The sequence below is a fragment of the Cornus florida genome, unplaced genomic scaffold (assembly GCF_030987335.1).
Source record: "Cornus florida cultivar Cherokee Brave unplaced genomic scaffold, ASM3098733v1 CherokeeBrave_3.0.0_Hap2_Chr10, whole genome shotgun sequence".
In the NCBI taxonomy this organism is placed as follows: Eukaryota; Viridiplantae; Streptophyta; class Magnoliopsida; order Cornales; family Cornaceae; genus Cornus; species Cornus florida.
Window position 1 is genome coordinate 107551827 of NW_026775580.1, and position 72089 is coordinate 107623915.

Below are 72089 nucleotides of genomic sequence, written 5' to 3' on the forward strand. Positions count from 1 at the left end.
GAATAAAATCTCTAACTATCGTCTCTAACAACTCCAGCAACGTCGGTTATGTTAAACGACCTTTGTTGCTCCTATTTCAGTCCAGTAGCACACACCAAACTCCCCTCCTTAATTCAGTCTTAGCTTAAGCCTAAAACCCTAGTTTTCCTCTCTTTATCTCCCTCTGTAATTCTCTGTATCTCTCGGTCTCTCTGTTTTACAGAATTTGGCTTCTTTTTCTAAAACCCTAAACCACCCTATTGCTTATATTTATAGGTGAATTACAATGATCATAATCTGTAATACCCCTAATTTTAAAAGGACAGTCCTGGCATTTAATTTAATTATTTAAGTGCGTTTTTACTAAATTCTTTGTTTAGTTGGTTATTTGTTTATTTTTCATTGAATTGTGTGTTTTATTTATTTGTTTTTATTTAACTGAAATTTTGTTTAATTAATTTGTGACTGGTTTAATTATGTGCTTATGTGGCTATTTAAATAAATTATTTTTTTAAAATTAACTGTTGTCCGTGTTTTGGTTGCTATGTATATTAGATATAGGGTTTTATTTTAGTTTTTAATTAATCATATGAGGGATATAACCGACTTAGGGTTGGTTTTGTATTAGAATTATGGTTGTGCTGAAGCCTATAAATATAGAACAGTACGTTGGTTTAGGGTTACAAACAAAACCCTATTCACTACGGTGAGACAGAGAGAACTTTGAGAGATTTCCAGAGAGGTTCAAGGATAACTGTACGGAGTGCTTCTGGGTTGAACCAAAAGCACCGGAGGTGTAGAAAAAAAGTCTTGAACTTGAACGGAAGCTTCAGAGACGGTGGTTTAGAGTTTCAAAACTGAAACTCAAGGCAAGTCATTATTCTATTCCCTCCCTTTAATTCATGTTCTGTGCATGCCTAGTTAGACTCCAGGGATTAATCAAGCATTAAAACAGATTAAATTGAAGTTAATATTAATCTTGTAAGCATGTTTGAATCAACTGTTAAATCGTTGCATTAATCTGTTTATGTTGAAAGTTGTTCTCGTTTAAGAATCTGTTTGCATTAGTTTTAATCTTGCTTAACCTTGGTGTATTTGGGATTGGATGCATGCTTATAATTAATTCTAGGACATCAATTAAACCCTAAAATAAGTTATAAAAACTATACAGTGGCTCTGAACTTTGCCGGAGGTGAAGAAGACGAACAGGTTAGGGGATACGGCTCTCAAAGGAGGAGAACCGGCTCAACAAAAGAGGGAGTCGGCTCTAGGGCTTGTAGAGCCGGCTCCACATGAGGTGAAGGCGGTTCCACCAAGGGGAGAGCCGGCTCCTTTAGTTTGGGAGGCGGCTCAACCCTCTTTTCTTCAGTTTTTCGAGTTCTGGGTTTGGTTTGGACTGTGGGAGTTGTTTCTAAATGGTTCCAGTGGCTGTGAATGAGATTTATATCTGTTACAGACTTGTAAAGACTCTTAGGAAGCATGTTGATGTTAATATGTTGCAACAGGAAATAATATAAGGTTAAACAATATACCTGTATGTGGAAGGTTGCATTATACATTGAAATTGCTTATTGTTTTTCTAAAGCAATTTGGTTTATTCGCATGATTTTAAACTGTTAATCATGTCTCAACTGTGTTATAAGTATATAGTTATTTATCTGGAAAAATAAGTATGCTTAAATGGAAAATAATTGATGTTTTAAAATCAACTGTATATTGCATCAGTTATGGTACTGTTTGGAGGAGTTGTATACGTAGTCCTACTTTGTAAATTTGAAGGACTGGAATAGGATTTCTAAATCTTATATTTGAAGTATAACTTGATCATATGCATATTAAACTGTATTTATGCTAATTCTAGAGTATGGTTGATAAGTATCTATCACTGTTTTGTCAACTTTGTTAACTGGAGGATTGTATGTACCGGTATGGGACGGTGACATACTAGGTATGGACTAGTTCAAACACTAAATTCTACCTAATTTGGATTAAGGTACGGATTAACCATTTAGGTTAAGTCCAACACCTACTTGTGTCATGTCAACAAAATAGTTGAATGACTTAATGTGGTTTCAGGACGGATGTCTATACATATATCAGACCACTACACAGATGGATGGTATTTTGTATTATGAGGAGTACGGACTTTATATATTTATTATATGGTGCCATGGTATGAGCTTGAGTCTTGGGACCATGGTTAGGACACGTATATCGCCTAGGATGGATAACTGGACATAGGTGTTGTTTCCTGGTAGGTCTAGGTACACATGACCACATTATGTGCGATTTGCATGGTATCTCTACTCAGGCTGAGACAAACCTATTGGACTAGCGAGCGTCCTATAGTGTGTACTATATATACATATAGACTACTCAAGATATTGTTGGGCTATCTAGGATGTATCTACGTATTGGATTACTATACAGATTGTAGTGGAATAGGACTTGCATGTGGGCCTGACCCACTCTCTTATTTTTCAGGCGTTCGTCAGTTCCAGGATTAGAGCTTGGACGTGCAGTGCAGATACAGACATTCATTCCTCCAACTACGTAGGAATCCTTTCTATGTTTAGCTTTAGATTCTATTTCTGGTGTTTTAGTTTCTGTTGGGATTTTTTTATAAGGGGTCCACTGGATGGATTCTCGAGTTGTTAAACTTATGGAGTTTTGGAGTATCGGATTTTAATAATTATATTTTGAGGATTTTAAATTAGCATTTCTTCAGTTTATTATTTTTATTTGTTATTTCGCTTTATATTCTGTGTTCGGTTACATATTGATTGTTTGATATTCCCTCGGATTTGGGCTTGGGCCTGATCAACCCATGTTTTGGATCCGAGGGGTATCACATAATCCATGTATAATTAGAGACTAAGCCCTAATTCCAATCTTAGCCGGCTCATGAAACTATCTAAGTTGTAACATACGGCGGCTTACTATACAAACCATCTTAAAGAACCCTACTGTTTAATTAACGTATTGTTTTAAAAAAAAACTCATTCAACTTAATTTACATAATTAAATAAATAGATCAAATAATTTAAGTCAATTAAATCAACGAATGCAATTAAATCAAATAAGTCAATTAATTCAAGTAATCAATTAAATCAAATAAAAACAATTAACTCAAATAACCAAGCAACAGAAACAATTAAATAATTAAAAAAAAAAGCAACAAAATACTAAATTAAAATACCATAACTATCCTTTTAAAATTAGGGGTATTACATTTTTCTCCCAGCACAGCATAGGACCAGCTAAGAGATTTATTGGAAAAAATGTGGTAATTATAGAGTAATAGTAGATGAATATTCTCAGTTTGTTTTTATGATTAGATATGAGTGGTTATCCTTTTGTCTAGGTGCAGTAAATCATTAATACTAAAGGGTTCTTTATGTATTAATAAAGGGATAGTCTTTTCACGGTACAGGGGCATACCTTTAGACTGATGGTTGTGATAATGAGAAATGCGATTCTTTGTATAGAAAGTTGTAATAAGGGAAATGGTTTAGACTCTGTGTATATGGTACTTCATATACTTCTGTGTTGACTGTTTTGTGAGATAGCATGATGATGTGATGATTATTTTTCCCTGATTTGTATGACCCCCTTTCCGATTCCTATTCTTTGTTTGGATTCATAGGGGTATTAAGGAGTGGTAGTTAGGCATTTCCTGCTGAGCTATGGTTGCTCATTCCTATTTTATATACATTTTTTTCAGGTTATGGACAAGAGGTCGTAGAGGAAATTCCTCCACAGCCATGGATGGATGTTGGGTTCTATTTGGTTATATATCTTTGTATAAATGGGAAATGTATATTTTGAGACCAACATGTATATTTGTAAATATTTTTTCAAAACAAATCGTATTAAAATATTGTAATTAAAGGGTTATGGGATTTTAATTATGAAACCTACTTTTGTATTTTTAGATAATGTGTGGACATGGAAATGGATTTTGTGCGTGCATGTTGGGACAGGGTACTTTATTTAACATAACTTTTGAAACAATGGATTTTCTTATTATCAGCCTTTGAGTATTAAAGTTTTATCCAAAAAAATTTTGACATTGTTCCAGGGCTCGGTCAGACATTTCTGAATACAAGCATTTCTTTGTTCTGTTTTATATTCACAACCTGAATTACGGTCTAAGGTCGTGACACTACTGTTGTTCCAAAGTGGATATCCGAATAACTATCCAGTAGGAGATTGTAAGAATTAGGCGATTGAATGAAGGACTGGAATTACCACCTTCAAAGGTTCTTTTTGCCTTGAAAAATGACTTTTGGACTATTCTATGGCTAGTGGAAAGGAAAGCGGTATTGAAAGTGCAGGATTTCAAAGTAAAGTGCTGGAAAGTAGGAATAGGACTTGAATTAAACATATTGAAAGTGCATTACATGAATGTAAAGATACATGAATGTAAAGAAATTGAAGTCCTGTTTGGCTGTGTGATTTAAACAAGGTTTGCAAGTAAAGCATAAGTGCTCTATTTATAGAGCTTTCCATGCATGTAGCAGCTTGATGTGCTAGCTTCAGCAGCTTCCACGTGGCCAAATCTCGGACTGCCATGTGTCCTATGATCTTTCAACCTTATCTAAATGTTGCCAAGTGTAAAACCGTATTCTCCCATGACTTATAACGGATAGATGGTAGACTTGGTGGTTGAATACATGCTTGCAAGCCTTCTCCCACGTTCTGGAACTTTCCAGATGAAAAGGCAGCAGTTACAGCAGCAGTTGAGAACTTCCACCTGGAAGGTCCGGATCTTGCCACGTGTCCCATGTCTTCCTTAGTCTTCTCATAGTGTTGACACATGTAAGAACATGTTCTCCCATGATTTATAACTGATAGATAGTGGACTTTGGTGGTTGAATGCATGTTTGTAGGCCTTATCCCACATTTTGTAACTGCCCAGATAGAAAGACAGCAGTTCCAGCAGTTGAGAAATTCTATTTGGAAGGTCCAGATCATGCCACGTGTCCCACATTTTTCTCATATTCTCATAGTGTTGCCACATGTAAGAACATGTTCTCCCATGATTTATAACTAATAGATAGTGGACTTTGGCGGTTGAATGCATGTTTAAAGGTCTTATCCCACAATTTGTAACTGCCCAAATGGAAAGACACCAGTTCCAGTAGTTGAGAAATTCTATCTGGAAGGTCCAGATCATGCCACGTGTCCCACATTTTCCTCATATTTCTTTGGTAAATACATCATGTTTTTAGCCCACTTTGCTGATTTTTAGTAACCTCTTCACCTAAATAAGGCAAGTGATTGCCTTATTCTTGGAGTGACTCTTACAAATTAGGAGATATTATAGGAGTGGAGGAGTTATCATTCTTGATGACTAGGTCAAAGGTACACATGGCTTTCCAGATATTTGCCACGTGTCCCCTTGGAAAGTCTACGTTTTTCCAACTGCAAATCTTGTACCAAATGGCTTCATTTGATAAAGCCACATGTTGCTTCATGATTACGCTTTTGTATATCACCTTTCCAATATGATTGGCCACGACAAATCTTTCCAGCCGAAAAATATTTATAGTGTAAACACCCATGACTCCATCTCCTAATGGGCCCGTAAAAGCCATCACCACCATTGCTGATTTCCCTTTCTCTCTAATCCCACGACTGGTGCATCACCTTTTCGTTCATCCATCCTATTGTTATATATATAAATAATATATATACAATTGCAAACCAAATCCACATTTCCTACTCTCTTTGTCGGCAACCTCAGGCCCACCACACAGAACAATTACACATTGTAATAAATAATTCAACCCATTTCTCTCATTCTCATCACCATATAACATATATACATATATACATATATATCATAAACATTACAGCATGGCCCATCAGGATAGTTCCAGCTCCAATTGTTAACAGCAGTCTACACTCGATTGTAAACTTGATTGAAAAACATATATATATATATATATATATATATGTAGTTATAATATTTTCTCATTTTTTATATTTTGTTAGTGTAATAGACAAAATTTCAAGTTTTTCCACATTAAGCACCCTTTTAAAAAGAACAGTAACAATGCTGCTACCATTCATGGAAGAAGTGATGATTGACTACTTCAACTTTAAGAATTCCCTTATCTGATAATTGCAAACGCGACATTTTTATTTGATATCGCTGGTTACAAGAAGGTAAGAAGACGGACTGAAAAGGCAAAGTGTCAACTCTTGCACAAACAGACTGAAAAAGAAAACCAGTACACAAGTAGAGACTTGAATTTAAGACCTCCCAAACCAAGGCCTAATACCATGTTATAACACCACTTAATTGCCCCCCATTAACTAGATTAAGCAACAGATGAATGGGTCCAGCAATGTATATCAAGCTCCCACATACCGAGCTGCCTCAAAGAACTGTCTACTTGTAGAATTCCATGGCCCAAAAGTTACAGGCGAAACATTCCATTCTAATGCCAGCAAATCCAGCCCCAGTTGCCAACGCGAGAAACTCCTGTTGCGTCCGCTCCTTACCTCCTGGGTTTTGAGTCAGCATGACCAGATCAATTTGGCAAATGCTTTTCACAGCCGAACTAGTTTCAGGTAGCACCGGAAGAATTCCCTCCACAACAATTACTTTCCCATTGTCTGGCAGAGCTTTATAGCAGTTCTTTAGCAACTTCAAGCAGTGTTCATCACTCCAATCATGAAGTATCCACTACCACAACATTGTTATCAAGTTCAAGTCAAATAAGTTGTAGACAGAAAAAGATGTAATCCTAGCACTTATGAGACACCAGAAAAGCTGAAAGAAAAATGTTGAAAGGTTAAAAGAGCAATGTTGTATATCCTTAAACGACTCTTAATTTCCACTGACATGTTGATCATTTTATCCTTTCAGTTCCAAACAAATCGATCATCATTTTGCTATTGTTTTAAAAAGTACCACCAACGCATCAACTGGAGTGGGGTTGCAGAACAATTCAGTAATGAATAATGCATTTTCCTTGGTACAAATTTGTATATCACTGCTCAATGTTAGCGTGTTAAAAATTCTTATAATTTGTAATTATCAATTACCTTCATAAAAATAGCAGCTCCTTCTGGTACACTTTCAAACATATCTCCCCCGAGATGTTCGATGCCTGCAAAAAAAGTTAATTTCATACTTAGGGTTGCCAGTGAAATGGTACATGACAGGGCTATCTGTTCTGTAAAACACAATCTGGTGACTAAACTTAGACCTTTAAGAGTTCAGCAATGAGTTACCATCTTATCAAAGAACATATAACCATCACAGTAGATAATCATATATAGGTTCAGACAATTTTGCCTATTGGACTTCATTAATATCAGTGAATTTAATTTTTTATACTCCTTTCCTTTTTTTCTTATCGAGCAAACGGTATATCCTTTTTGTAAATCCTTGCCATTCTTAATCTATTATTCAAACAAACACGAAAGATATGCTTGCATATTCATCTGAATGTCAAGCTAAATGTGTAATTATTGGAATAATTGTTGGCGACTCAAAGGAAGGGTATGGAAGCACAATAACTTACAAGCTGCTCTATATCTACACGAATCTAGAAAAATTCACTTGCGTTGTATTATTCAGTTTATATACCTGATCAGACAAACTTTTAATCAAACAATTTTTTTTTTCCTAGTTAGTACTCACACACACGTCTCTTTTGAGACTTTAACCCCTGACCTTCCTTTGGGAAGTAATAGGCTGATACCGCTAAGCTACTGACACGTTAGTTAATCAAACAGTTTCATTTCCTACATGGAAAACCCTTTCGGCCCACTTAGCCTTGGGGGTATTTTAGTGTTGGGTTCTATAGGAACTGGACAATCCTCTTTGGTTATCTATATGGTGACAAATTAAGTTCACTGTCAGTAAAGAATCTGACTACAGATGTCCATATTGTATTTTGTCAAACTGAAATATGAAGCTAGCAGATACCATAAAACGACCTAATAACATGAAGAAAAATTATGTTGAAACTAGAAATCTTACCAGGATAGGGTGGTGCATGTCGTATAACATGAGGCAAGTCAAAATTAATACCCTTAATAGCAGGGTATTTGGATGTAATCATGTTGAGGGTAACTCCGAGACCACCACCAACATCAACTAGCTTTGTAAGGTGCTCAAAACCCTTGTAGGACTCTAGGATTTTCTTGATTACTATAGTTGTGTGGTTCTTCATCGCCTTGTTAAACACCTCATTGAACCTGGGATCTTTGCCTGGGTAGTCAAATGCATGCGTTCCGTGGACTTTGTTAAAGGGAATGCCTCCTTCAACAACTGCACTTTTTAGTTCGTACCTAAGGCAAATTCAACCATGGAATTAGCTGCGACTTCCAATAGAAGTTCAATAATAGTATTGTAACTTGAACAATTCTAAAACTTTTATTCATGATTTCTTAATGAGAAAGAATTCAAAGTAGTTAGAATTTTACAACATTCACTCAAAAACATAAACAATTAAGACTTGAATAGAAGCAAGTAAACGGATAAGAAGTGTTTGGAGTTGGGTGTACCTACCAACCTATTGAACAAATATTCACATAGGGTCTCTTCAGTTGTTAATTATGTTTTGCTATAGTATTTAAGAATTACAATTATTTTAGCTGTCAATAATTCCACCTCCATGACCATCACATCACTTCAACAATCAACAATGATAGTTTTTTTTTTGGTTAAAACAATCAACAATGATAGTTGCTAATATAATAACAGAACTATGCTCATTTCTACAAGGGTAAAGTGCAAAAGAAAAATCATTTGCTATATAAAAATAATAATTGTGCAAAAGCCAATCTTGCTATACTGTATTTGCCCACGCTTATGGCATTCAAAAAAAAAAAAAAAAAAAAAATCTCTATAATTTGAAAATTTGTAGCAAGTTTCTATAGTCCATTTTGACCCATTTTTTTTTAATAAAAACCCCAAAATACTTTTAAGGGTATTTGAGATATTTCAGTCTTCAATTTTCTATAAAAAAATCCTAACAATTTTGTAAAAACCCCAAAAATTTTATAAAAAAATCCAAAATTTTGAAATCACTGCTTTTGTTTTTAATTTATTTTAAAGGCATTTTAGGTATTTCAATCTTCAAATTGAATGTATATATTTATTTATTTATTTGGCACTTCAAAATTGTATCCTATCCTGAATTTAACTGCAAATGTCTCGGGGCAGGATCAATCGTAAAATCAAATAGAGGATTACCTTGTACCCGACATAGAGCAGATACTTTGTGTGATCAATCGCCATCATCAATATGAAACTTGAAAAAAGAAAATGGTAAGAGGAATTAAGCAGGGATGAAGTTATACTTAGTAATTGAAGTACTGACCAGCTGTGTATGAAGACCTTGTCCTGAAGCAAAGCCATCAAGGGTCCTAATGATACTCCATCTTCATTCCTGACAAAGTATTTGGCAACAGGTGCCAATCCATACATCCTCCGGGTAGGCCCATCACAATCACCGTCAACTACGGAGCAAGTGAGCACGGAGTAACTTGCCAGCAGCCGGAGGATCCGATCCAGCATGGTGGGTGCCTCCGGGTTAGTAGTAGGTATCTGAGACGCGATCTCCACCGGGGAGAGGTGCGCCCCAGGCCCTGCTTTGGCTATGATCTCCAGCACCCCCAGCTCTATGGTGGCATTCAACACCATAGGCAGCGTCGAGGAGTTCACCAGTTCCATCGCATACGAGCAGTGCTGCTCTTCTTCATCACCATCAAGCTCATAAGAATTGGAGATCATTGTGTTCCTCTTTGTTGAATAAGAGCTCATTTTGCCTTTGATTTTCACTCACTAATTACTAGTCTTACTACTAGTTCATATAAATGGAAGGAAACAGATGGACACTATTTATAGGCATCCATAAACAGCATTATGTGAAGGTTGTATACTTTACTTTGTATGAGACCAGGTTGAGTGGTTGAATTTGGTTTGATATTGACGGGAAAAGTGATTAGCAGTCCAAGCTACCGGTTGCAAATAATGTTCAACTTTTTTATTTGGAAGACATGTGTAGCACACTTTACCTTTCGGGAAAAATTTAAAAATGAAAACATGGTACACCCTTTTTCTTTTTCTTTTTCTTATTTTTGCACTTTTATTAATTTATTTTTTATTTTTACACTATTTTTATTTATATGGCATTTGTTTGACATGTACATTGGTGTCTTGATTTGGAGGGCGTGACACACATGTGAAGGCACTATTTTTGCTGAGAACGATAAGTACCATCCCACTTCAAGATTGGATTGTTGTGGTGGGGACACTAGCTCATTGGAGTCGGTGTAAAAATCATATTTTCTATACTAATGGCTCCTAAAAAACAAAGGTAAAATTAAGTTGGGAAGTTGAGTTGGGAAGTTGAGGCGAGGTGTGAGAAATAGGTTGACTTTTTTAATTAGAGATCATTCATCAATAAATTCACCAAAAAAATTAAGTTTTTATTCTTAAAATTTTTTAATTCCATCACATCAATATCTTATATACAAAAAATAAAAATAACAAGTTAAAAAAAACACAACTTCCTAATATAGATTAATAGTAGTTTTCTTCTAAAAACCCCGCAATGTTCTGTTTGGTGTGCATAAATAGAATGTCTATTCTAACCATTCATTTATTTGGTATGCAATTTAAAGTGGGAATAGTCATTCCATTGGAATAAAAATTCATTTCTGGGAATGAAAATTCATTCCACAACTAAACCTATGGAATGGCCATTCCATTCCCAAGTAATTTATTTTTAAAAATCGACTTCTCAAAACACCCTCATATTCCAAGTCTAAAAACCACTATTACCTTCCACCACAATAATCTCCGCCTTTCACCACCACCACCACTACCACTGTCTTCCACCACCACCGACTTTCACCATCGCCCACCACTTTCGGCCACCGCCACCGCCACCGCCTTTCTCCACCATTACCGCCACTGTTTGCCGCAACCACCACCGCTACCGCCACCACTTTCCACCACCACCACTGCCATTGCCTTTCACCACCTTCCATCACCACCGCCGCCATCGCCTTTCATCACTGCTACCACCTTTCATCACCGCCACTGCTACCGCATTTCACAACCATCACCACCTTCCACCACCGCCACCACCACAACCCTACACCACCATCGCCGCCTTTCACCGCCACCGCCACCTTTCACCACCACCACTCTGATATCCCCAGATTTTCGAATACGGGTTGGCCAGGCCCACGCCCGAATACCAGAGGATATCAAAAACAAATTGGTAATAAACGAACACAGATTACAAAAGAATAAAGAAGAATAAATAAAATGCTGACAAGAAACTAAAATGATAATCCAATAATAAACCTCAGGATATATTTCCATTAATTAATGAACTCTTCTGATACAACTGATACTCCAAAGTACAATTCGGGAATCCATACTATGTGGACCCCTAAAAAAATCCAAACTAAACAAATGACAGCAATAACAGTCTAAATCAGGAAACTGAATCATAAACGAACTCCTATGTAAATAAACCGGAATAGTGAAGTAGATTGATCCCTGCTCAGCACGAATAATCTCTACTCCTGACGAACACCTGAAAAATAATGGTGGGTCAGACCCACAAACAAGTTCTACTCTACTACAATCCAAGCAGAGATTCGATACACGTATACATCCTAATCAATCCAACAATAACTAGTAGTCCGTATATATATATACACACTATAAGAACCTCACTAGACTATAGGGTTGTCTCAACCTGAATAGTAGGCAACATGCAAAACGCACATATAGTGAGCATGAGTACCTAAACTTACTAGGGTACACAACTATACTGTATCTAGCTACACATCCCACGCGCCCTAACCACTGATCCTGATACTCAAGCTCATATCATGGCACCATACTTATATATATATAATCTAGTAACCAACCTATCTAGTATAAATTAATCCTTCATAAATCATTCAACTTGTTCAGTTGACCTGACTTGAATATAAGTAAGACTTAACATTTTAGTTAATCTATTCTCTTATATAATAAATTAATCATCCACAAGTCATTCAACTTGTTCAGCTGACCTGGCTTAAATATAAGTAGGACTTAACATTTTAGTTAATCCATTCCCTTATATAAAATAGGTAGGACTTAACTGATAAGTTAATCCGTCCCTAGAATGCCACCGTCCCATACCGGTGCATTAAACCAGACAATCCAACAATTGATGTAACAATTAAGGAAATACATCAAACAATCCAGAAATAACTATGATAATATGATATCAAATTATCACAACATATCAATGACTTATTATTTATTTAAGCTTCCTATATCATATGTCTTACATAAACTGAATCTTATACATCATGATATTTTATTATACCGTCAAATAAGCATTCTACATATCCAGTTCATCCTGCACAGTTAATCTCAATTGCTAAAACATTTTAAAAGATTAAATCTATTCGTTTGTTTAAAACATTCAAATAGCAAGCATCATTATGATTGAGTCTATTTAAATTTATTTAAACCCAAACTTAGTCCCTATTTAATGTTCAGGAATCCTAGGCATTTTTCTACGTTCCATCATTCTACATAAATGAAAAATACATAATTTAAACATGTAAAAATTCACACCAGAAATCAAATCAAAATAATGTATTTATCAATTCATAACACAAGAACATATATAAACCAATTTCATAAAACTTATGTTCTAATTCAATTAAACATATATAATTATTTAATTTTATGTGTTTAATAAATCCTGGAATTTCCTAGGCATGTACAGAAACACGAATCAAAAGGAAAGAGATAGAAGAAGAACTTGCCTTAAACTTTCGGATCAAAAGTTAAACTTCTTCTTCCTAGATCCTCTTCTCTAAAGGGTTTTCTCCTCCTTCCTTCCTCTTCCTCCTTCTCTCTCTAACTCTCTCTTTCTAATATAAAATCACATATTATATTTTTTGAAGCCTCCTACGGATTTATACTTATTTATATATGGGCTAAAGAAAATTAATCATAATCCTAATTTCATTCCAAGTCAACTTAATAAAGAAAAATAAAAATAAAAATATAAAAAGGTAACGTAAAATATGTTACATATATAATTTATGTATATCCTTATTGAATAAATAAATTTTATACATCCCATTATTTATTAGCAGATTGTCTAATAATACTTAAGTTACCATAATATTATAAGGTAACCTAAAACATGATACATATATAATTTATGTATATCCTTATTTAAAAAATAAATTATATACATCCCATTATTTATTAGTGGATTATCCAATAATACTTAAGTTATCATAATATTATAAAGTAACTTAAAACATAACACGTATCAAATCTATGTATATTTTTATTATTTAAATATAAAATATATACATCATATTAAATATTACTACCCAAGTTACCATAAAAGTAATTAATAAATTACCCATTATTTAGTAATGGATTATGCAATAATACTTAAGTTACCATAATATTATAAAGTAACTTAAAATATAACATGTATCAAATCTATGTATATTTTTATTATTTAAATATAAAACATATACATCAGATTAAATATTACTACCCAAGTTACCATAAAAGTAATTAATAAATTATTTTTCCTTTTATATATTTATATAATATATATCTATATATATATATATCTACACAACTATCCATGGGTAATAATTCATACACATCTAACCTCCTATCCAAGTAGTCCATTGCCCCCAATTGGTTAGCCCATTACTACTAACCATAATCATAAAAAAAATAATAAAATAATAATAAAATAAAAGAAAATATTTAATTTACAATTAATCAAAACACCATTTAAGCACATAATCTAATTAAACAATTAACACATAGACAAATACAAATAACACATAGACAAATAATCAATACTCAAGTAACACTTAATTCAATTAAACCCATAAGCAATTAGTCAAATAATCAATTAAATAATTAAAAATACAATTAAAACAAATAAATAAATATCGAGACTATCCTTTTAAAATTAGGGGTATTACAACCACCTTCTGCCACCACTACCTTCCACCATCGCCACCGCCATCGCCGCTTTTCACTACCGCCACCGCCACCGCCGCCTTTCACCACCACCGCCGCCACTGCCACCACCACCTTTGTGATACCCCTCGGATCCGCGACACGGGTTGATCAGGCCCAAGCCCGAGCCCGAGGGAATATCAAACAATTAAAGTATTTTATAATGAACACGGAATACAAAATGAATTAAGAAATAAAATCAAAGCTGAAAAGAACTAAAAATAGAATCCGCAAAATATTATAATTATTAAAATCCATCAAACCCAAACTCCATCAGTTTACAACTCGGGAATCCATCTCTAGTGGACCCCTATTAAACATCCAAACGGAAGATAGAACAACTGTAATAAACATCCAAAAATAAAACCATAGAGAGAGCCCTACATCGTCGGAAGAGTAAATAGAGACCTCTGCTCAGCACGAACACGTCTAAGCCTGGAACTGTCGTGTACCTGAAAAATAGAAGTGGGTCAGGCCCACGCGCAAGTTCTATACTACTACAATCCAAACAGAGGCCCGATACGCATGTACATCCTAAACAATTCAACAATAGCTAATAGTCCGTAAATATATATATAGTCACACTAAAGGACTCTCACTGGACTACAGGCCGGTCTCAACCTGAATAGAGGTAACATGCTAAAACGCACACGAAGTGGGCATATGTACCTATACCTAAACAGGGTACACCTCTAACCATCGTATCCAGCTATGCATCCCAATGCATATACGCTTCCTAACTGTCGATCCTGAGACTCAAGCTCATATCGAGGTACCATAACAATATATTTTAAATCCATCATGTATCCTAGTAGTGTCGCTCAACTAGTTGTTGCCATGACACTACAAACAATAGGACTTAACTTTTAGTCAATCCTATTATTAATCCAGAGTAGGTAGGTTTTGGTATTTTTGAAACCAAACCATCCCTAGTATACCACCGTCCCATACCGGTGTATACAATTCATCCGTCCAGCAGTTGATAACATAGTCGCTAAAGGTAAATATCAACTAAGTCCATACATCCGTCACTGATACTAACAGTTATCAGGTAATCATAAATACGCATAGTTAAACTATATACGTAAACATGTCCAGATTTATATCCATTACTGATACTAACAATTATAATATAAGCATCAATTAACATAGTCACGATATTTACATAAACCTACTCAGTTTAGGTTGTACCATATAATCCGGTATAATGATAGGATTATTTCAGATTATCATTCAACCCTCAGCAATTGATATTACGGATATTTAAAGTAAACATCAACAAAATCCATTCCTCCAACAGTTGATACTAACAATATTAATGCAAGCATCATGACAGAACTAAAGGATGTATAAGTACATGCTTAGCTTAGGTTGATTTTACAAAATCCCATTATCGCTAAGTTTAAGAATTATTATTCTTCAATACTAACATATTCTAAACAAGTGTAATTCAGATAGACGCTCCTGATATAGAGTTATACATGTTCTAATTATATCATCCGTCTCACAAGTTTACTATGGCAGAGAACTAAACATTACTAGCTTTACAGATTTAAACATAGTGTAGCTACCTGATTAAGTCCCTACTGTCCAAGCTATTCTAAGCAAATAGAGTTAATTAATACTACATCTGAAGCTTTAATCCAGCCATGTGCACAAATTAGACCTTCCATATTCAATTCTACACTCAACTGAAGACTCCAGAATCAACAACTGTATGCAAAACTGACTGGAAAACGCAGAAAAACAAAAAAAACACCAAAGGAGACGTCTCCCAAAATGTGGCGCCGCCTCCATTAGACCTTGGAGCCGGCTCCATATGTTGGGAGCCGCCTCTAAACACAAAGGAGCCAGCTCTATCCAAGGGAGAGCCGGCTCTCTCCCTCTCTACTCCTTCTTCTCCAATTCCGACGCCCGTTGCACCTTCTGTACCTTACTGCTATGATTTCCAGAAGTTGTTATCCAATCCCAGAGTGTTCCCAGTCCATGTTTAAGTCTTAATTACATTCCATTCATAGGTTTAAACAGAAAATTTTGCAAGTAACATCACATTTTAGCAAGTTTTGCAAGCAAACACACATACTGTGATAAATCAAGTTCTAGTATAAACAGATAACGTTTTTATTGATTAAATCAATCCTAGAATTATTTAGGAATGCAAAGAACACAAAACCTAAGGGAGAGAGTAAGGATACAACTTGCCTTACACCGACGTTCGTCTCAGTTTTCCGACGAAACTCTCTCTGTTGGCTCTTTGTTTTCCTTCCCAGCCGTCTCCAATTCCCTCAGCCCTTACTATATCGTAACAGTTTTTTTTAAAACCCTAGTCAGAAAATTACTTGAATATTTATAGGCCACTAACCTTAAGTTCAATTAAACCCTAAACATAATCCACACGGCCCATAGAAAAACTAGGTTAAAACTACGACGGCTGAACTGAAAACCCAATACAAAAACCTATATGCATGCAATACAATCACGTGCACACTAACTAAATTTAATTAAATAAATGCCTACCATTAATCAATAATTACAACAACTAATTACAACAACCAATTAAATAAATTAAAACAATTAATTTCAAATAAAACAAATAATCAAATAAATTCAAAACAAATAACCAAATAATGAAATTAAAAACCATTTATGCAAATAATCAATTAAACAAAACAATTAGTGAAATAATAAATAAAAATCGCAATTTAAACAATAATTTAAATACCAGGACTATCCTTTTGAAATTAGGGGTATTACAACCTTCCACCACCACCTTCCACCATCGTTTTCCACCACCTTCTACCACCGCCACCACCGCCGCCGCCACCGCCGCCACCACCTTTCACCATCACCACAACCACCACCTTCCGCCACCACCTTCCATCACCACCACCACCACTTTCCACCACCGCCTTCCATTACCACTATAGTCACACCACTATCTCCTTCCACCACACTACCGCCACTGTCTTCCACCAACACCACTGCCACCTTCTATCACCACTGTTACCACCAATTTCCACCATTGCCACCACCGTTACCTTCCAACACCACCACCTACATTACTACCGCTTTCCACCATCCACCACCGCCACTGCCACCATTTATTTTTAAAAAATTATTAGAGAATATCATTTTGTTAATTTAATTTAATTTATTTGTTACTAAGAGGGATATTTGGAGAATTCAATTAAAATTTTATTCCATTCTAAATTTTAAATTGGTCCAACCAAACACTAGAATGGTTATTATCATTCCATTCCTACACATTTCATATTTATAACCAAACAATAGAATGAGAATGACCATTCCATTCCATTCTCATTCTCATTCTATTCCCACTGCATTCCATTCTATTCTTGCACACCAAACGTAGCATAAGTGATTTCATTTAGTAATGCTTCAAAACCCTCGTGGCAGATGTGGCCATGGAATTAGGATCCTACTGTTCTGTATTTAATATAACAATTTAATATTGTGAACTAATAATTTTTAATTGTTAATGTAATAATTTAAAATTAATAATAATTATTATTCAATATATTTGTATTGGAGATAATATAATATTATTAATTAAAAATTTAATATATATAAATAGGATAATGCTTGGTGCTGTTTTATTAGGAGGAATTTTGTCCTCTCAATGACCTGGCCAAACAAAAAAAAAAAAAATTAAGTGTAAAAAAATAAAAGAATAATAATAAAAATAGGATAATGCTTAGCTACTCATTGGTGAGTAGCTTCGCCATGCTCACCCTTAGGTATTCCAATAATAATATAATATATCAGCTTTAATAAAAAAATCAGCAAAATAATAAAAAGGAAGAAGAAAGTCGGATCGATCCGTTTTAATTGGGTAATCATCCTCTCTTTTCTCTCTCCTCTTTCATTGAATCCCAACCCACGTTCTCCTGTCTCCACTGTTCTTCTTCTTCTTCACCCTATCTCTTTTTCTTTCTCTTTTTCATTGCTTCACAAAATTAATTAACAAAAATTAAACCAAACCAAAAGAAAAAATTTAATTGACAAAATTAAACCAAACCATCTTCAACTTTGCAACCAATTAAAGAATTGAGCCTGCTACGTTTTATCATTTGACACTTTTTCCTCTCTTTCTTACTCCTTTTTGTTTCTCTCCTCTCTTCATCACTGAACATGACAAATTCATTCTTTCAGTGGAAGATTTTCCTAATTACAGGTAACTCTTTTACAATTGAACACCCATTGCTCAATATTTCAAGTTTATTACATGGATCATTTATCAATTTTTTATTTTCTATGTTTTGTTTCTGTTTAATTTGTTGTTCCAAGTGTATGCATCGATGAGAAAAGCTGAAGCCACATATAAAAGTGTAGCCTGAATAAAACTAGGTCTGGTTTCTTTGTTATTAATGTGTTGACCTATGTTGATTTCTTGGTATATTTGTCTTTCTTTGTCAGATCAAGCATTGAATCTGTTCTAAAAGTTTAAGGTAGTAGGAATTAGCCATGCATAAATTTAATCTAAGTATGATTAAAAGTGAATATAGAAATGTAGTAAAACTGATAACATGTATGGAGATTTAATAAAAATTGAAGGATAAGAAATACCAAAAGATTTTATATTTTTTTTAACCTAGGCTCAATTCTTTAATTGGTTGCAAAGTTGAAGATGGATTGGTTTAATTTTGTCAATTAATTTTGTTCTTTTGGTTCAGTTTAATTTTGTGAATTAATTTTGTGAATCGATGAAAAAGAGAAAGGGTGAAGAAGAAGAACAGTGGAGAGAGGAGGGCGTGGGTTGGGATTCAATGAAAGAGAAGAGAGAAAAGAGAAATGGTGATTACCCAATTAAAATGGGTTGATTCGATTTTCTTTTTTTAAAATATTATTTTGTTGATTTTTTTTATTAAAGTTGATGTGTTATTTTGTTATTGAAACACCTAAGGAGTAAGTAGGGTGAAACTACTCATCGGTGAGTAACTAAACATTATCCTAAAAAAATAAACGAAACCTGTAAAAAATAGTTAAAACCTATTCTTTTCCACCACCACAGCAACCCAGATATCCACCATTGACCAAGTGGCGTAGCCACAGAGGGACAAGTGGGGGCAACTGCCCCCACTGAACTTTTAATTTTTTAAAATTTTATATAGAAAATTTTTTATATTTGTATAACTGTCCCCTCTAAAATTTAACAACGCACGTATATATATTGTATATATATAACCAAAAACCTTTAAAATTTAACAGTGTACGTATATATACTATATATATATATATATATATAACCAAAATCTCATTCACGGTTATCTATCAATTTATATTTTTACACAAAATATAATATTTTATTTTCACTTTCCCAAAATATTATATTCTTTTCCACTTTCCAAATAATAATAATAATAATAATAATAATTTCATCTAGATATTCTATCATACTTTTGACTTTACCACAAACAAATTGATTGTTTCCATTACATCTTCAGTCTTCAAACATTTTCCGCAATCCAAACAAAGTAAACGGAGTTACCAGTAGACAGAGACTCAATGCAGTAGACAGGTAATTTGATATATATTTTTTATCATCTAAATTTTACGATTATTATTTGATATTATAATTTTAATTAGAAAAATTATTAGTTATTAATATCAAAATAATTTTAGGACTTATTGTTCTTTCAAAATTTAGTTTGTGTAATTGTGTTATTAATTATTATTCTCTAAATAAAACTTCGAATATATTTTTTTTCAGCCCAAATCAATGAAATCACATATTCAACTCTATCAAAATTTATGATGGATTAAATTCTCTAGTTATAACTTATAAGGTTAAATTTGATTATCATGGTTTTTTATTTTTATTTTTTTACATATGTGATATATTAGAACAATTAGGTAACTTTGTTATTTTCTTTTTCATATCTTATTCTTGATTCATTGAATTTAAATTTTTTTTTAGTATATTTAATTTAATGAATTAAATTTTGAAATAAAAATGAATAATGTGAAAAATCATTGTGAATGTACTGACTAGAAATATTATGAATCAATATTTTAATTTTTACATATATTGTTTTGCTAAAAATTATATATATATATATATATATATTATTGCTATTAAATATTGCCCCCACTGAAAGAAATTCCTGGCTACGCCATTGCATTGACCCAATCTCCTCTTCTAGAAATACGATTCCCACTTCAAAATCCACCAAGTGTCCCAAAAACATTGTAACACGCTACCAAATTTGAATGGTTGCCATTCAGTCAATTCAAGTGTTGATGATTTGGGATGCAATACCTAGAAAGAGACCACTGCAAAAGACTTCTTTTCTGAAGGAGCAATGGTTTAGTAGTGAGTTTTAGTTTTTCAAAAAGTTCCATTATGGAGGAAATGAAATTAGGGTTACGGTTCTTGAGGGAAGACGAAATCTAAGGTTAGGGTTAGAGTTTGAGGAATGAGGTAATGAGGAATGGGGAAGAAGACAAAGGAAACTAAAGCCAATGGAGGAGGAAGAGAAGAAGTGCATGGGGTTTCACTTCGTCTCCTTGGATATTGAGAGAAATTATTTTTGTTCTGGGTTTATATCCATTAACCCATTTTTAACGGGTCTGATTGATTAAAATAGGAGTGATAATTTATGTTTAAACCCATTAAACCGTCCAAATTCACCCACTAAAATTAAATCATACAATTCAATATCAATAGTGGGTTAAGAGTGAGTACCCATCTTTAAGTTCTTAACCCTCTCAAACAAAACCCAAATTTTTTTTTTTTTTTTCAATGATCTACTCTTCAACTTCCTATATATATAAATTGGACAATACTTAGGTCCTCACTAATGAGGATTTATAATATCTTCATCGCTTATGTGGTCCAATGAAAAGAAACAATATCATCTTTTATTAAAGAGATCATAAAAATAAAATAAACCGGATCCATCGGGTAAAATGGGGGCAGCTATTTTTTTTTTTCTTCTTTTCTCTTTTTCAAGGGTTCAATTTCCTCTCTGGTTCTCTATCTTTCCGGCACCGCCTTCAGCCCTTTTTTCTCAACCATATTCTACCTCTCAACCTTCTAGTCCTGGACATCCATTCAATTGACAAAAATATTTGAAGGAGGTATGATCCATTTTTTTTTTTTTCTTGTTTCACACATCATCATTCATTTTTTCCCTGAATAAAAAAATAGCATTTAAATAACCAAAACAAAAGGGAAAAAAGAGAGAAAGAAACAGTTGTAATGATCAAATTCCATTGATTTTTTTTTTCCCTCAATAAAAAATCAGCAATTAAATAACGCACAAAAAAAAATGGGAAAAAAAGAAACTGATAAGATTTTTGAAAAAAAAAAAAAAAATCTAAGGGACATAATCTCACGAGAAATTAGGTTTTTGAGTTTTGTTCCACTTTCTTTTATTTCACTCCACCACACCAAACTAGCCCTCATATCATTGGTTAGTGGATGTGCAGGACCTCTCCTTTCTTGAAGAGGATATATCCTTATCCCAAAAATTAACATACTAAAATTTTTGCCAAATATTGATAATACAATAGCCGATTTCAACAGTGCAATCATAATTAAAATAAAAAAAAAGAATGGTATAGCTGCAAAGAAATTCCAAATATAGTTCATTTACTAATAACAATACTCAAATACGCTTAAGACACAAAGAGTATCATTATGTTAAAATATTCTTTTATATAAAATAAATACTGCCATGTATGATGTGTAAATTTTTTTATCTCCAATTGTTGTTAAGATATACTGCCACGTTGTATAAAATTATTATATATTTTACACAACTTTTTTGCACAGCCACATCATCAGAGCATTTCCAGCGGTATGTTAAAAACCTTTTTGTGTAAAATATACGCAACATAGAAATTGTAAATTTTTTTAATGCAGCATTCTGTTAAGATAAATTGCCACATCACCAATGTGCAAACGGGTTGTGTAAAATACACAACCCCTTTACACAGTCACGTACTAATATTTTCTCTTTCTTCCCCCTTTCCCACCCGCGTTTCTCTTTCTTCTCTCTCATTCCTTCATGCCTCTTTGTTTCCTACTTTTCTAGAGCACCATAGAGAAGAATTTGTAACTACGGTGAGGTAAAAACTGCTTGAACATCTTTTATTTATTTATTTATTTTTAATAAATATAGTTTGATTCGTCACTTTGTTTGATTTTATCTTCTGCAATCATCAAAGTAAATTCTGGGGTTTTTTAATTTTTAGATATATATTTTAATCACGTTTTATATAATTGTTGTTTTATGTAGTTAGAATTCTGGTGGGAAAGTTTTCTTTTTGCGGGATGGGAAAGTGAAATTTAGAGGGAAATTATAATTTTTTTTCCTAATTGAGGAAGATTGGGACGTGAGATTTAATCGCCAAAAAGTAAGGTGAATCAAGTAGGTTTGTAAAAGTTATATAGGGCCTTGGGTATGACACATGGTGGGTTATTATTGGAGGATATTTTTTTACACAAAAATACACTACCGCTGGAGATGCTCTCATATTCTACTTCCCTTTTTCCTGCTCTCATATTCTACTTCCCTTTTTCCTCCCTCTTTCTCATTTTATTAACAAATCAATCCTATATTAAGTAGTTTGTAAAACTTGTGTAGGATCCAGGCATAACACTCGTTGATTGTTATTGGAGATATATTTTTACATAAAACGCTTATTGGTGTTCCAAAAGTACCTTTTCCAAGTCCTGGAGAAGAGACGGAGCTAAAAATAAATAAATTAAAATTTTTGTTTAAATCTATTATGACACATCATATCATATTTATATACATAACTATTGTAGATGCTCTAAGACTCTTACCATATTTTGACTCTAATGGTAAGAACCCAAATATAACAACTTTCAATATTGAAATAAATAGAAATCCTGAAATAAGAATAATACAAAAACATATACAGTGATAGTTAATTAGTTACCGAGTATATGATCACCTAAGATTTGTTTAATTAATTAGTTACCGAGTATATGATCACCTAAGATTTGTTTAATATGTACTTAATATTTTTTTAATATAATATAAATTATAAGAATAAAATTATAATTTGTCAGTATAAATGGGATAGGATTATGTCCCTCATTGTGTAACAACACAAATTCCTCTAACCTCAACCTGTAACGTGAACTTTCAATTCTAACCACTCCCCGTTCCTAAATTATTTAATCAGTCTCATATATATTACGAGCGGGCCAGTGTTTTATCATGCCCCGTTTCAGGTACCGGGACAAAACGGTGTCTTTATTGGTCACCTATCAAGTAAAATAATAATTTCAAAGGTTGAGATCAATTCAAGTCATAGAATTTATAGTTTATAATATTGAAAGCTGAAAAGGAAGTACATTTTATTGAATATAAGCCGGAACTACGAGCCCAGGCTCGTCAAGAACATAAAGAAACTAATCAAGAACGACTTCCGCACTCATCAAGGACATAAAGAAATGACTTCAAGCAGAGGATGTCTTAAACATATCCAGACAGGTTTCAGTTTCAAGTCCCCTGTTCCAGAATTTTTGGTAGTACTCGCTGTATGTGAAGCTCCTATAAACACCAGGATTGTCGTCGTCAATCAATTCGGGGGCTGGTTGCATCACAGCATCAGGTGATGGACAATAGAACGTGGGAATTGAGATCCTCTCCTTGTTGCAATTCACCACCGCCCGATGGAGCACACTTTTGTAGCGATCATTGCTAAGTACCTACACAAACACAAAACAAAAATGATAAAAAAAAATAATAATAATAAATAAATAAATAAAATAAAAATAACTTTAAGGGCGCCCAGCAAATATATATAGACAAAATTTAATTATCAAATCAGAGATGATAAGATACACACTCACTTAACAAATCAGAAATAAATTAATTACAATTTTTAATTTGATAATTAAATTAGTATATATCTTTATTAATTATCCACGTCACAGGTAAATTAATAAGCTAAATATTATCCAATATATTATACGGAAGTTGAAATTTAAATAAATTTAATTTAACATTTGAGACACTAATTGGTGCTCTCAAAGGCGTCTATTCTTGATTGAATATCACCCTCTTCAAACTCAAATTTTGATTTAAATTTAATTCATTTATTAAAGTAGGATGACAACACCGAGTATTGGACGAGTTTTCCTAAACTCTAAGCTGGCCGTTGAAAATAAAAACTGGTCCCATACCCATCCTACAACCAAAACCTGACAACCCATACAGAACCATGCCATTCTCACGCTAATCCGACAAAAACCACCGATATGTGAATGCAAAAAAAAAAAAAAAAAAAAAAAAAAAATTAGAAAGAGAAAAAAAAAAAAAACCCTTGATGCTTTTTTCTTCGGATGCAAACAGCAGCCTAGTAAATCATAGGACACGTATTTACACACTAACACGTTGTGTGTGTAAGAGGGCCCTTTTGTTTTTGTTTTTTTGGGAGGTTGTGTGTGTATGTACGTAAGTGCTCACCTGTATTTGATCACCAATGTTGACGATGAAGGTGTTTGGGATGGGGTTGACAGCAAGCCACTTGCCATTTTTGAGGACCTGCAAGCCCGGCACGTCATCTTGAAGGAGGATTGTTATGACATTAGGATCAGCATGACCAGGTAACCCATATGTAAGTTCTGGTTGTGGACATGGTGGATAAAAATTGAGAGCCATGTGCTGTCCATGCTTCCCCAATGCCTTATTTATGTAATCTCCTTTTAGGCCCAAGCTTTCTGATATCCCTTCAACTAGTCTCAGAGCTAAATCTCTTACATTTCTACAATACTCTGCTGCATCTTCCCTGTTCAAAACAAGAAAATATGAAACTAACCATTTTATAGATAAATATATGTATGTATGTATGTATTTGTATATATATTAGAAAAGTTGAGAAATGTGTGATACCTTAAAGATGGAGGATTGGAGGGCCATTCATGTATGTAGTCCTCTATAGGATAACAGTGCAGTCTCAAGAAATCTCTCCAGTTGGATACCTTTTCAGTTTTCACGTTGAAACTAGTTGAAAGCCTCGTTGTCTTCAGAGGATCATCAGAATAATTCTTCAGCCTCTCGCTTTCCGGCATATGAAAAAACTCCCTCGACACCCCTAACACGTTATCAATCACTTCTTTTGGTACTCCATGGTTTTTAACCTTCACAGCAATCATAACAACAGACAATTAGCTTAGAATGAATGATGATGATGATCAACAACATGCTTTAAATATTGCATATGAAAGCATGATCAAAACATGCATATATATATATATATATATATGTATGTATGTATGTATGTGTGTACCTGAAAGAAGCCATAGTTTTGACAAGCTTGGCCAATCTGGTTAATCACATCAAAGTGCATACTACCATTGAAGCCTTGGAGATCAATGACAGGAATTGAATGATCAAATGACTGAACAACTTGATCAAGATTCGGGCGATCGGAGACGGGTCGGATGTAGTTTGTGGGAACATGGTTAACATCATAAATAAGGTCAGATACAAGTACCTTGGTAGCCATAGGCTTAAAAAACAGCAAGTACAGATTTTTCTTATTCCAACTTAGGAGTATGACTAAAGATTTAAATGATGACCATATCATGGTGGTGCGGTTCAAATTTATAAAGGGACGAGATTTGCTATTGGTACACGAGTCATTCATAGTTATCGCTAACGTGGTCCAATTCCAATCATAAATGCATAAATAATTTATAAATATAACATTAAAAAAGTCATAAATAAGAAAATTACAAAGTGTGACTGAATTTATTTTTTTTAAAAAAAAGTTATTATCTTTAATTATTATGACTTTTTAATTATAAATTATATGTGTATTTGTAATTGGATCACTTCTCACAAGAAGCGAGTCTTGTAGTTTATAAAGAAAGAACGAATCCTCTCCAATAAGAATGGGACTTGAATATATTGGCTTCCATCAATATCCTTTCTGAAGTAAGTAATTTATTGCAGGGCATAATAGATGTTTAACTAATTAGTCAATGAGTTATCGTTATCAGATTCTTATTTTTTAAAAAAAAATAAAAAATTCAAGTTTCAATAAATAAAGGCACCGTGTCTAAGTATTGATTAAGACGAATAAAAATAAAAAATAAAGATAGGACTGTATTTGATTAGGTGGCATGTACAGCCTAACAATGACTAGACGACCAATGCTGCAGAAGTTTCTGTATCTTTGAACACACTACCGGCTCAATTATTTAGGGGCATTTAATGGGCACGGAGTATTATGTTTTTTCAGTTTAAGAACTTTTAGAACCATCAAAAGAAAAAAAAAAATTTAGCCACGTGACACTGAGTGACAGTAGCTTTGTACAAATGCAGCAACGTGAATTGTCAAATCCGCAATTAACTAAATATATAAATAAATTCAACAGACACGAATTTTAAAAAATAAATGAATCCACAAATTGGTAAGAAATTCAACAATTTTGACAGTACAAGTAGATTAGCTGACCGGGCGGTTGGACAATGTGGTAACCATTGTGGGAGGGGGCTGTCAAAGATAGACTAGTAGGGTAGAAGCCTAGAAGGATTCATCTTCAGGTCCAATTTTTTGACTGCACGCTCAGATTCGATGACCTAAATAATTTGTAGGATTACGTTTTTACATGACGCAATTCGCTCAACGTCATCTATTTCTTAATTTAAAAATTTAATTAAAATTTTTTTATTGGATTGCTAAAGATAATTTTGTAAGTTTTATTTATTTTGGGGGGGGGGGGTTTAGTTCTCACGCATGGATTTTGCAAAAAGATGATGATGTCATAGGACATTCGTCACAATATAGTGCGTCATGTACTGACTTAATTGCATCATAAATGCTCCTAACAGAATTTATATATATATATATATATATACACGAGTGTATGTTATGTCATGGCTCTTGTCACCACCTCTGGCCGAGAGAAATGATGGCGTTTCCAAGTTTCCAACCTAGTGGCGCCACACCATTTCTATGAATGTTATATACTTATTTTATACGGAGTATTATATAAAAAAACATATTTGATAAACTTGAATGGCATTTTTGGCCTTCTTGGTTAGTTGTAGCGTTTTTTTGGTTGATTGTAATTTTCTTTCAAATTAGGTTCGTAAAATATTTTTAAAAATATATTTATATTTTTTATTTTTTAGTATTTAATTGTCGTTAAAATATTTACGAAAATAAAAATATTAAAACTTAACAAAATTAACTTAACTATTAATTTTTGACAAATTTTTTGACAAATTATTTTACATGTTCCGTTTAATAAATTCAACCTCTTTTACTAAATATCATATATATATATATATATATATATATATATATATATATATATATATATATATTGCCTCAAAACAAACTAACCTTAATGTGTTAATCCTCTAATTTTGAAAAAAATAAAAATATATATTCTTTTGTTTTTGCCTTTTGGTTGTTAAAACTTTGTTGCATGCGTACATAATTCATGATATTGCATGGTCCGCATGGACTTCCTAAAATTTCTAGTCAATTAACAAGCTTTTGCTCAGTTTTTTTTTTTTTTTAAAAAAAAAAGCAAACAATCCCATTTCATTTTGTGGAGTCTTGGTACCGTAAATTAGGGAGTCCAACAAACAGATATGAAAATTTTAAGTGAGGAAAAAAAATTAAAAATATTAATGATATCGTGATAACTTTTATCCTCGTTCATAAAAATCGATGCATCTTGAATCCTCCTTGTGTTAAGTGCATATAAGGAGGGTTCAATGTCAATATGAAACTCCAGGCCCATACGACACAGTGTTGTGATGGCTCGCTTGGGCTTCTAACTAAAATTTAAAACCCGAAGTTGGTTAATACCCCTATAACCCAATTTTGATTTTGAGCTACACCGTGTACCCACCTATCATACTATCTTGTACCCACCAAGTGGTTTCGGCACCAATGTTTGATGCAATTGTAAATGTAATGAATGATGATTTAGAGTCTGGATGTTGAATAATTTTGAGTGATTTATGTAAAAGCATCTCTAATGGGCTCTTTATAATTAGGCTCTTCGAATTTATCACATCATCATTTTTCAATAGCCATGTCAGTATTTTTCATAACCGTCAGCGTTTTAGAGCCTTCAAATTTTAGCTATAGGATGTACTTCAATGGTGCATTTTCGCTCTCCAAAAATATTATTATTTTAATATTTATTAAAATTTTTATAAATTTTATTTTTTAACTTTTTTCTAACTGCTATATTTTTAAAACGGCTATATCATACAAAAAATTTAAACAATACAATATTTATTATGAATTATAAAAATAAAAAAATAATATAATACGTCATGAATTTAAAAATAATAATAATAATACAATACCATTATTAAAATAAATTAGGAAAAACAAAACAATCATATGGAATGCATGAGATATTCCTATGGAAAACTTGAATTACTGCGTGAGCGTATAAATCCTAATATTTCATTTTGGCGTTCAATTAGCCATACTTTCCCGACTTGTGTTGGCATCGATTCTGGATATTTTTGCATAATTAACATTTCTTCAGTTCTTTGTTTGTTTTCAATCTATCTGAGTTTGCTTTGAAGCTCGAGTTGTCTGGTTTTTTCTTTGTCTACTTTGCGTGTCTCTCGTGCCATTTGAGCGGCTTCAAGACTTTTAGATTTAGATTGATAAAGAGTTGTTGCGTGATCGAATTTACTAATGAAATCATTCTGAAAATTGCTTAGAACATTCATCCTTATTTCGCCTTTACTTCTCTGTTTTTTGTCTTTGTAGTCGTTGACATTCTTCAACATCCGTCGGATCATTTTCGCCTATACCAAACTTCGTGTCGTTACTGCATTACTTGATGGAGTAGATGGGTTTGAGCAACCAATAAACTCACTATCATCAATGTGGATTCCACTCTTCTTCGGGATTTATATATATATATATATATATATATATATATATATATATATATATATATATATATCAATTCCTTTTTACAATGTAAATGTCATTTATTGTTGCTCTTCAAAATGTTCCAACAATTGTCAAAATTAAATTTGGTCTTATTTTGACGACCGAACAACTCTTTGGCGTTTATCATCTAAAAAAAATAAAAATCAATGTTTACTAGAAGACAAATATTTAAAATATCTACCAATTAAATTTAATATAATAAATAACTTACCTTTATACTCATTGTCTTGCCTACTAAGATAATTCCTTTTGATCTGGGCATGCATCCAGAAAAATTGGTAATCATTTGTTGCATGAAGGACCAACGATTCAAGCAGACGTTATGATTTCTTTTAGGTGTACCAGCACCACTAACGTGTTGCTCAAAACTTTCATGAATTCAGATCCATAACGCTGTCTTTTGGTGGTCTGAACCAATGACCGCATCAGTGCTAATGGTCATCCACGCATAATATAAAGCCTCATCTTCAACCGTGGACCATTTAGGAGGCTGAATAACCCTTTGCTTTCTGAGAGGTTGAGAGTTACTGGATTGTGGCACTTTAGTAAGAATGTTGAAATTTTGAGAAGGTTGATGAGACATAAATTGAGATTCTTCTCCAACAAATTGAAATTCTTCTTCAACAAATAAGAAGGGATCAAAATTATCATTTGATTGGTTGAATTAGAAGTTATAGTTGTAATATAGTGGTAGAGGATCCATAGAATTGAACTTGAGTAAAAAATATAATTAAAAGATTGAGAAAATGACTTAGTGGTTGTAATTGTAGGTTGAAGAACACAGAAGATGGGTTGGATATGAGGTGTATAATAGTAGGGGTTAATGTATTTATTAAGGAAAAATGAAAAGTTTTTTTGTTTTTTTTTTTTAAATATATATATATATATATATATAATTATGATATATATTAAACAAGTGTAGGGGGATTTGCCTAAACAAAATATGTTTTTGTGCCGATATAGCCGTTAAGGCACTGTTTTGCCTAAACAGTGCTTAAAACGGCTATAATGTCAGTAGTAATATTTGAAAAAGTAAATTTTTTTTTTTAACAAAAAAAAAGCACTTTCTCTATTTTTTTAACTTTTTTTGCCAAAAAAAGCGTTTAAGGCACTGTTTGTGTCTGCCAAACAGTGCCTTAACGGCTCTTTGGTTCAATTATTTTGAGAAAAAAAAAAGAAGCCAAAAATCTGTTTTTTTAGCCATTTTTTTTTTTCAGGCAAACATGCCCTCAGGAACAGTGTTCTGGGTCAAAATTAAAACAAATAAAACAAAACAGAGGCGGGCTCACATGGCAGGCCCCCGGCTTGCTAAGAGGGTCGTAGTTTTCAGCGACCCATTGGATGGGGCCCATTTTTTGGCGATACTATTGGAGCAATTCAATAACGAAAAACGGCCCAAAATCTCTAAATTCTGGATCGTTAGAGCTGCTCTAAGTGAAAATTAACATCATCATTATATTATTATTCAATTAAAATTACTAATTGATCTATAATATTATATGAACTTTTTGAGAAAAATGACTAAAATATGCCTGGCTTTAGTTTTACTAGAATATTCCTCCTTCGAACAATCCAAATGAAGAGAAAAAATTATAAGAAGATGCATTTTCCTGTGACTTTTCCTTCCCTCTAATATTTCATTCCTATTCTATACCAAGCTTAATCGTAACTTTTTTAGTCCAACGGAAGGCTCACAAATGATATTTCTAGATGTCATCATCTTCAAAAATGTCTTCCATGTTTTTTTTTATTGCCACTCATCTGTCTTTTAATAATGAGTAATGTATTTTTTTTTTTAAAACATAAATGATAAGAATAATGATATAATAATCTAATCTAGTTAGGAACAAGTTAAAAAATAAGTGGGAATATATAAGATTAGGGATATCAACATTTTGATGGGATCCAGCGCTACAGTGTATGTTTATTATGATCAAGTTAAGAGTATAGAAAAAGGAGAGTAAAAATTAATTTGGACTTGCCCATATATATATATATATATATATATATATATATATAATTGTTTTTTCACAATTTTTATTTGGTAAGTAATTTGGGCACGGAAAATTTAATACAATTATTCATGTGAATAATGATGATTTAGAGTCAAAAAGTTGAATAATTCTAATTGAGTGTAAGTTAACGTCATCATTATATTATTGTTCAAATAAAGTTAGTTAAATTTATCGTTATATAATTACTCCAATATAAATTAATATTTGTAGTTAATTATCCTATAATATTATGTGAACCTTTTTGAGGAAAATGACTAAATATGCATGGCTTTAGTTTTACTAGAATATTCCTCCTTGGAACAATCCAAAGGAAGGGAAAAGCTTATAAAAAGATGCACTTTCCTCTTAACTTTTCCTTTCTCTCTAATGTTTCATTCCTATTCTAAGCCAAGCTTAATCCTATCTGTTTTAGTCGGAAGGCTTGAAAATGATATTTCTAGATGCCATCATCTTCAAAAAAATGTCCTCCATATTTTTTTGATTGCCACTTATCTGTCTTTTTATAATAAATAACGTATTTCCTTTTAAGCATAAATGATAAGAATAATGATATGCACTATGAACTCTAAACTAATAATATGTGAATGTGTAATCTAACCAAGTTAGGAGTAAGTTAAAAATAAGTAGGAATATACAAGATTAGGGATATCAACACTTCAATAAGATTCAACTATGAGCAAGTTAGAAAAACGAGAATAAAATCTTATTTTGAACTTACCTCTTTTATTTTTAATTATGTATATATATACAGGCACGGACTTTAGTAGCTAGAGATCAGTGGGGGGCAGCCATCCCCATTGATTTATTATTATTATTATTATTATTATATTTTTGCATTATTTATCTATAAACTTTGACAATGCCTTCACTGAAATTATGAAAAAACTTCAATGGCACCGATCTCAATAAATTTTTTGGGTTCGGTACTATATATATATAAATTGTTTTCATTGTTTATTCATAATGTTAACAAATTTTATGATTATGGTTAGTAAAATGTTTAGTTGTATTTAAATTATTTCTAAAAAAAATTCATCTTAAATATATTTAGAATTGTAAATAATTGTTTAAATTGTGCATAGTTTTTTTTTTTATTCTTCAAATTATGCATAGCTTGTCTCCTTAACTATCTACTTTAAGATGAAGTGAAATATGTATGAAAATTAGTCGTACTTTGTGCAATGAGGTTGGAATACTCCATATCTTATAGGCTCCCGTTCACATCTACAACATAAATAGACATCCGGTGAAGTTAAATCAATCATAAATTTAATGAGTTGATAAATAACGCAAACTACCTAATTAAGTGATTCTATATGGTCAACAAACGAATATCGTGTATAATTTGATCTGAATTAAACATGTGGCCGGTAATCAATGACAACGCACAAATAAGTACAATGATAATGCACATTGCATGTGCAGTGTCCTTGCGACGTAATAATCTACTCTTATCTAAACATCTGTTTTTCTACGTGTCCTCTATGGATAAATACACTTGTGTAAAGACATATGTAATTGAAGCAAGTAACGCTAGTCCAGCTACAATTTTCTATTTTAAAAATTTTAAGGACACTCGTCAACTCTTTTGGATTGTACAAAATAATTGTGCCATTTAAAAAGTTTAAACAAAACATGTTATGTCTATACATAAATATTTTTAAATTTTTTTTAAAAAAATTAAACTTAATTTTATATATATATATATATATATATATATTTAAACTTGAAAGAATACCTTAATAATTTAAAAATAATAATAATAAATTAATTGTATTATCCTTTAAAAAAATTTAGTCTTTAAAATTAATATTTATTTTAGTACCGATGGAGTATATAATTGGGTTATGTTTCATTTGATTTTGAAAATAGACTCTTTATTTTTGAATTTCAATTTTATTTGTTAAATTTTATTATCAAAATTTAAGTATCTTAGAAATTACCAAATTATTAAAAATCATTTAAAACTTTATGGACCATCATTCAATGAGTCTTATTTCTATTTATATGAATTATGTGACAATTATTAGGATAAGATTAATGCTTCCACAAAAAAGTTTTAATATATGGTAAAATGTTTTTACATATTAAATGCTTATCCCAAAGGAAACTAGAACATCCAAGATGTGTGGCGCAAAGAGCAGCTCACAACCACAAAGTTCTGTAAGTCAAAAGACTACGTTGCCCATGGACGAGAGGCGCACCAGGCGCACTTTAACAACAGTCTGTTCTTTACCCAAGTGGCAGCCACAAACTGCCACGTGTCCGTCCACGGGTCTCCTTTGTTGTTTATTCTTTTTATAGCATACAATCGTAAAAATAAGAATAAGAAAAGGAAGCCTACGTTTTTGCTAGCTTTGATCCTCATGTTTTAAGAGCCACGCACGAAGTGGGTCCCACTTGTAGAGCGGGGACGCACTTTAACGGGGGCTTAACAAAACTTGTGGTCGAGATTTCGGTACAGCACAGCTCTCTTTCTCTCTCTATCTCTTTCTCTCTCTAAAAAGTGCAAGGTAGGCTCCAGAATTTCCCAATCAGTCCACTAACCTCGCGCCACTTGGTATCATCCGCACTCTCTCTCTACACCTCCTCCACCTCTCTCTTTCTCTCTCCTCTTTGTAGCCTTCACTCGATAGCAGCCTCAAATAAAGACTCCCATTTTATTTTTCCACAAGAAATTATAGTGGCTGAGATTTCTCCTCGGCCTCCTCTGTGAAACATAACAGTTGCCCTTTTAGCTTCAAAGAAGACTTCTCATCTCTGCTCTCGACTCTCTCTTTAGAAGTTCTTTTCACTTCGATTTTCCGATCGTGTTCGTCAGATTCAGATCCGTCATTGCTATACACCATGTGTATTCCGGCGAGTGTTGGATGAATTCATTGTATACGAAATCGTTGACTCTGCAGGTTCGGTGCACCACGGCTATCTCCAAAGGTACTCTTCGGATTTCTAGGGTTATATTTTTGCCAGATTTCAATTAAATTTGCAAAAATCGATGCAATTGTAGATGATTGACAGGTTGATTACTGATTGAAACTTTCTCTCTCTTATTTTCTTTTTTCCTGCAAATTTTTAAAGGTTTTGGCCTCGTCTGCTTCGTTTTGGTGAGGATACTGAATAAGGAATTTTCCTTTAATTGTTTTGGATTCGGAGAAATCGTCTCCTTCTCTTGCTGTGGATTCTGATTAATTTACCAAAAAGAAACATAAAGGATTTGATTTGCTTTCACTTAGTATAAATTAAATTAATCAGTGCATGCCAAAATTTAAGCTTAAATGCTTATTGTTTACAATCGCTGTTTTTATACAGAAACGGATGTCTATCGATTCTTGTTACTTTTTCTTATCTCTGTGCAGTAGAATTAGCTTATCAGGTTCTGTCGACCGCCACGGCTAAGCTATATCCAGTGTTTGATGTCGGAAGATATGAAAGAAGGCTGTTGTATCACTTACTCATCCGGGAGGATCTGAAGCAGCGCTTGCTGCCTTGGTCCACTAGATGGACACGAACTCCTCCGGAGAAGACTTGGTATTTAAGGTAATTTCACTAGCAGGAGTTTCACATTCTATTTCTATTTCTTTCTTTTTTTTAGTAGCCCAAAGTTTGAACTATGATAGCATTCAATTGTAGACAAGGAAACCATATACAATAACCAAACAACGAGAACGATGGACAGAGGAGGAGCATAATAGGTTTTTAGAAGCCTTAAAACTCTACGGGAGAGCATGGCAGCGTATTGAAGGTCACTTTACTTATATTTATTTATTTATATTTGGCTGTTATTTATATTATCTGTATATTAATTGATATCTTGTAGTGCTCAGATTTTATAATTATTATCTAATCTTCGGTATCAATGTTTTAGCGTGTTCAGCTGAATCCATTGGATATATATATATATATATTAGGAATATAAGTGTCTATCTCTGATGTATATTTCTCTTAATTGGAGATTTGTTCCTCCTCTTCTTTTTGTTTTTTTATCTGGTGATATGCAGAACATATAGGAACCAAGACTGCTGTGCAGATCAGAAGTCATGCACAGAAATTCTTTACAAAGGTCAATTCGTACCTTCTCGTATTTTGCTTATATGGAAAATACATATGTTCTTATTACTAGGTACTAGCATCAGCTTCTCCGTGGAACAAAATATATTCTTTGATCTGCATTTTTCATTGATTTTCTTAGCTGTTTTTCAGTTATCACCACCACTGTGTTCTGTTCTATGTTATTCCATTGATGAAAGTTGATCTGTTTATATTTTTGATATGTTTTCTTTGTCTATAAGACTTCTCCTGGAAGATGTAAATAGGTTAATGCATAGTTGCAAGGAAATGTTTTGAGTTATGAATACAGCATGCATTAATCGCATCCAAGGAAGGACAGAAAAGATAATGCAGAACTCATGTTAAAACTACTTTATAAAGTTCCATATTTCCTTTATTGCTTTCCATAACTTCAGCGGTCAAATAGAGCTTTAATGAATTTTAGGTACGAGATCACAAATGCAATGTGATATATGTTGGTTTTTTCAATCTAATCGCTATCCTAGTCACATTAATTCTATGAGGCGCGGATAATTTTGTAGGGGAGATGTTTTCGTATGGTGTCCGTATTGGTTACCAATTCTCTTCAAATACTTGTGGATATGTGTCCGCTACTTTCTAAATGTATCAAAAATTTGAAAATAATATTTTTTGTATTTCTAAGTTCTAACACGGATGTGATACTTCGTAGATGCTTTGGGACACATTTAACAAGTCTTGAAAATTAAAATATAACTTTTTCAAGTTCAATATCATAGTATAATTGTTAAGAAAAATTCTTCAAAAGGTCATGTCATGTCCATATTCATGTCAATGCTTTGTAGAATTAATTGCATAGGAAGTGCAATGCAATTTAGTTAACGAGAAAAGAAAATGAAGAAACAGATAAGACTACCAACCCTATCACTAGCTGTCAGCTTGAGTGGTATCTTCTGCCACTCCCAAGATGGATGTGTGGAACTGAAGTCCCAATCTGGAAACATTAACCACCAATTTCCTCGTCTCCCCAACCAACAATATATATATGTACATGTGAATGTGTGAGGAGGACTGATGTGGAGAATAAGTTACATCATATGAAGTGAGAAAAGTTTGAAGTTTTATGATTTGATCCTTTAGCTTGCTTCTACCAAGTCATAAAGCATGTTCAGGGAATAGTGTTCATTTGAAAATATGTGAAGAATTTCTTAAACAATTTTGATGTATGATACAAAAGGTACATTACACAGACTTCCCCTGAAGTTTGCCATAATTACATGGACCTGCCCTATGGTTTTAAAAATTACTCTAACCTCCCCTAAAAATGAAACGTTGTTACACAGACCTCCCTAACACTGACAGAATGTCAAATAGACTACTGAAACTGCTTCTTTTACCAAAATACCCTCAAATAATCACATAAATTTAAAGTGTTGTCCATCTTCTTTTTTTCTCTGTTCTCATATATACAAATATATATGGGAGAGAGAGAGAGAGAAAGAGCATGCTTTAAGTTTAGGTTTAGTTATATATTATATGCAAGAATGAATATGAACGTCACCTCCGTCGGCGATGGAGTCGATAGTGGTGGTCATAATAGAAGGTGGCGGCGTTGGGGGAAACAGTGGGCTGAAGAGCAGTCTGGTGGGTAGTGGAGAATCCCGTGGCTATAGTCGATTGCCTCCATTAATGATGCTTATGCTTCCATTTCCTAGATATGATGTTGATGGTGGTAGCACTTCTTTTTGGGTTGCTGGTTGGGATCCTGATCGTCACGCACGGGGGATGTGTGTGTGGGGGGGAGGGGTCATAATATATTTGCTATCAAATTTGTCCTCTCTGATCATATTCGTCTCACTTTTGAGGGTTTTGTGGGTGACACATTGAGTATGTGACGGTGACTGTCAATCATGTTTGCTTGAAATATATTGACTATCAAGGAAACATATTCGTCATACTCACAGATTCCAGCATGGATTTTTACAACCACAAATACTCAACCCTTACATTTTCTCTCTTCTTTTTAATTTCTCGAATCACAACCATTGTTATAAAAAAATTCCTGAAATGGAAGAAAACCCAGAATAGATAGGTGTTACTGGTGATTTTAGCAATTGACAAAGATGGAAGGAAAAAGAAAAAAGAAAAACCAATAGAACTAGAGATAGGTGCTGATGGTGATCTTGGTTATGGTGGCCAAGTAGAAAAGGAAGAACAAGCATAAAACAAATAAAGTGCAAAAGCCACTCAAAGATAAATGTTTTGAAATAATTGAAATCGGCTACAATTGGGAACTCAAAATAAAATCCAATGATTATATTATCTAGATTATATCTACAACTTGTATAAGCAAACCGGCAGAAAGAACTTGGGGTTTAATTAAGCTTTGCAAGTTTGACAAAGTTGAAATCTCAAGTAATATTAATTATCTGCACATAAAGAAGTATATATGTATATATGTGTGTACAAGGAGAGGAACAAATTCTTCATAGCTCGCGTCATTCCCCACCATTGACTCCATCCCAACTGTATGTATTTTATTTTTTTCTATTAATTTTCTCGGAAAACAGACAGATTTTTTTTTTGTCGTTTGAAGGGATAAGGGCATTTTTTTCATTGAACATCAGTTAAGAGGGTTCAAATAGTCTTCCCATTCCAATTAAGGGCAATATGAAAATTCCAATAATGTTAAGTATATGACATCAGCATTTTGCGTCGTTGACTAGCTCTGACCGTTAAAAAGGGAGGTCCCTGTAACAAGGTTTCATTTTTAGGGGAGGTCAGTGTAATTTTTAAAACCATAGGGGAGGTTTGTGTAATCATGGCAAACCTGAGGGGAGGTCTGTGTAATTTACTTATGATACAAAACATTGATTACAAATTATGAGAGTAGGGATTGGAACCTGACGTAGATGTTTTATATGCTCATATAACAAAGGTAGTCATAAAATAAGTAAGGTTCAAAAAGGAATGAAAATTGTAAATCATTGAAGATGTTCGTTCAAGGGGGGAATAGGTTCTGCGAGTAGTTTAATTTGCCATGAGCATAATAAAGTGGTGATAATAATCACAATGAGCTCAGCAGTTATGATAAAGCTATGAAATATTATCATGACCTCTCTTCAAAGATATATTGACTGAATCAATTTTCATGACTGAATTCAAGAGCGTGCCCAAAGTTCTGTTTATTGGCATATGCTAATTATATACCAACCAAAAAGGTACACACACATACCCTTATTATTTGTTATTTTTGTTTTTGGATTAGGAATCAAACTTCGTGCATGTTAATTTATTTTTGTTTTTGGGAGTTATCAATTACAAAAGGAAGCTTCGAAACAAAGCAAATGACAATCTAGAATAATAATAATAATATTAAAAAAAAAAAAAAAAAAAAAGTGTTGCGATAAGATAAGGCTTTGAAGTGACTTTATAGTTATCTTCTAAATAATGAATACAATCCAAAGATCTCTTCAGAACCACAAGCTCTACTTTCTTTCGGAGAGTCCAAAAGGTGACAATTGAGGTAATATTCAAAGCAATATTTAGACCAGAAAAACCTCAAAGTTGTCCACTTAAAGAAATTCCTGCATTATTTTGCTTCTTAACAACTAAAAACTCTGAACCATTAACAAACAACCCCACAGAACATTAACAGAAGGTACACAACCTATGAAGAATAAATTAATTTGTTCCTCTTCAACATATTGTAGAACAACTCATAGACCAGCAAACCTCTTTAGTTTAATTAATTATATGTCCTAATTCTAGCAAAAGAGTGTAAAAACACGTTAGGACAATGGCATAGGTAAAATGTAAATTTTAGTACACTTTATATGACAAGAAAAGTTTACTAATTGCACCAAAGTTGTATATAAATGTTAAAGTTGAAAACTAAATTTTGTCTTCGAAGTTGGCATGTTAAGGGTTTTTTTTTTTTGTTTTGTTTCACTCAACGCAAGGTTGAGAAGTTTATTTTATATTAGTTTGTAAATATTCTTTTCTCGTGTTTGCTTTGTAAATAGTAAGATCTTATGATTGAGGTTATTTATAATGTCAGGCATTAATATTTGTCATTTCACCACCCAACATATTCATTTATAGACTTCTATGAAGCATTATAGGGGTATGCCATTCTAGCCTCAATGGTTTGTTTGTTACTTGAAAGATTACAGATCTAAGACATCTTAGTCTTTTAGCTTATGTAACTAGGTTTGACCTTCCTATACTTGTACATATGGGATGATGGATCTAGGAATAGATTGGACCATCAATTATGAATTATGAGGTGACTATTTTAACTGCTAAGCATTTCAGTACATAAGCTATGAAATTAAAACAGATGTTCGTAAATTGAGTATAATGCCTGTTCTGTATTTCAGTACGTAATCTGGCAATTAAAAAGCATGTCCGTAAATTGAGTAGAGTTGAAATAAGAAATTTAAATGACTGGTAGCATTAGTTGATGGTAAGACAAGGAGTTATTGTATTTAAGTGGGCAACAGTACACTTATCAAAAAAAAAAAAATTAAGTGGGCAACAGTACAAGGAGAACTATATCTCCATATGATAAATTTGTTATATCTAGCAGCTATGATGGAGGAAGAAAAAAAAAAAAAGTTATCTCAAGCTTGGTTGGTTTCTAAGGGTTCTACGTAAATGTTGGTGCTACTTTTAAACCTTTTCCCTGTGATGACTTCTTTATTCTTTTTGCATGTTGCTTTAGGTTGCCGTTGTATAGGGCTGGCTTCTCTACCAACTTGACATTAACAATGTTTTTCTATACCATGATCTTGAGGTTGAAGTCTATAATGGACAAGGTCTTAGATATGTTGCTTATGAGGAGTTGCTTAAGATGTGTGGATCAAAAATGAAAAAAAGGTATTTGAAGTGAAAATTTCAACTTGGTTTTGAAGAATATGGTAATTGTTCAATCTTTGTTAGACATTTGTATGTTGGTGGCATTGGTGATACTGGTAGTGATTTGGTAGGTATCAATGATCTTATAATTCACTTGATGTATTATATTCATATAAAGAACTTTGTTAGCTAATGTATTTCAGGGCATGAGGTTGCTAAGTCTGCTAAAGGGCTTTCTTTTTTCTTTCTTTTTTCACAGAGAAAATTTGTTACTGATTTCTAGCAAATTAGGTCTTTTGTAGGGGTAAAATAAGTTGACACTCTTGGATCCTAAGATAAAATTAGAAAGCATGATTTTGCATTATTTGATGAACCTGCAGACTAAAGATGGTAGAAATGCTTATTTTCTGACCATGGCTTGCCTATGCATATGCAGTTGAAGTAGTTAGTTTATTTGTACAGAAGTTAATGCAATGTCAATAGAAGCAGTTTATTGTACCTTGAAGCACCTTAAGGGAGCTTCAATAAGAGTAATCTATTAAGGCCTTTTCTTTATGCGAATTACTCTAGGCAGATTGAGCAGCTGATCAGATGGACAAGAGATCTATATTTTTGTTGCACTTTGTGGCTTTTTTGGTAGTTTGGTAGCAATTTGGTCACATGGAAAATGATGTAATAGTGTAATGAAAAGGTTGAATTGGTTACATAAAAGGCCAAGAAGGTGTACAGGATTCACATAGTTGATTCCAAATAGTTGGGAAAAAGGCTTTGTTAAGTTGAGTTGAGTTGTGAGCTTATGGAAATGTTTAGGATAAATTACTTTTGTACAAGATGGGATCTCCTAAAACCCTAACAAGTAGCAATTCACCTTTGACAATGAGTATGTTGATATTTGTATATTTCTTGAGAAACCAAAAATATAGGCGTGGATTGCCATTTTGTTCAAGGTACACTGATTAGTAAAAATAATTTTTGCAACCTATGCAAGATAGGTATTACAGCTTTAGGAAAGTGTTATTGTTAACCACCAGATACTCTAAAAGCTTAAGTTGTTAGAGAGGGTGTAACTTGATTATATCCTCTAACACGGGCACTCACGCGTTGTCAGATTTCTGTCCAACACGTATATAAATTATATTTCTTTGGATGGCAGTGAGGTTTGAAATTAAGACATTGTCTTCCTTGATATTATGTTAACTACCATCTATTCTAAAATAGTGGCATAATTATATTTATCCTTCCACAATTATTTTCTAGAGTTATGTAACAAGCTATGCATGATAGGTAGTTATTCCTGGCTAAAGGGTGAAAGTTGATAGTGATATATGTAATTTGAGGCCATTTTGTCACTTTTATTTTGTAATATATATGTAGAAATACTAATTTTACAAAAATAGTGTACTATAATACTAATTTTACATAAAAGAATCTTAGTGTTTGCATGATAACTTGAAGAACATAAGAGTAGTAGAAATGAAGACATAATGTGAATGCAATGCACCCACGACATTATAAAGCTTACCCTCAAGTCATCTTGCTTGGATTTTCTTTAATATCTATATGTGGGTGTCGTTGGGAGTCTTAGAGACTCTTAGGAGCCTGTATTGGCTGCTGGAGAGTTAGAAATGAATTGTCTTAGAAAAGAAGATATTTGGATTTGTTTAAACCAGCTGTTCAATTGATTGGTTTGTTTAGTGTTTCCAAACTATGGTTCTACCTAGTTGCATTGTGATTTTACTCACCTGCTCTGTTTACTGGTTTTTTCCCAGATAGCCTGTTAGATGTCCACCTCTATAAGGATACAATCCAAACAATGGATTTGACTTATAGAGAACCACTTTGTCTCAGTATTATTTCCTACGTTTAAATTGGATGTTGTTTGCATTGTTGAAACAGAAAATTGAAACTCTCTATGCATTCATTAGAGCAGTAATATTTGATTTAGACATTTTCTGCATATATTTAATTGTTGCTCTTCAGGTTACTTCTGGTTAAGGAAGGTTATTCGTGATCCATATCATCAAGGGTTCTAACAGTGCATCTTAGTCTTTCCAATATGATGGAATCATGATCTGGACTGTATGTATGTGTGTCTAGTCACTTGTTGGGTCTATGAATTAGAATTCAACTGATAGTTTTTGCATGATTAAAATTTGCAAATTGAAGAATCTTGTGGGACACACACATATTCCCCAAGTTCCTCATATCAGAAAATCTTTACACTACATAATTTATTATAATCGAGCCCATGGGGTATATAAGTTCTCATATCAAAGTGAAATGGATAAATCAAATCTATATGAGGGTACTTTTGATGTGAATTTGATTTGGACTACAAAATGCCACCTATATAGCATTGTTTATAGTCAATACTTCGACTCTTAAGAGTTCAGTAAGAAGCAGCAATAGGGCCCAAGGGCACCCCCCCAGTTTTTAAGAGGGGGAGGACCTAGGCAAAGCTTGGGTCCAAGCCATTTACCACGCGCGCGCCCCACCCGCCTGGTCCGGGCTTGGGCTTAATTGTAAAATCCGATTAATTTTACTTACCAAAAAAAAAAAGAAAAAAGAAAAAAAAGAAGCAGCAATAGACATCACATTAGTAAACACTTATGGCTGATGTTAATTGTCTAAGCTTTGAAATTATGGTACATTTGGGAAATTTGATTTGCTTTGTCACTATCAAGGGACAAGATGTTGGAATTCTATGTGTTTTGCTACTGTCAATCTTTCCGTCCAGAAGAGACTTTCATGCCACTCCATTAAAGGATGACATAAGTTGGATAGTGGTTGGGTAGGTGGTAAAGCTAATGTCCTGAAGACCAGATTTGATCTTTTCAGTTAGAAAGGTTACAAGATCAATTGTAGTGGAAAGTTAAGTTTGATTGGAAAATATAAACAATATTAGAAACTACGTTAGATAATATTGATGATGATGATAATGATATATCAAGTGGAAGAATTCCTGTTGGAATAAAATGTGCTCAGATTATAAAATCATAAAATGCGCCTCATGACATCACAGTAAATTGTAATCTCAGTATCTCCAATTTTAATTTCATGTATAGGATTTTTTTCAGGACCACCACAACCAATTGATTAAATTCATTTGAACTGGCATAACTAGAATAAGTTACTGTCAGTTTTCTCAACTCGGAATGGCATATGAATATTGAGTTATATGCTCCATGACCATAATTAATACCAGCATGTATTTTGGGGCTACATGGTACTAATGCAACATGTTTTCCACATGTAGTGTCACTGACAATTTTTTTTTTTTTTTTTCGTTGTTGACTTTTTTTATTTTTATTAATTCTATCATACTTACACAATAAGAGATTTATGCTCTTAAAGCAACCTGTTTTTCCTAATCTAGACAAGAAAAGGGGCTGGTTTGGCTAAGCACCCCCCCATCCTCTTTTTGTTTTTTTTTTTCTTTTTCACTAATATTATTATGGAACGTGTTGACAATGGGTTTTGTGACTTGGATTTAGAAGGCATCGTTCATTCAAAGATTTCCTTGAGAGTTGGTGATATATCTAAGCATTGAGAATAACAAATAAAGATGAATAAACTAAGTAATAGGATCTAGCATAGGACCATAAGAAAATGAGGACCCAAAAGAAAATAAAATGTCAAGTGCTTCATTTTTGAAATCCACTTAAAATGTGAATTCTTATAGATGGAGTCTCCATGGGCCATGGCAGTGTACATTCTGGAAGGAGGTCAATCCTAGCAAAGTAATGAATGAATTGCAGAATAATATTCTTCTAGGATAGAAGTACTGTACTGAAAATTCAGGAAGAGTTACAGAAGTTCAATGTGCTAAATTAAGGCGAGAGGCATGGTCTTTCATTTCAAGATGATTGAGTTGACTTTTAAACTTATACTCCCACTTTGATCCATTAGCGAAAAATTATATATAACTCAGCAATGACCGCTTTTGAGTATTTGACGTGAATGGTCTAGAACAGGGTAGCCCATATAAGATGTTACCTCACCAAAGTTCACATAACTTAGTGGATGTGCTTGATTCAACCTCCCATTCACATGGGATTATGGCAAGGATGATGATGACGATGATGCTTGATCCAACCTTTTATCGCAAATAGGAAGAAAGAACGAGACTGGCTATGGTTAAACTTTGAAGGGCATCAATGGGTGGTAGCACAAATGTACATTCCAAACCCACTCGATGTGCGTTCCAATTCCACCCAAGTAACCTTTATGCCACAGGCTTCTAGACATCCTAGGGAGACTCGAGAGTTGTATGAAATGGAACCCCACCCTCCTTTTCACTGGAATGATCATTAAACCAGGCTCCAAGGTGATTTTCCTTGTTCCACCTTGACTACAAAAAGTAGAATAGATTTTTCTGGACTGCAATGTTTTCCTTTTCTTTAGTTACATTCTGGATTGCATTCATATTAGCCTGTTCTTAAAGCATTGTTTTGGTACTTGTGCTTCAAAGATAAACATTCCAAAGTAGCGCTTGAATTAGACCATTCTTCCATGTTGGTTCTGCTCCTTGCGCATTGAAAATATTTAAATCTGAAATTTCATCTATAACTGGGTCCAAATAATAATAAGTAATAATTTCTTTTTCCTGTTTCCTTTTTTCCAGTTGGAGAAGGAGGCTCTTGTTAAAGGAGTTCCAATAGGACAAGCACTTGACATAAATATTCCTCCTCCACGCCCTAAAAGGAAACCAAGTAATCCTTATCCTCGAAAGACTGGTGTGGGAGCTCCAACCCCACAGGTGGGAGTACAGGACGGAAAACTATCAACATCAGGTTCATCTTTGTGCTCTGGTAAACAAATACTGGACTTGGAGAAAGAACCGCTTCCTGAGGTAAAAAAAGTCTTGTAATTTTCTCCTCCTTTATGGCACTGTTTCTTTTTTTTGTTCTTTTGGTATTATGATACTTCTTAATTCTGTCTCTGCTTAAGAAAATTGAACTTATTTCACTTACATGTTTATCAGAAACCTAATGGAGATGAAAAGCCAGGAAATGCAAAAGAAAACCATGATGAGGGAAATTGTTTTGAAGTCTTCACCATTTCCCAAGAATCTCCCTGCACTCCCCTGTCATCAGCAAACAAAACTTCCATGCCACCACCAGTGGCGCCTAGAATTTCATGCACTTTTAAGGAGTTTGTGCCATTGACAAAAGAGGTAGTTAGCCAGGATGAAACAGCTGAATCTTACATCACGGCTGAATCCAGAGGAAATCAAAGTAAACTTGACACCAAACAGACAGACCATGATAATGGCAGGAGTAAGACCTCAAACTTGGGGAATTCTAAACCTTTACATGAGAAATTGATTCAAGGCAAGAAAACAAATGAACAGTGCCAGACTGAAACTTCAAGTGCACTTTTGAATGATATGCAAGCTACCCAGAACTATCCAAGACATGTTCCTGTGCATGTTCTAGATGGGAACCTAGGAATGAGTACTCAACATGTTTCCTGTGATATGTCATATCAGGATTCTATATTTCACCAAATGGAAGGAGTTCATGGACAACTTAACCTGTTTTCAAAGCCTGCTGTATCTGCAACTACCGAACATCACAATACATCAAGGTCTTCCATTCATCAATCATTTCCTGCTTTTCATCCTCATTTCACTCCAATCAGCAACAATCAAGATGACTACCAATCATTTCTCCACACTTCCTCCGCCTTTTCAAGTCTTGTTGTATCTACTTTGCTACAAAACCCAGCAGCATTTGCTGCAGCAAGCTTTGCAGCTACATTCTTGCCTTCTGCAAATATGGAAACTTCAGCAGATTCTCTTGCGGGTTCCACAGGATGTTTTCCATCCAGACAGTTGAATCCGGCTCCTAGTATGGCAGCGATTGCTGCTGCTACAGTAGCGGCTGCAATTTCATGGTGGGCTGCCCATGGATTGCTTCCCTTGTGTCCTCCTCTTTACACAGGCTTTAGCTGCACTCCTCCTGCGACTGCAGCTCCAGCAGATACTGGTCCGGCTGCAACAGCCAACAGTGAAAGAAGAGAGAACTCTCCTAATGAAACTCCGTTTCAAGATCAACAACCGGACCTGGAAAACTCTGGAGCTCTGCAAGAGCAACTTTCTGCTTCTAAATCACTAACATCGTCATCATCAGGATCCGAAGAAAATGAAGGTGCAAAATTAAATACAGAGATAACTTCTGCCGATCATGATAAAGTTGTTGCAATGACTGAACTTCATGATTCAAACAAGGCAAATGGCAGTAAACGGGTGGATCGTTCTTCATGTGGTTCCAACACATCTTCTAGCAGTGAATTAGAGACAGATGCTCTAGAGAAGAATGAGAAAGCTAACGAAGAGCCAAAAGAACCTGATGTAAGCCATACAGCTAGTGACTCTAATAATCGTCGTGGTAGATGCTCCATCCCTTCAAATGATTCTTGGAAGGAAGTCTCTGAAGAGGTAACTGGAAAATTTTGGTTTCAAAAAATGATCCGTGATTGTGTATTGCTTGTGTATTAATAATTGCTGCTGTTTGTCACACTATCTACAGGGGCGGCAGGCCTTTCGAGCACTCTTCTCCAGAACAGTATTACCACAAAGCTTTTCACCCCCACATGATCTGAAGAACAAGGGGTATCAAAACAATACTGGAAATGTTGTGCAGATTACAGATGGGAGAGTTGAAGATGGGTCCCGTTTAGACCTCAACATCAAGACTTGGGTGACTTGTTCGAGTCCTCTGGGAGTGGAGAAAATTTTATTCATGAGAGACGAAAACAATGGGGAGGAGGGACTGCTGACAATGGGGCTTGGACATGGAAAGCTCAAGGCACGTCGAACAGGATTTAAGCCTTACAAAAGGTGTTCAGTAGAGGCCAAGGAGAGCAAGGTGGCAAGTGTGAGCAACCAAGGTGAAGAGCAATGTCCCAAGAGAATACGCTTGGAGGGGGAAGCATCGACTTGATATTTTGAAAATGCATTCAATTATGCAAGGGAAAGTCCTTGTTACTGCCTAATTTATCCCCTTTTATATTGTTCATTCTAGTTTAGTATTTTAGTCCTTAAGCTCGTGAAACTTGTCTTGTAGGTGTGTGTGCTGTATGTACCATAAGCGTTTACAAGTACTTTGTCTAATTTTCTGAAAACCATGCAAATGCATTTTAAAACTCCGCTGAATAGACTTTAAGAACTATAAGGAAATGAATAGGCAATGATTGCCTCTTTCACCCATGTATAGATGTCTAGTCTTAATTAGGAATGTGCGCGCGCGCATGCCTGTGAGAGATGTATATAAGCACCTCTTTTCATCTTTCTATGTCTTTTTTGGTTTTCTCTACCTTATTTTCTTCATCATATTACAGTCCACCCAATGACGGCTACCCCTAACCTAATCACCTACCGATATTGAACCTCTTCATGGATTTCTTTGACAATTGTAAGTATTATAAATATCGGTATTTATTAGGTGCTTGGAAATTTAATGGTAAGGATGCGATACGCTTAATGCGGGATGGGCGGAAAGAGAACAAGAAGCTACCGGTGCTCCTCCTGGCCAAAAGGTGAGAAAGTTTACCTAGGATTTTTTTACTAGACTTGATACCCTGATCAGTCCGTTGCTTCCCGTGACTGTCAATGGTTGGATGGGTGTCACGAGTTTCGCATGTGCTTTCCTCCTTTTTTAGGGGTACATTGTTTTCTCGCTGGCAGAGAATGTAGTGGATCAGAGTAGTTGATCATTTTATTATTATTATTATTTTTTCTCTCTGCGAGTCAGTTTAGACCCGAAGCTAATGGAACAGAGGTGGACCCGAGTGTAGTGGCTCATTTTACCATTTTGAATAGTAAGACTATTCAATGTATCGCCATGAGTGAGAGAAAGAGAGAGCTTGCACAAAAGTTGGCACAACAACCAAAAAAAAAAAAGGAAAAAAATGGGGTAATAGTAACAATGATGGTAGTAATGATAATGCTACTAGTGGCAGTAGTGGTCGTAAAAATAAAGTGAGCATAGTTTACTTAATACAATGATTTTACCATCTTAACTACATCTTGGAACAAAGTGAATGCTACTATCTAATATGCAGTACTTACAAAATAAAAATGAACAAAACTGTACAAGAATATCATCTGTTTATATTTACAATGTCCATTCACAGAGAATGTATAGCCATGTCTACATAATCACCCAAACAATTATCATCTCTCTCATCCAGATTGTCAGTATTCTGTTGAATAATTCTTTTGTATCAGAGTATATACTCAACGAGTCTTCCTCATAATGTAATCAATAAACAAAATTTATGGCCTTTCCATCAAGTCATCACCAAACAAGATCAAAATTATCTGCTGCATCTGACCACAACTTCGCGACATGTTGGCAGCTCAAGCTTTCTGACATGATGGTTTGGATTTATCATTGTTCAATATTTTGAGATGCATTGTACCACAATATCAAGACATTATATTGGTAATCAGCAACTCAAGGAAGCTCGTGTTTTGATTTGTAGTTTGAGATTTGATGTTGATAGCTGTACAGAATCAGATGTATTTACTTGCTCAAAGGGTCCAAGGACTGCTTAGAAGATGATGGTGACATTTGGAAATGAGACTGTCGAGACTTGAAGTTGATGATGTATCCTTCTATTCGTTTTCCATCAGCAGGAGTTAATAAAAACGGCGGGTTGAGTGGCAGTGCAGTTGCTTCTCCAACAATAAATGAAAGCAGTAGCACTGCTTTCGAGTATGATGCTGCTGCACTGCTCTTCTTACCCATTAGTTCATCCACCTGGAACAAGGATGGGCTATTTAGGTGGGGGTTAAATCATTTTTAAGGGGGATGTGAGAGAAAAAAACATCACTGCAGAAAAAGAAGGTTTACTTACACCACCATTTTTCCCAACGTGAAGTGCTGTCTGAAATATAATCTCCATAGCATCTGGCATCTGAACATTACCTGAATAAATTTAACATATCAAGTAAAATGCAATCCGGTATTGGAAATGAAGAACCAGCAAGCATAATAGAGAAATATAATCCAACTCACCATCCATATCCTGAATATGATTTGATAACTTCTCTGCACGATCAAGTGCAACAAGAAACCCTTGCTCTGCCCACATGGAAACAGACTGAGGTATGCTAAAATCTACAGTTTCTTCTGAATATGGAGATAAGCCAGAACCTTCCTGAACAGGTGTGGATTCATGAACAGAACAGCTTCCAGGTACATCACCCTCTGTGGCGGAGGCCAGCCAAGAGCTGCAAACTTGAATAGCATTTTTCCAAATTGCCAAAACTACCAGTTCAACTGAAAATGATTCTAGAAACAGACCTGCACTGAACTGCCAATTGAAATTGCAAGTTCAGTGCATCTGGTCCAAGAGATAAAATTTTCTTAATAATGAGAGTACTAATTCCATATAAATTAACTTGCAGAACATTAGTAACAAGAACTATCTTTATGGAAAAATGTGCCATTTGGGGCAACATGTTTTCATCTGTAATAGATGGCTCATAGTAACATGTTAACCATATACTTGGGGGTTGTCAGAACTTATACATTCTAGTTTTTTCAGCTCATATTATGGAGTACAATACTTGATTTACCTACCTGCAGAACCTAATACACTTACCACAGCACAATAAAATACATAGGTTAATGATTTGTTCAGAAGATCTCAACATAAGAAAGAGAAGCAAGCTACAACTATTGGGATAGCAGCTAGGACTATCGAGTGAGTAAGAAAAGGAACTAGAGCTCACTCCTCAACTCGAACCGGGTTAACTATCACGAAGAGTACAAGAAGCTATTCCTAGGTAGCAAGCGCAAGGGAATTCAATCCGCTAGTAAAAAGAGCTGCCCCTGCTTCGAAAGCAGTGCCCCGCTTGCTGCTTTTCCGGATGAAAGAGGGGAAGGCCCCATCACCCTTAAATAATTTTTTCCAGGATGAGATAACCAGTGACTAGAGTAGACTCAAAGCAATAAGAACTGAGGAGCATCTAGATCAAGAATTCAAATATGCTATGGAAAAGAACACTATCAACTACATACATCCAATCAAAGAAAGATGCCTGATTTCAATTATAAGTCCAGAGATTACTGAACTGTTCGACCAAAATAAAATAAAATAAAATAAAAAAGAGAGAAAACAAGAAACAACTTACCTTTACTTGTGCTAGTTCTGAAAGAGTACAAATATACTGGTGCAACAACTGGAGCCTAGTTGAAGGATGCAATACAGACAGCCCTTGCACTTCCCTCAATATAGTCGATGCACTTGATGCTGCTAACAAATCTGATTCTTGGCTCCCTGCAATTTTTGCACTACGAACTGGACTAGCAACTGGCGCCTTTGCTTTCATTGCAGCATCAATATCCCGAGCATTCTTCTTTGGTGCACCACTAAAAACTCTGCTTGCAGGATTACTTAGCAAGGATGTTTCCAAGGAACAAGAAAATGTCTCCATTGAAGCAAAATGAGCACTAACAATAACATAATCTTTTTCAATGGACTCCATTGAATCAGTAACTGGAAACAAACCAAAATAAGTGATCATCAAACAAAGCAAGAAGCTTAACATTAGAGAGCCCTAATCATATGAACTGACCTGGTAGCTGGTCTGATGAATCTACGTCACCTTCAAGAGATGTCCTCAGCCTATCACAGGCAGTATTTCGTATAAACTCACCAATACCTGAGGGTCGGAATATGCTGCCATGATCCTTTCTACATTTGACATCGCCAGGTAAAGATGATGATGAAGAAATTTCTGAGTCTCTGTTACATAACATTAACAAACACCGAAAATGTAATTGAGGCATTCTATCAGATCCTGAAGGAAATTTTTTTGTCTGATAGACAATCGAAAAGCTCAACCAGGATGTAGGCAAGACTGCTCAACATCCATTGTTGTCCTAAAGTGTCTTGACATTGCTAAGTAGCTCAAGTTATCTTGACTTTTGGGGAAAATCAAGCAGCAAAGTTATGCACATCCACTCAAAATATTGCAAGTTGATGATTAAAATATTACCTGGCCTCTGCTAAGAACTTGTGATCGAAAAACTCCTCAAATGTTAGTCGCTCAACTGCAAAACAATCACAAGTTCAATCTACATGAAGAATACTTGGATGAACCATGAAGTGAATATTGAATGTCAAAACTAAACTGTGTTTTGTATGAGTTTAGCAAGCATTCAAGTGGAATATCTTATTTTGAATATCTACATATGAAAAGGAAAATTTGTAAACACAAACAAACATTATTGTATAGGACACCATATTAATGACAACACTAGGTGATCTAAACAAGTACATTGAGCATTCTAGACACTGAAATTTTATAACTGCAAGCAAAGAAGAACAAGTTTAAGAGCTAGACCAGCACAACTGTATAGAACAGCAAGATGATGAATCCCACCCCTAATATAGCACAACACTATGAAACTTAAATATTCTGCCTATAAATAATAAACTTTTTTAAACTATTAGTATTTCCAAACCTTAATCACTACTTTTACAGAAACAAGAGTAACTTTTCGACTCTCATTTAATAGCAGCACTTCCTTTATGAACCACAAAATTGTCTACGCCAAATTTAAAAATTGCTCTTTTTCTCACAAAAATAATAGTTGCTAAGCCACTATACTTTTTTTCCCACTTCTTTTTGGTGGTGTTGTTGAAGACTTTGAATTGCTACACCACTATACTTCAAAAGCAGAAAAATGTTCCAGAACATCAAAAGATAACCCTCCTCTCCTCCCCAAAAAAAATAAAAATAAAATAATAATAATAATAATTGAAAAAAGGAGAAGAAAAGAATAATATAAATCCTAGTCTGAGACAAAAGAATACTGAGAATCATAGTTAAGGTCAAACTAACTCATACCAGGGTTATGACGTAAAAGGCCCCTGCAAAGAGCAACGCAATCTGGATTTAGTACTTGTAAAGCACCTTGTGGAAACCGCAGCTCACTGGATGTCAAAATATTCTGAAAAAGCTGTTGATAGCAAGGAAACAGACGACAAAGAATTGATTTCATTCCAGATCTTGTTTTCATTTTCTTCATTACTGGAATAACTTAAGATCTTTCATATATGATGTACAATAATAGTAATTTGTATCAAAACCTGGAAGTGGTTATCACCATCAAATGGCGGCTTCCCAGTCACCAACTGGAACAAGATAGCTCCAACACTCCATAAGTCAGCCTGCATTTACCATAGCTGGAGACAATATAAGAATAGAACATAATTTTACATGTACTGCCAATATGATTTCAATTTTACATTTCATCACCTTGCCGTCATACTTTTTATTCTGAATTATCTCAGGCGCCATGTATAATGGTGAACCGCACAGTGTGTCAGCCAAACCTTGAGGTGTCAGGTACCTGGCAAATAGATACTTCAAGGTTTGATCAGGTGTAAAAGATGAAGTACATCATTTTGAACTTCCCATTGACTTTTTTCAATAAAATATAAGCTTGCTTGCCATAGATTAATTACCTTGATAGCTTAAAAAAAGGAAATTAAAAGGGGGAAGGGGGGGGGGGGGGGGGGGGGGGGGGAAGAAGAGAGAGTTCTTGGACTTCTTTAAACCTTAAATTCAAACAAGGCACTTGTGCATATAATACTGTGGGGATTGCTTCCCGCTAGGCTTGTGCGGCCGACCATTACCCTCCATCAAACTAACATGAAAACAATGTCCCTCTATGTTCAAGTCATGCTTTCTAGAGGAAATAAATACTTGTTTTTAATTTCTAAACTGATGTGCTCATGTATCTTGAATTTGAAGTCCAAATACTTTTTAAGTTAACATGTTTAATATCCAAAACCAATCAATCCAACAGTAGCTATGTATACTTTGCAATTTTCCAATCCATCTGATCAGATGAGTTTAATTCAACACTAGCATCTATCATGTATTCTCCCAATCTTAATCAATAAATAGCCAGTAGTCCACATCCAACAATAGATGATTAAGAATAACCCTTCATATAAGATCAACCAGGTACTCACTGGACTCCTTGTTTTTTGAAAAACAAACAAAGTTCATTGTCACAATGACCATGTCGAATAATCCAGGTAGTCCATCACCCAAATATGCACTTCATTTTTGGAATAAATAAGCAAAATCCACTGAGAAGACCAAGGGACTCTACTCATTCACACACAATTTAAAGAAAGAGCAAAAGCCAAAGCAGCAAATACCAAAGCAAGGCCTAAAAACCAGAACACATTTTACGAAAAATAACTAAATAATCTCTCCAAACAACTATAAAACATACTGTCAAATGGGTTAGCCTCACAGAAACCCACAAAAAAAGTGTTCTAAAAGATACATGCCTTTTGCTTATACAACGATACTCTTTTTCCTCAAATATCTCTTACTTCTCCATCTTCAAACACAGCAAAAGAGGCATAATGAGGCTACTCTCCAAGCTTCTTTCTATACATGTCCACTTTAAACCTTGCCAGGCCTGCCAAAGATGCCTTTCATATGTTGACACTGAACCAAAAAATTTCTTTATTACAATTTCATTTTTTTCCAATCATGCACTGAACCAAAAATTTCTTTATTACAATTTCATCTTTTTTCCAATCATGCACTCAAGGAATGTAAAAGTTGTCAAGGCTAGAGAATACAAAGGGTAATGAGTAATCCTTGCTGTCCTTAGCATCAATCTCAAGTTTGTCGAGAAAGGCTTGAAATGTTCGCCCATGATAAAGTCAAACCATATAGCTTAAATTAGTTATATCAGAACTTTGTTTCAAAAGAACTAAAAGAACAAGAAAATAAGACAACATAATTCCAAGGAAAAGGCTCAAGAATTTCAAGGCTGAAACATAAAGGCTATTTATTTACTAAACAACTTAAGGAGAGATGATTGTGGTTCGAACAAGACATGATTGTACTTATAAAAAGATAAACAGGCTTCCAACAATCAAGTCTCTTTCAATGTTTGAAATTTTGAGAAAATGTTATGATATCCGAAAGAGTAGCAGATCTCCCTATAACAAGGACACCTATGGAAATAAGAACAACTGAACTGGAAGAGGTAAAGGAAATCATGTAGGTTGGGTTGCTCATGTGTTGCATTAAAGCAACAAAATGGATTACTTTGTAAAACATGACGGGAAATAACCATCAATTTACAAAATGTGGCACCTGTAAATGACGAAGTTCAAATAGCAAAACAACCATTAGCACAAGGCTTCAAAAAATAAGTTTTCAAGAAGTTATTGATGTGATAAGACAGGCTTGCTTTGGTGCATCACATCTAAGGCGTCTGCCGCGTCTACATGTTCCATATGACATGAGAAAGATTTAATACATTTAGTAATTAGAGTGTATTTTTAAAAAGAAGTGGGATTTAATGAAGTTGTAGCAAACATGAGAAGAATTGGGATCATATAAGTAAAATCGCAATACATGCAGGCATAGCTGTGACAATGTTTAATTTATCTTATTTGTATTGGTTACAAATAATTTCACGAAGAAGGTGTAGAAGTAGTAAACCCCACACCCCATCCCCATCCCCAACCGCCCCAACCCCCGGAAAAAAAAAAAAAACTAATAATAATAAAAAGAAAAAAAAAAACCCTGCCTAGACCTTTTAAACATTTATCAGGATAGTCCTAATTAAACTATGATAATCTAATGATGAGTTAAACAACTTAAACTCGACAAAAGAAGACTCAATTATCATAAGGCTTGTTCAATGAGAGAAGTCTCAACAAGAGAAGACCTGATATCATCTACCCTAACTGGACCTGTTGTAGGGAGACCAAAACTGGGTAACATCACTTATATAAAAAACAAAAAATTATATAAATCAATTGTTTACAACTTTACACTTAGAATATTCAAAAATAGTAATATAGAGAAAGAAGAACCAACGGAAAAAACCAACATTGATGGCCACTGGACAAATCTTTTGGCCATTCTTCATTTCCTTATTTTGTGGACAAGACAAAAGAGACTGAAAAGGATGAATGTGCATAAACTAAGAACAGAAAGAATATGATGCCCAAACGATTAAAGCAGGAGAACTGAAGTAATGAGATGTCAACAAATAGATAGACATCAATCAGATTCGATACACCATGCTTGTTGTCTTAACTTGAAAAGTAACTCTACTTTTTTGGGACAATAGGTACCACTGGCGGAGGACAAGCCACAATTTTTAGATTTGATAGATGATAGATCTTGGAAGAGACATAATAAAGTGAAAGCATAAAAACACACAAGCTACTAGAGGGTGACTTAATAGAACAGAATTGATTATGTCATCTCCAGCATAGGATTCAACAGTCTTCAAGGCTCTTCAGGAAATTCCTGTGGTGGGCCAGACAGGGTTCACATGCCACCAGTTGCTGAACTCTGGTATTGAACTAAAACATTGAATTCGAAAGAATGACTTTATACCTAAATTTATAGAAGAAAATAACACCAACCGTAAATTTACATCACTAAATATTAAGCATAGGCAACATGATGGACTACCTTTAGCTGACCTGCTTTTCAGGTTTCCTAAAAAGGCACTGTTTCAAATTGGTGGATGTTCGCAAAAAAGATCAATCGTTAAATAATTATATACGTTATTCATATAGCCATACCTTGCAAAACCAAAGTCACCTATCTTCAGTAGCGGAGCCGCTTCATTAGTTGACAAAAGTAGGTTCTGCAAGTTTCAGCATATTTTATCAAACAAATAACCCAAAAGTGATAGGCATCAACCTTAGTTTCATGATCCGATTCTAAGTGCTTAAAGATTAATTAGAACAAAGCTCTGTGCAGTTGAGTTTATGAAAATCACAGCCTAAGTAATCAATTCTAAATGTTCATAAAGTAATGAACTAAAACGTGAATCATACTCATAATCAAACCTTTCACCCCCAAAGAAAAGCACAATAATGCAGCTAATTTAAGTCCCATTCAAAATATCTATGAAATCATGTACTCAAATAACCTTGAGATTTAGACAACAGCACAACAAAAATCAACAATACCTGAGGTTTCAAATCTCTGTGAATGAGACGGTTCTCGTTCAGCACTTTCAGTCCCGCAGCTGAACAAATATAATCCACAATCAAGAACAATAAAGTTCCTTTTTTCCCTTCCCCAACACCAAATAAAATAATATAAAAGGGGTTTTAAGAAATAGACAGAATTAAAATTGACCAAAACTTGAGAAGAGAACATACCCAAATTTTGCCTAATTGTTAGAATATATATATATATACACACACACATATAAATTATCACCCAATTTTGCCTAATTGTTAGAAAAATATATTTTTACAAATATAGATTAAGTCTTATGTAGCCATGATAAGAATCAGTGGGTGAGAAGAATACCCAATTGCCTCATGAAGTGCTTCGCAACAGCTTCAGAAACTTTGCCGCACCGATGAATGTAACCGGCAAGGTCACCGCCGTCACAGTACTCCAAAACAAGGTAAATTCTGTCCTCAGTCTGAATCATAAGAAAAAAAAAAAAAAAAACCCAATATCGCTAGCATTTAACTTCATTGAAATAGTATATGTATGTGTAACATAAAAAATTAATCAGATTAAAGACAGCAAAGAAATAACCTCGATGGCTTCAAAGAGGCGAACAATGTTGGGATGACGAATGTCGCTGAGGATCGAAATCTCCTTGAGGAGATTATCGGCTACTTTGGGGCTGAGCTGTTTCTTGTCTATCTCCTTCACTGCCACTTGCGTACCTGATTGCCGATGTCTCGCCCGCCACACCACCGCGAACGAACCCGACCCGATACTGGGTCCCAGTGTGTAATTCCCTATCGACCCACCCTGATTCCGATCTCCCAAATCCATTAATCACAATTGCTATTGATGGTCACTGATAGAATCAGTAAAGTAATTAGTCGTCGTCTTCTCTGTATAGGGGGGTGTGTGTGTGTGTGTGTGTATATATATATATATATATTATGATACTATTATATTGATTATGTAGAAGAAGATGGGACAAATGGTGGTTTGGGAGGGTGGTGGTGGGTGGTTGTGACTGGTGGGCATGAAGGAAGTGAATAAAGTTCAAAAAAGAGGGGATATGAGAGAATTCAGAACTGAAGACCTCTTTGCTTGTTTGATATTTTTTCTTTTTTTGTGTGGAAACGACGCCGATGATCACTTTTTAGAATGAGTGAGAAAAAAAAAAAGTTGATGACTTTAACTGTGGTAATAATTAAAATGCATTTATTTACCTGTGAGGTACCTCATTCTTCCCTTAAATTAATTTCTGATTCTGAGTATAATTATTGCCATCAATGTGTGTGTGTGTGTTTTTTTTTTTATTTTTTATTCATCAATGTGTGTTAGATTATAAGTAAAAGTTGTATAGGTAATATGGTACGGACTACGGAGTGTATAATTTATTGCTAAAAAATAATTATATTTGACAAGTGCATGGTCAAAAATAATTTTATAATTTTAATTAAAAGAAATTATACATATTTATCAAAATAAATTCCCTTTTACAAATATTTACGTAATTATCAAGTTCTTTCAATAATTGAATTTCAAATATTTGTGAAACTAAATTAATTTGTCTTTTGCACATTCATTGGTATCATAGGTTACAATTTCTTGTTTAAATAATTATTAACTATGATATAAATAATAATTTTAGACAAATGTTAAAATTTATATATTTTAAAATTACTCCAACTAAATGTATAAAATAATTCAAATATTTAGTGGGACAATGATATAAGTTTTTAATACTATACATTTACTTCTCTAATTAGATTTCTTTTTATCGAATTAAATAAATAACTTTTTTATATTATATATTAATGTACTGAAAGACTAAAATACAATAATGGTACTGACACTCTTTGTACTACCGAAATTCAATAATGTGTTTCCTTCTTTAATTAAATTTCTTAATATTATATATTTCCTTTTCTAGTTAGGTTTTATTTTTATTGAATTTTAGTATTTTCTATTACTTATATTATTATTATTATTATAAACTAAATAAATATTAATGTGTTGATTTCTCTAATTAGATTTTTTTAATATTATATATATTTGTTCTCTAATTAGATTTTTTTATTGAATTTCAATATTTCCTAGTACCTATAATATTGTTATTATTAACAAAATAAATAATTTTTTAATATCATACATTTCTTCTCTAATTAGATTCCCTTTTATTAAATTAAATAAATATTTTTTTTATATTATATATTAATGTATTTCCTTTTCTAAATATATTTTTTAATATTATACTTTGTACGTTATTAGAAGTCTTTTAATATAACTAAATGATTTGAAACACTTTGTATTTTTAATAATAGTATATAGATATAGATATAGGTTAAACCCAATAAATTAAGTAATTGAAAAAGAGAAACTTCTTCATCATCATCCTCCCCGTTAATGTCATGATTTTTGTGCTATAAAATTATCTTTTTTCATTCTTTCCTCTTATACACTATGAAAAATTCAACATCTTCTCTTTAGATTTAATTTTTAGAAATTATTTTAAATTACTTCATCCCTCTTAAATTTTTAACTGTTGCATCAATTATCATTTATAAACTCTATTCCTAATATTCTTCTCACACAATTCAGTATTTATTTTATCACTTCTACTCATACTGTCATTTAAGTATTTAAACCTAAAATTCACAAGTTTTGTTCTCCTCTCTTATATATATACTATTAAAAGGCACGTGTTTTGTAACTTGTAGAATTTTTTTTTATATATATTTTTTAATTATTTTATTTTATTTATATATATCATTGTCTAATTAGATTTTCTTTTATTAAAAAACTGTAATTTGTGTTAAAGTTTTATAAAAAGTATTTTATTTTTTAATTCAATTAATAAATATTTTTTATCTTAATAATTATTGTCTATTTTATAGAAATTATTTATTTTCTTTAAATATATATATCCTTGTCTAATTAGATTTTCTTTTATTAAAAAAACTGTAATTTGTGTTAGAATTTATAAAAAGTATTTTATTTTTTTATACCAAATAATAAATATTTTTTATATTAATAATTCTTGTCTAATTAGATTTTCTTTAATTAAAAAACTCAAGATAAATAGATAAATAAGTAATTTGTATTAGAGTTTTATATAAACTCTTTTAAAAATTTATTTTATTTTCTTTAAATATATCATTGTCTAATCAGATTTCTTTTTATTAAAAAACTCATAACAAATATATAAATACCAGTTATATGTGATAGAATTTTAAAGAAAATAAAATAGATAATTTGTGGTAGAGTTTTACAGATATTATTTTATTTTTTGTAAATATATTCATAATAAATAGATAAATACATGTTGTTAGTGATAGAGTTTTATAGAAAATAAAATAGCTAATTTGCGGTACAGTTTTATATAAATTATTTTATTTTCTTTAAATATATTCTTGTCTAATTAAATTTTACTTTATTAAAAAACTCATAATAAATATATAATGTGATAAAGTTTTATAGAAAATAAAACTACTAATTTGTGGTAGATTTTATAGAAATTATTTTATTTTCTTTAAATATATTATTGTTTAATTATATTTTCTTTTTTTTAAAAAAACTCATAATAAATAAATAAATAGGTAATATATGTTTGAGTAAATCTTTTAAAAACTCTTTTTATATCAATTAATAAATATTTTTTTATATTAATATTTCTTGTCTAAATAGATTACATTTTATTAAAAAAAAAAAAAAAAACTCAAAATAAAAGATAATTTGTGGTAGAGTTTTAGAAAAATTATTTTATTTTTTATATTAACTAATAAATATTTTTTATATTAATAATTATTGTTTAATTATATTTTCTTTTATTAAAATCTCATAATAAATAAATAGGTTATTTGTGTTAAAGTTTTAGATAGAAACTCTTTTTAAATCAATTAATAAATATTTTTTTACATTAATAATTATTGTCTAATTAGATTTCCTTTTATTAAAAAACTCATAATAAATAGATAATAGGTAAATTCTATTAGAGTTTTATAGAAACTGTTTTAAAACCTCTTTTTTATATCAATCAATAAATATTTTTTTATATATTAATAATACTCCTATAATTAGATTTCCTTTTATTAAAAAAACTCATAATAAATAGATAAATAGGTAATTTGTGTTAGAGTTTTATAAAAACTCTTTAAATATATCCTTATCTAGTGTGATAGAGTTTTGTTGAAAAAAAAATAGGTAATTTGTAATAGAATTTTATATATCTTTGTCTAATGTGATAAAGTTTTATTGAAAGAAATAAATAATTTGTGGTAGAGTTTTGTATAAATTATTTTATTTTCTTTAAATATATCCTTGTATATTTTGTGGTAGAGTTTTAAAGAAATTATTTTATTGTCTTTAAATATATCTTTGTCTAAATAAATTTCCTTTTATTAAAAAACTCATAATAAAAGATAATTTGTGGTAGAGTTTTAGAGAAATTGTTTTAATTTCCATATCAATTAATAAATATTTTTTATATTAATATTTTTTTGTCTAATTAGATATTCTTTTATTAAAAAAAATTTAATAAATAGATAAATAGGTAATTTGTGTTTGAGTTTTATAAAAACTCTTTAAATATATCATTGTCTAATGTGTTTTATTGAAAATAAAATAGGGAAATTATTTCATTTTCTTTAAATATATCATTGTCTAATTAAATTTCCTTTTTATTAAAAAACTCATAAGGTAATTTGTGTTAAAGTTATTATTTTATTTTACCTATTTAATTTTAATTGGTAATTAATTTATGTCAAAGTTAACATATTTAAAATTGAATTATTTTGTCAACATCTTGTGAATTTCAAAACTCACTCGGATGAGTTTCCTAACTTCTTCACCTTCGAAATAATCCCCTACCAATAAAACCTACCTGCTTACTTAGTGCCTGCAACAAAATATAGAACCATTCCATTGAGTCCAAATATTCATTTAAATATAAATGAAATTATAGATATGAGTTTCTTCCTAGCCCAACCTGAGGCGTGATGTAATGTCTAATCCACTGCCCAACCTTATCATGAGGATGTAAAAAAAAAAAAAAAGTATCAGAATAATATGTGGTGAATTAACTTTTACAAAGTAAATAATAATTAATTTTTAAATAATAATTAATTTATTAATTTATAAAAAATGAGTACAATTCTCTGATGTTTCTCTGATCCTGTCAGCTACATATGAAGTAGATGTGCTTGTTGTCTTTAGAGAATTTGTGGCTTCTTCAAGGCTTGGGTGAGTCTCTAAATGTCTGCCCCATGAATTTCTAGAATTCTCAATTCCTGTATCCTTCCTCCTTCCTCAATGCCTCTATTTATAGGCTTCTTGGATTAATATGATGATTACATGTGTCTTCTCTTGATAATGACATAATCATAACTGGTCGGGCGGGGCTGGATGAATGTCATTATCTTTTATAATAATAATATAGATATAGATATAGATTTTGTGTTACAGTTTTAAAGAAACTCTTTTAATAATAGTATAGGTCTATTAAGGAATTTGTAATTTGAATTTATAGAAATTCTTTTAATAATAGTATAGATTTAGAATAAATAGGTAAGTTAAATTTTATTAGTTAATTTTTGGAGTTTTATATCAATTAATAAATATTTTTTATATTAATAAATAAATACTGAAATACTTTGCACATTTAATAATAGTATAGATAAGAGGCTTCATGTAATCCTTTTTACTTAAAACCAATGTAGGACTTTGTAATTTATTATAATTATTGTGAATTAAACTATTTTTATATTTTGTTAATTTAAATTTTATTAGGTAATTTTGAGTTTTTTAGAATATAAGTCAATTAATAAATAAATACTAAAACTCTTTGCACAAAGGCCGAGAAAGTAATACTATACTTGATCTTAGCCAAAAAACCAAGAAAGGTCAGCCAAAAGGCTAACTTAAAAAAATTTAGAACTGTACTTGATCTTAATCAAAAGGCCGAGAATGTGTGATTATTATATATTTAGCTCTATAGTTTTATAAGAGGCTTTCATATAATCTTTTTTACTTAAAACCAATGTGAAACTTTGTAATTTGAATTAAAATCTTTTTTATATTTTGTTAATTCGAATTAATTTGAATTTTATTAGGTAATTTTGAGTTTTATAGAATTTATATCAATTAATAAACAAATATTGAAATACTGATAAAAGACCAAAAAAGGTTAGCCAAAAGGCCGACTCAAAAAAATTTAGTACTACTCTTGATCTCAGCCAAAAAGTCGAGAAGGTATGATTATTATTTCTTTAACTCTATAGTTTTATAAAAGGCTTTCATGTAATCCTTTTTACTTAAAACCAATGTGGGACTTTGTAATTTGAATTAAACTCTTTTTATATTTTGTTAATTTGAATTAATTTTAATTTTAATTTTATTATGTAATTACTGTTATTATATTTTAGTAATTTATTACTGTGGAAGCATGTGGTAAGTTTCAAAGCTTTGGAGGTTCTCAAATTATGAGAGGTTTTATTGTATTTTGCTTTTCCTACTTGGTTGGTTATTGCATATTGGTTGGTCTCTGTCGTTTGATGTATTAATTTTGCTGTCCAAGATATCATTTTTAGTGTGGCTTACAGCAATAAACTCATGACTCATTTACATCAAGAATTTTATTAAATAAAAAATATGAAAATTGACAAATAATTTAATACATGGACCATTTGGTCAAGCACAATTGATTATAGATTGAATATTCAGCAGTAACTCTAAAGCTATTCCGAAATATCCAGATCAAATATGGTACTTAATTTAAATATGTTTGTTCTCAAGTGTGGAAAGAATTATTTGGTCCATTTGGGTTTGGTTTAGGTTTTGAATCCCTTCCTACTGGGATATAATAATTAATGAGAGTACTATAGTATAATTTGAATTTATTAAATTAATGAGAGTAGTATAGTATTATTTGAATTTATTATATTTTGTGTGAGTAGTAGTATGCTGCAAAATTTAGTACTACACTTGATCTTAGCCAAAAGGCCGAAAAGGTGTGATTATTATAAGAGAACTTCATGTAAGCATTTTTACTTAAAACCAATGTGGAACTTTGTAATTTGAATTAAACTCTTTTTATGTTTTGTTAATTTGAATTAATTTTAATTTTATTAGGTAATTTTGAGTTTTATAGAATTTATATCAATTAATAAATAAATACTAAAACTCTTTGCACAAAGGCCGAGAAATTCTTTTTATATTTTATTAATTTTAATTAATTTTAATTTTATTAGGTAAATTTGAGTTTTATAAAATTTATATTGTGGTATATAATAATTAATGAGAGCTTTTTATTGTGAATTAAACTCTTTTTATATTTTGTTAATTTGAATTAATTTGAATTTTATTAGGTAATTTTGAGTTTTATAAAATTTATATCGTGATATATAATAATTAATGAAAGCTCTTTATTGTGAATTAAACTCTTTTTATATTTTGTTAATTTGAATTAATTTGAATTTTATTAGGTAATTTTGAGTTTTATAGAATTTATATCAATTAATAAATAAATACTGAAACTCTTTGCACAAAGGCCGATAAAGTTATTATATGTTTTAAAATTTAGTATAATTTGAATTTTAATTAAACTATTTATTGATTGTGGGATATAATAATTAAACTCTTTATTGTGAATTAAACTCTTTTTATGAATATGTGTGATTATTATATCTTTAGCTTTATAGTTTTATAAGAGGTTTTCATATAATCATTTTTACTTAAAACTAATGTGGGACTCTCTAATTTGAATTAAACTCTTTTTATATTTTGTTAATTTGAATTTTATTAGGTAATTTTGAGTTTTATATAATTTATATCAATTAATAAATAAATACTAAAACTCTTTGCACAAAGGCCGAGAAACTCATTTTATATTTTGCTAATTTGAATTAATTTTAATTTTATTAGGTAATTTTGAGTTTTATAGAATTTATATCGTCGGATATAATAATTAATGAGAGCTCTTTATTGTGAATTAAACTCTTTTTATATTTTGTTAATTTGAATTAATTTGAATTTTATTAGGTAATTTTGAGTTTTATAGAATTTATATTAATTAATAAATAAATACTGAAACTCTTTGCACAAACGCCGAGAAAGTAATACTACTCTTGATCTTAGCCAAAAGACCAAGAAAGGTTAGCCAAAATGCCGACCCAAAAAAATTTAGTACTACACTTGATCTTAGCCAAAAGGTCGAGAATGTGTGATTATTACTTCTTTAACTTTATAGTTTTATAAGAGGCCTTCATATAATCTTTTTTACTTAAAACCAATGTGGGACTTTGTAATTTATTATAATTTAGTAATTTATTATCGTGAAAGCATGTGGTAATTTTCAGAGCTTTGGGGTTCTCAAATTATGAAAGGTTGTGTTATATTTTGCTTTTCCTACTTGGTTGGTTATTGCATATTGGTTGGTCTCTGTCGTTTGATGTATTAATTTTGTTTTCCAAGATATCAACAATAAACTCACGACTCATTTTTAGTGTCCATTTGGGTTTGGTTTAGGTTTTAAATCCCTTCCTACTGCAATTGTGGGATATAATAATTCGTGAGAGTAGTATAATATAATTTGTTAATTTAAATTTTATTAGGTAATTACTGTTATTATATTTTGTGTGAGTAGTATAGTATAATATGAATTTATTATATTTTGTGTGAGTAGTAATATACTGCAAAATTTAGTACTACACTTGATCTTAGCCAAAAGGCCGAGAAGGTGTGATTATTATTTCTTTAGCTTTATAGTTTTAGAAGGGGCTTTCATGTTATCCTTTTTACTTAAAACCAATGTGGGACTTTGTAATTTGAATTAAACTCTTTTTATATTTTGTTAATTTGAATTAATTTTAATTTTATTAGGTAATTTTGAGTTTTATAGAATTTATATCAATTAATAAATAATCTGAAACTCTTTGCACAAAAGCCGAGAAAGTCTTTTTATATTTTGTTAATTTGAATTAATTTTAATTTTATTAGGTAATTTTGAGTTTTATAGAATTTATATCGTGGGATATAATAGTTAATGAGAGCTCTTTATTGTGAATTAAACTCTTTTTTTATATTTTGTTAATTTGAATTAATTTAAATTTTATTAGGTAATTTTGAGTTTTATATAATTTATATCAATTAATAAATAAATACTGAAACTCTTTGCACAAAGGCCGAGAAAGTTATTCTATGTTTTGAATTTTATTATAATTTGAATTTTAATTAAACTCTTTATTGATTGTGGGATATAATAATTAAACTCTTTATTGTGAATTAAACTTTTTTTTATGAATACGTGTGATTATTATTTCTTTAGCTCTATAGTTTTATAAGAGGTTTTCATATAATCTTTTTTACTTAAAACCAATGTGGGACTTTGTAATTTGAATTAAACTCTTTTTATATTTTGTTAATTTGAATTTTATTAGGTAATTTTGAGTTTATAGAATTTATATCAATTAATAAATAAATACTGAAACTCTTTGCACAAAGGCTGAGAAAGTCTTTTTATATTTTGTTAATTTGAATTAATTTTAATTTTATTAGGTAATTTTGAGTTTTATAAGATTTATATCGTGGGATATAATAATTAATGAGAGCTCTTTATTGTGAATTAAACTCTTTTTATATTTTGTTAATTTGAATTAATTTGAATTTTATTAGGTAATTTTGAGTTTTGAAACTCTTTGCATAAAGGTCGAGAAAGTAGTACTACACTTGATCTTAGCCAAAAGACCAAGAAAGGTTAGCCAAAAGGCCGACTCAAAAAAATTTAGTACTACACTTGATCTTAGCCAAAAGGCCGAGAGGGTGTGATTATTATTTCTTTAGCTCTATAGTTTTATAAGAAGCTTTCATGTAATCCTTTTTACATAAAATCAATGTGGGACTTTATAATTTATTATAATTATTGTGAATTAAACTCTTTTTATATTTTGTTAATTTGAATTAATTTGAATTTTATTAGGTAATTTTGAGTTTTATAGAATTTATATCAATTAATAAATAAATACTGAAATACTGAAACACTCCTAAGAAGACTCCGCACTGGGCATATAGGTTTCTTCCTCAAAAAACATAGACTCATGGTCTAAAAAACCCAATATAATATCAAAATATGTCTTCTAGGCAATATAATTTTAACCATTCAATGGTTCAATCCCTATGAGCTATCTTTAAATTGCGGAAGCATCTGTAACTTGAATAAATGTTATATTGAATAACACCATATAAACAACATATAAAATAATATGTCACAGCTTTAGGGATTATTACTTTAATTCATGCTTAGGTTTTAAGCCGAATTTTTTCGGATGTTTTACTATGTGCAAAAACTGTCCTCCCTGCAAGAACAGATAAAATGTCATCTAAAAATCACCTTTTGGCAGAATTTTAGATTTTACTTTACCTCTCAAACCTGCGATAAAATCTCACATAAACCTATTTGATTATACTTGAATTATTGCTAAACACTTCCACTACCTTTTGGCAAGAGGGTTATTTAGTTATAATCCAAAATTCTCAAATATTCTACTCACTTATCCCACACTAAGACATTGATCACCTTTTGGCAGAACAAACGCCCTTATGTAAGTAAGTGTACTGTAAGACCTCAATAAGACCAATGCCTTAAAATTTTAATAAAATAAACCTCCATGAGCGTGTCACCTTTTGGTAGGCAGCACCCACTTTAGCTATTACCTTTGAAACGGTCACTTTACCGGTCTTTCTAAACCCCAAGGAAAAACCTAAACTGAAGTTCCATTTATTTAAGTTAAAAAATTTCTTTATAATCCAAACATAAATATTAAAGTTTGCCTGTGGGAGGTTTTAGACTCTATGAGGATAACTTGGGCTAGATATGAGATTGACTCCATATCGGTTAACCCTCACACTGAACAGAAGGTTAGCGGTTTGCTGTAATATGTTCAAGTGACATACCGCGATAGTATGAAGTAGGACGGATAGTGAGGTATGCGTTTAGACCCCATGCAGTTTGCACATCTCATGAAATACAGTAAAACTACTATATTTGCTTGAATTCTAAATGGAATCGGTTTTGAGACCATGGAACTGTTTAGACTAATATATTACTTGTCTACGTATTCATGATCCACTATTGAGGAAATTTATGGAGGAAACTGTTCTAAAGTTTCAATCCATCAATTTCGATAATTGTGTTTTCTAAATAAAAATGAGTGGCCACTCGACTTTTATAAAGTGTGTTGCAATTCATAGTGTCATTTTATAAAACTTAGAGTGCATGGACCAAGTGGGAGATTGTTGAAATTTTTATATATATATTTAAATAATAAAAATTATTTTATAGTCCTATGCACTACGTTTTCTAAAATAGGATTGCAATTTGATTATTGATACTTGATGGATTGGGTTGTACTTTCCATTTTGGTGGTCTAATTGGGAGTCTAGTTTTATACCGTTGGATTGTGGTTTTCCAACTTATTTGGAGTGATTTAATTCTAACCATTGATATTTAAGTTTTCATGATAGGAAGGGAGACTTAGATATGTTTGTTTGTAGAGAAGCCGTCCCCCCCTATTGTTGTTATATATAAGGGTTTTAAAACCCTTATTTAGACCTATCGTATCGACAACTTTCAGAAATGGGTAAAGCGCTCTATTTTTCAGATCTCTCAAAGGGCGATAAAGAATCCTCAAAGGTATCTAAAGCTTAATTTTCTAATCAGGTATGATATAAAAACCTCTCTTTAACTCATGATCAATTTTGATTTATACTTGTTATTTATTATTTAAACCCAACAATTGGACAAATTTGAATCTTCCAACAACTTGATTCCAAAAGAATCATTGATTTATTACATTTTATAACTATACAAAATCAAATTCTTGTACAATTTGATAGTTGGTTAAATTTTCATATAGAATAGATTCTCAAGTTCCATATAGAATATATATGAAATCATTAAATACTGCATGATTATATTACATACACAGAAGACAAAGTAATCGTTTCATTCCATTGTCATGCACGTGAAACAAGATAAACAATTTTAATCTTTAAGTAACTTGATTTCAAAACAAACCAATACCTTATACATGTAATATAATATTTAATCAATGTCTAATAAATTGAGAAACCAGCCAACCTATATAGACATAAAAGCCATGCACGAAACTAAAATAGTAAAAACATTATCACAATTTCCATATATATATAAAGTTAAATCTTATGGATTAGCATGTCTTAATTGCGTGGACTTATTGCATGAGCATGATTGATTATAAATCAACCCATTAGTATTGCAGGAGAAGGTTTTCTTTAAACTTTTATGGGTTCGTGTTTTCATGGTTCTTCGTGGTTATTGCAACATTTTTATCTTTCATTAAAACAAAATCTGTTTGGATTTCTCAGTTGTCGCCTGTTTATTATAACCATGCGACTATTAATTTGTTTTGATGGCCAGCCCAAATGTTAAATTTGTACTTCGTGATCCGTGCATAAAGTATAGATATCATGGTTTCATATAGAAATTGTGATCATGTTTTTACTATTTCAGTTTCGTGCATGGCTTTTATGTCTATATAGGTTGGCTGGTTTCTCAATTTATTAGACATTGATTAAATATTATATTACATGTATAAGGTATTGGTTTATTTTGAAATCAAGTTACTTAAAGATGAAAAATTGTTTATCTTGTTTCACGTGCATGACAATGGAATGGAATGATTACTTTGTCTTGTGTGTATGCAATATAATCATGCAGTATTTAATGATTTCATATATATTCTATATGGAACTTGAGAATCTATTCTATATGAAAATTTAACCAACTATCAAATTGTTCAAGAATTTGATTTTGTATAGTTATAAAATGTAATGAATTAATGATTCTTTTGGAATCAAGTTGCTGGAAGATTCAAATTTGTTTAAGCTTAAATATTGTGCATACCTTACATGTTTTCTCTATAAAGTTTTTCTAAAGGTACAGTACAACTAACTTTTTTAGTTAAATACAAGGTTTGTATGGTTGGTTTGTTACCATAAAGTGTGTGTACGGGTAATTGTGACTGAACTTTGCAAGATAGTGTTGGACACTTCCAAAAGACTTATCTCCATAATATATTCAAATAATATATATATATATATATATATATATATATACACACACAAGTTTCTTTTGGCATCAATTATGATTTGAATTAGTGGGACAAGTGTCAAGCATTAAAATATAGATATATTTGGTTCAGCACCTCATCAAGGTACTTAGACAAGTACTGATATATAGGCAGATAATATATGTGATAAATTTTCTCTAGAAGTTATTCCACCGCCTGTAATAGGTGTGGTTGGGGTGTGTCATAATTGATTTAAACATTTAAGTATTTTTTTTTTTTAAATTATTTATCGGAAATATAATATGCATGCATCTTAAAACTGTAATTTTTTAAGATGTATGAGGGGGATTTATTTTATTTGTGTTAAAGCCATTATATTACAGTGAAATTAAGTGTTCCATAATATTTGGGTTTAGTTTATGTGCATTATTAAGAAATTGTTTAATTTAAATAAATGGAACTTCAGTTTAGGTTTTTCCTTGGGGTTTAGAAAGACCGGTAAAGTGACCGTTTCAAAGGTAATAGCTAAAGTGGGTGCTGCCTGCCAAAAGGTGACACGCTCATGGAGGTTATTATTTTATTAAATTTTTAAGGCATTGGTCTTATTGAGATCTTACAGTGCATTTACTTACATAAGGGCGTTTGTTCTGCCAAAAGGTGATCAATGTCTTAGTGTGGGATAAGTGAGTAGAATATTTAAGAATTTTGGATTATAACTAAATAACCTTCTTGCCAAAAGGTAGTGGAAATGTTTAGCAATAATTCAAGTATAATCAAATAGGTCTATATGAGATTTTATCGCAGGTTTGAGAGGTAAAGTAAAATCTAAAATTCTACCAAAAGGTGATTTTTAGATGACATTTTATTTGTTCTTGCAGGGTGGACAGTTTTTGCACATAGTAAAACATCCGGAGAAATTCGGCTTAAAACCTAAGCACGAATTAAAGTAATAATCCCTAAAGCCGTGACATATTATTTTATATGTTATTTATGTGGTGTTATTCAATATAACATTTATTCAAGTTACAGACGCTTCCGCAATTTAAAGATAGCTCATAGGGATTGAACCATTGAATAGTTAAAATTATATTGCCTAGAAGACATGTTTTGATATTATATTGGGTTTATTAGACCATGAATCTATGTTTTTTGAGGAAGAAACCTATATGCCCAGTGCGGAGTCTTCTTAGGTGGAAAAATTATTGCAATTTTAGGTCGACTAAAGTTACTACCATGCCATTAGGTTAATTTATACTTCTATTGGTGATACTAGTCAGGGTGGTATTCTAGTTTTGATACTGCCAAGGAGCTTCTTGATTTGATCAAGAAAGAGTTAATGGGTATTAAGAAACAACTACAATACTATTATCTGACATGGATTATGTTAATGGTTCAGTGAGGGAGTATATCTATAAGATGTGCAAGCTGGTTAATGATCTGAGGTAGTAGATAATCATATTTGTTAATAAGTTAATTAGTGTAATACCCCGATATTTTAAAGGATTTATTAATTGGAATTAATTATTTTTATTTTTATTTTTTGTTTTAAATGATTTAATTTGAATTAATTGTGTTTATTTTAATTTTAATTGATTTGTTTTATTGGATGTTTAGATTAATTGTTTTATTTATATTTCGTGAATTATTGTTATGATGATTATGGTGTGTGTACTTAATTATTGATTGAATTGTTAACGTGTACTTCTGATGTGACTTAGTTGTATATTCTTGTTTGTTTATATGGGTTATGTAATTAATTATTTTAACTTAAGTGTTTATTTAATTATTTTATTTATTTAAATTATTTGGATTGGGCTTAAGGGAGATTGGACCAAAGGATATGGTCTTGGACTTGGATGAAGCCTTGATGGGTTAATTAATAAAGGTCCATGGTTATTTGATTATTTAAATGATCATTTTTGTTTATTTAATTATATATAAAAATAATAATTAAATAATAGGGGTTACGGAAGGATATATGTTTATGGATATATATACAGGATTTATGATTTAATTAACCGATGGTTAATTATGGGAGATATATATATATATAAGTAATATAATATATGTTTATATATATATTATATTATTTAAATAGTATTAGTTTATTATTTTATTTGGTAGTCCTACTAGGAATAAGATTTAGGGTTTAATGTGTATAAATATACACATAAGGATTAGGGTTAAAAAGTTTACACGTTAAAAAAAATTAAGAGAGAAAGTGGACAAGGAGTAGGCCAGATCTTAGAAAGAGGATGCCGGAATTGAAGGAAATAATTAAAGATTAAAGCGTTGATTTTGTTTCGAAATCTTCAGGCAAGTTCTTTTCTAACTCTCCTCTTAGGACCCATAAATTTATCACCTTGAGTGCCAGAATTTTAACTAAATTCATTAATTAAATCATGTTAGATCGGAATAATTAAAAATATAAATTTTTATATTTGAATTGTGGGTTTATCGGATTTTCATTGTATATATAGGTGTTGTATATATTTAAAAATCAAGTTATAGGTTTGATCGGTGACCCAAGAGGGTTAATTATGTTTTCTGGAATTTTTCTAGAATTTTCAGAATTTTTTTGGATTTGGTTTATATTTTTCTGATAATTTTAGAATTATATATACAATTATTTATGTGTATAATTATATATATATATACACTGTATACTGCTGGAGGCTGCTGGGTTTAAATCGGCGCATCAACTAAGGGGCGGCGATTCGGTGCGGCAAGGTTTATAGTGCTACGGTGCGCCCCAAACAAGGAATAATCCAGTGTGGATGTGTGCATGGGAGGCGACACACAAGCTGATCTGGACCGTTGGGTGCAGAGGATGGATGCTGGATTGATCTAGTGTATCGCGGCACATAGAGACATGGTGCACGCACGTCTATGGACCGTAGATAAGGTCTAGTCAACAAGTAAATGATCCGGTGTGGCTCAGCTCAACAAAACAAGGAGTACCAATCAACCAGAGAATGCCACGTTATCCAGAGGAGTAATCAAGCACGTGTGCAGCGCGTGAAACCACGTGGCTGCTTATGGAGGCGCGTGCAGAGGCTTTAGGCGCGTTTGGCGGCGCGTGAGGTGGTGTTTGGAGTCCCGGAAAAGCCCTG

General features: G+C 32.3%; 4 protein-coding genes across 6 annotated transcripts; 1 reads left to right on the top strand and 3 right to left on the bottom strand.

Annotated features, from left to right (window-relative positions):
- Positions 1–6106: 6106 nt before the first annotated feature.
- Positions 6107–10116, bottom strand: LOC132276855 (caffeic acid 3-O-methyltransferase-like). Its single transcript, XM_059778480.1, has 4 exons — positions 9327–10116; positions 7982–8292; positions 7039–7103; positions 6107–6676 (listed from the first exon to the last, which is right to left on the bottom strand). The coding sequence occupies exons 1-4, from the start codon at positions 9767–9769 to the stop codon at positions 6380–6382; spliced, it is 1116 nt and encodes a 371-aa protein (XP_059634463.1). The 5' UTR covers positions 9770–10116; the 3' UTR covers positions 6107–6379.
- A 13191-nt stretch (positions 10117–23307) lies between these two features.
- On the bottom strand, positions 23308–25603 carry LOC132276857 (protein DMR6-LIKE OXYGENASE 2-like). Its single transcript, XM_059778482.1, has 4 exons — positions 25325–25603; positions 24928–25175; positions 24502–24823; positions 23308–23741 (listed from the first exon to the last, which is right to left on the bottom strand). Exons 1-4 carry the CDS (start codon positions 25541–25543, stop codon positions 23490–23492), a joined length of 1041 nt encoding a protein of 346 aa, XP_059634465.1. The 5' UTR covers positions 25544–25603; the 3' UTR covers positions 23308–23489.
- An 8084-nt stretch (positions 25604–33687) lies between these two features.
- Positions 33688–47031, top strand: LOC132276858 (protein LATE ELONGATED HYPOCOTYL). 3 transcript variants are annotated; one of them, XM_059778483.1, is made up of 8 exons: positions 33688–33930; positions 34075–34100; positions 34353–34533; positions 34627–34738; positions 34995–35056; positions 44507–44734; positions 44867–46324; positions 46416–47031. In XM_059778483.1, exons 3-8 carry the CDS (start codon positions 34495–34497, stop codon positions 46827–46829), a joined length of 2313 nt encoding a protein of 770 aa, XP_059634466.1. In that variant the 5' UTR covers positions 33688–33930; positions 34075–34100; positions 34353–34494; the 3' UTR covers positions 46830–47031. The 3 variants fall into 3 exon arrangements, with proteins under 3 accessions (XP_059634466.1, XP_059634467.1, XP_059634468.1); XM_059778484.1 differs by lacking the exon at positions 34075–34100; XM_059778485.1 differs by lacking the exons at positions 33688–33930; positions 34075–34100; positions 34353–34533; positions 34627–34738; positions 34995–35056 and adding an exon at positions 43197–44209.
- An 819-nt stretch (positions 47032–47850) lies between these two features.
- LOC132276859 (serine/threonine-protein kinase ATG1a) lies at positions 47851–57010 on the bottom strand. The gene is made up of 13 exons (XM_059778486.1): positions 56465–57010; positions 56228–56345; positions 55879–55937; positions 55486–55550; positions 52163–52256; positions 51994–52074; positions 51752–51863; positions 50897–50951; positions 50474–50643; positions 50030–50394; positions 48909–49206; positions 48748–48818; positions 47851–48650 (listed from the first exon to the last, which is right to left on the bottom strand). Exons 1-13 carry the CDS (start codon positions 56708–56710, stop codon positions 48414–48416), a joined length of 1971 nt encoding a protein of 656 aa, XP_059634469.1. The 5' UTR covers positions 56711–57010; the 3' UTR covers positions 47851–48413.
- Between the last annotated feature and the right edge of the window lie 15079 nt (positions 57011–72089).

What these genes read in the sequence shown, in the direction of transcription:
- LOC132276859 (XM_059778486.1), bottom strand. Translation starts at nt 56,710, where the DNA reads ATGGATTTGGGAGATCGGAATCAGGGTGGGTCGATAGGGAATTACACA. An exon ending in GCCTCTTTGAAGCCATCGAG is followed by an intron (nt 56,346 to 56,464) that starts GTTATTTCTTTG and finishes CTTATGATTCAG; the next exon opens with ACTGAGGACAGAATTTACCT. An exon ending in ACGTTGGGAAAAATGGTGGT is followed by an intron (nt 48,651 to 48,747) that starts GTAAGTAAACCT and finishes TCCTTGTTCCAG; the next exon opens with GTGGATGAACTAATGGGTAA.
- LOC132276858 (XM_059778483.1), top strand. Translation starts at nt 34,495, where the DNA reads ATGGACACGAACTCCTCCGGAGAAGACTTGGTATTTAAG. An exon ending in CACAGAAATTCTTTACAAAG is followed by an intron (nt 35,057 to 44,506) that starts GTCAATTCGTAC and finishes CCTTTTTTCCAG; the next exon opens with TTGGAGAAGGAGGCTCTTGT. An exon ending in GGAAGGAAGTCTCTGAAGAG is followed by an intron (nt 46,325 to 46,415) that starts GTAACTGGAAAA and finishes CACTATCTACAG; the next exon opens with GGGCGGCAGGCCTTTCGAGC.
- LOC132276857 (XM_059778482.1), bottom strand. Translation starts at nt 25,543, where the DNA reads ATGGCTACCAAGGTACTTGTATCTGACCTTATTTATGATGTTAACCAT. An exon ending in AAAACTATGGCTTCTTTCAG is followed by an intron (nt 25,176 to 25,324) that starts GTACACACATAC and finishes ATTGCTGTGAAG; the next exon opens with GTTAAAAACCATGGAGTACC. An exon ending in TCCAATCCTCCATCTTTAAG is followed by an intron (nt 24,824 to 24,927) that starts GTATCACACATT and finishes TGTTTTGAACAG; the next exon opens with GGAAGATGCAGCAGAGTATT.
- LOC132276855 (XM_059778480.1), bottom strand. Translation starts at nt 9,769, where the DNA reads ATGAGCTCTTATTCAACAAAGAGGAACACAATGATCTCCAATTCTTAT. An exon ending in AAGGTCTTCATACACAGCTG is followed by an intron (nt 8,293 to 9,326) that starts GTCAGTACTTCA and finishes AATTTGCCTTAG; the next exon opens with GTACGAACTAAAAAGTGCAG. An exon ending in ACATGCACCACCCTATCCTG is followed by an intron (nt 7,104 to 7,981) that starts GTAAGATTTCTA and finishes CTTTTTTTGCAG; the next exon opens with GCATCGAACATCTCGGGGGA.